At 41.3% G+C, this 72,089-nt stretch overlaps 1 protein-coding gene and 1 pseudogene across 1 annotated transcript; both read left to right on the top strand.

Annotated features, from left to right (window-relative positions):
• The first annotated feature begins 20,756 nt into the window (after positions 1–20,756).
• LOC132797941 (uncharacterized) lies at positions 20,757–21,620 on the top strand. Its single transcript, XM_060809689.1, has one exon. The coding sequence runs from the start codon at positions 20,757–20,759 to the stop codon at positions 21,618–21,620; it is 864 nt and encodes a 287-aa protein (XP_060665672.1).
• A 25,259-nt stretch (positions 21,621–46,879) lies between these two features.
• On the top strand, positions 46,880–49,871 carry LOC132797942 (uncharacterized; annotated as a pseudogene).
• The last annotated feature ends 22,218 nt before the right edge of the window (positions 49,872–72,089 follow it).

The raw sequence follows: 72,089 nt of genomic DNA on the forward strand, positions 1-72,089 counted from the left end.
ATACATTTCCTGTCGGCACAAAGTTATAATACCCTATGGGTAGCGGGTATAAATATAATTATTATTGGTGTTGTTCGGGAGTGCGCGTTATTCAAAGTGCATTTTTCTGATTTTCTTTGGCCTTCTCGTTGGTTTAACAAGGTACGTAGCGAGAAAACCAAATGTAGTATATTGTGTGTGTAATCACGTGGCGACGACCACTGTACAGCACACACCAACTGATCTGCAAATGCAGAGGCCCCGCGCCAAAAAGGCGTGGCAACAACTTTGCAAAGGGAGTTGCCACCAAAACCTAGATATTTGCAATTGAGTCACCAGTTTAGTGACGCCCAAGACAGCAGGAGGCTGTAGAAGCTACGCCATGCGTTGTTAAAGCGGTTACACGAAGGAACGCTAGCTTTGGATAAACTCCATCTTTTTGAGAGAGAACGGATCGGCATAGTAGAGCTGATCGTTGCCACTTCTCGTTATCACTGTGGAAGTTGCGCCATGCGCTGCTGAGGTTGCGCATTCCTGACGCAGACTCGTTGCTACGATTCGTCGCTATGAGTTGCCGAGATCTTTGCCACCACTCGTGGTCACATCTCTTATTGGATGTTGTGTTGACAGTGCGATTGCCACTGGAGGCCACTGCCGTTTTTCGTTGCTGTTGTTAATTTTCTCGTATATAATTTTTCTTTGCCATATAAAATGTTCAACAATATAACGTAAATTCAATTAAAAATCGTACTGAAATGTAATTCCTATTTGAATTTAAATTTTAGCTTTATATTTAGTATTATATTTTAAGTAAGATATAATCAAATAGTAAGTCCTCATATGGGTATGGTATGTATATAATATTATATCAAAGCTGTTATATATTCTAATCCCTTTTGAAATTCCACCCAGCTCATCAATCATCACAGGCCTGTCGATATCGATGCAGTATAAAAACAGCGTATAAAAAGTATGTGTAAGTACGGCATAGCAGCACCGAAATCATTTGAAAATCGTATATGACAGCTATTATTATGGTTATTATTATTCTTATTAGTATTATATTCATACCCATCCTGTTAGGAAATACTAGACAAAAGTAATATAGTAGGCAAATAATGCATAAAATGAAGTTATGTACATGCATTATAGTATTTTTGAAGTCTGTTGGTCTTAACCTTGTTGATTATAAAGTAATGGGCACCTAATATTACTTGTTGTTGCTTAATTTGGGTAAAGGCATAGAGCTAGAAGCTTTTACAGGTTGGGAAGGTAAAGAAGAAGAACATAACCATCTTCGTTCTTCATATTTATATATTGAATGCATATACTTCTTAAGACGTGTTCGTCTCAAGACGTGTTCGTTACATAAATAAAATGGCGCCCAGACGTGGCGCCGGAGATAGTAATACAAAAAAATGCGCTCTAAATGAAGTCGCCATTTATATAAATAAAATGGCTCCCAGACGTGGAGCCGGAGTTGAGTTAGAAAAATCTTTATTAGTTCAGTGTGTCAGCTGTTTGATTATTCGGAAGTGTAGGTATTCTGCTAATTTTCGTGGAGCCTAACCAATAGTCAATCAAGTTGGCCAATATAATACTAACCATAGTTAGTAGTCTCTATAGCTTATTCGAACTTGTCATCTCATCGCTCTGAAATGTTAGAATTAACCTCAGGTTGATCTAAACCAAGTGATAGATTTCAGTTATCAGTAAGTTCGCTCTTGTTGGATTATTTCGGCAAGTTCCTCTTTTCCTTCATCAACTAATCAAAGAAGTTTATAGATTCAGTTCATTTGCTAAAAAGTTTTGCATGATATATATATTTGTTTTTATGCAACAAGTAATAAAAGAATAAGTCCCAATTAAAAGATTTTTGTGAGAAAATATTATAAATATTATAATATAAGGTTGGCCAAAAGTCTTGCGGTATTTTTATTGAATTTTCAATTATTCATAAAATTTTGTTCGATGATGAGTTCCCAACGAGATGCCAACTTCATAATGCCCTCTTATAGAAGCTCTCTTTTCTATTGGCAAAAAATCGGAGAGCCAATTTTCACAGGACTCTCTTGTGGCCAATTTCCGACTACCAAGCTCGTTCGCCATAGACAGAAATAGGTGGTAATCACTTGGTGCGAGATCCGGACTATACGGTGGATGCAAAAGAACCTCCCATCCGAGCTCCCGGAGCTTCTGGCGCGTCACCAAAAATGTGTGTGGCTTGGCGTTGTCCTGATGAAAGATAATTCGGTCTCTGTTGATCAAAGATGGACTCTTCTGCATGATTGCTGCATTCAAGCGGTCCAGTACAGGTCCGAATTGAGCGTTTGGCCATAGGGAAACACGAAACACACAGAAGAACCTTCCTGGCCGTCAATCCAGGCTTGGCCACCGTCTGGGCAGCTTCGCCGCTTTTCGACCACAACCGTTTGCGCTTCACGTTTTCGTAAGTGATCCACTTTTCATCGCCAGTCACCATCCGCTTCAAAAACGGGTCGATTTTGTTGCGATTCAGAAGCGATTCGCATGCATCAAAAATGTTTTTCTGCGTCAAGTCGTGTGGCACCCATACATCGAGCTTTTTAATCCAAGCTTCTTCAAATGTTTTTAAACGGTTTGATGACTCATGCCCAGCTCTTGGCCGATGCTACGGCGCTACTATGCCGATCTCTTTCGATCAATTCAGCGATTTTATCGCAATTTTCGACGACAGGCCTTCCGGACCGTGGCGCATCTTCGACCACCTCTGCACCAGAACGAAAACGTTGAAACCATCGTTGTGCGGTGGAAATGGAAACTGTATCGGGTCCATAAACTGCACAAATTTTATTGGCAGAATGAGTTGCATTTCTGCCTTTATCGTAGTAGAACTGTAAAATATGCCATATTTTCTCTTTATTTTTCTCCATGTTTGTGACGCTATAATTCACGAACGAATCAAAACAAAAAATAAATTAAACACGTGTTAGCGCGTGAAAAGAGCTTTCCAAAAAGGACGAATAGAACTAGAACTACGCGCTTGCAAAGACACCTATCGGAAATACCGCAAGACTTTTTGGCCAACCTTATATTAATATTATTTTATTGTTGAATATTATTTTCTGAATAAAAATTATATAGAGAAAACAAATTTCATTATGGCAGTAATTCGTAGTACAGCGGAGCTATTCCAAGAAATCGTCCAGTAACTAGGTCGATCAATAGAAACACTCGGGTAGATTCGTTCCTATTAGTAATGTGAGTAATGAGGATCACATTCAACAAATGATATCAAGTTCTTTAGAAGCTCATAGAACAAGTATTGCTGCAGTAGTGTCTGAGCTAATTAACACGGCTTTACGTAACTTAAATCTTTTTCCTTTCGAAGAGGATCTCGAGACGAGTCACAGCTCGAATGGGATAACGAGATTCCTGACAATGTGCCAAGAGCAAATGACTCTAATTCGAGAAACAGAGCCTCAGATGGACGTACGAACATGAGTGACTACTCCACTGATAGGCCTGACCGAATTTCAATATTATTTCTAATTGGAAAATTACGTTTTCTGGTTCCGCCAATGATCTTCCTATAGAAGATTTTATATATCGTATTAATTGTCTTACGACCCAATATTTCAATGGCAACTTCGACGTGTTGTATCAATTTGCCAATTTACTTTTTCCGGTTCTGCTCTTTCCTTTTAATGGCGAGTTCATAAGACAGCAGGTCATATGAATTGGTTTGAGCTATGTAATAAGTTACGAGAACGTTATCAAGATCAAAGATCGGATCGAGATATTAAGCAGGCTATGAGACACAGAAAGCAATTAACCAATGAGACTTTTGATGACTTTCTGGATGCGATGGTGGCTATCGCAGATTCTCTCAAAACCCGTTATCGGAGTTTGATATCATTACAGAAGTCAGAAATAATCTGAGATCTGATCTGAAGCACGAGTTACTTGCATATAGATACACCTAGTCTAGCTATATTGCGATGAGAAAGCCATAGACACGAAGATTTCTTTAGAAACACGCGTTCGAGACAGCGTGAGAATATTTCTAGGAGAGTTGTCAATGCCATTTCTCATGATGGAGATTCTGATAATCAATCTGAATCAGAACCTGAATCGAATGAAGAAATCTGTGCCTTGCTTGAAAAACAAAAGTTAAAATGTTGGAATTGTGATGAATCTGGTCATCGTTTTCACGATTGTCTAAAGAATCGTCGCATTTTCTGTTTTGGTTGTGGCTTAAAAGACATTTTTTTTTTTTTTAATATAGAAAAAGGATAGAAAGAAAACTGTCAAGGAAATTCTCGTGGTACTGCCGTGAGGTATTGCTTCACGAGACCTGACGGGAGCTCACTCCCTCCGTTACGCCTGCGGGTACGTTCCCTTTCGAGAGTTCGTAGTGCGGTGGTCACCTTTTCTGCATAGCTGCATACCGCTGACCAGTATTCCTCCTTCTCCAGCATACGGTTCACAATAGAGTCCGTCGTGACTCTTCATCCTATCGCTTCTTCGAGCTCTCGTCTCTCATTAGCAAAGCGCCGACAGCACACTAGGATGTGTTCCGCCGTTTCTTCAGCTTCGGGGTAGCAATATAGGCACATCGGGTCGCTGTCGTGTCCAAATCTACATAGGTAGCTGCGGAAGCAGCCGTGCCCACTCAGGATCTGCGTCAGATGATAGTTGACGAATCCGAAATTTCTGCTGACCCATTTGCCTATGTTTGGGATCAGAGCATGGGTCCAGCGGCCTAGATGTGTCCCACTTATCTTGCCATTTCCTTAGGCACTCTGTCTTAAAATTGGTCGACATGTAGTGAACATCCTCCATCTGGTTAGCCCTCTTGTGCTTGTAGCTGTGAGACCTCTCTATCGCCAGAGTATCCAACGGCATCATGCCAGCTATCACTAAAGCGGCGTCATCCGATATGGTCCTGAAGCCACTGCAGACTCGCAACGCGCAGAGTCGATAGGCCGACTGCATCTTCCGCCTATACACCTTCACCTCCATTGCTTGCACCCATACTGGAGCGCCATAGAGCATTGTTGCTCTAACCACATTTTGTAGCAGTAGTCTCCGACCTTGCTTAGGGCCGCGCGTATTTAGCATTATTCGACTCAATGCCTGCCCTACGACAGCAGCTCTCTTACCAGCATACTCCAGCTTAAAGACATGTATCGACCTACTTGTCCCAAATGTCGACCAGCACACACAAACTTAACGAAGGATGTTCTCCAAATTCAAGCGAGGAACATCCGACACTAGCCTTGGATTCCAACATAATGACTTCTCTACCTGACACGACTTTACAACCCCTGACATTTCTTATCATTCACCAGAGATTATCGTTTGCGTCGAGCAGAAATTTTTAATGCCAACGCATTGTTTGTCAACGACTGAAAGCATTTTGCGAAAATAGACGAAGATTAAAATGCTGTACTATTTCCTCTATAGTGCACAAGAAAAATGATATTCGTCCGTTTACACAGATTTGTATTTTCGACAAATTTTATTTAGCTCTCCTCGATAGTAGCGCTAATAAAAGTTTTATTGGACACGCTCTTGCAAAACACATTATCTCTATGAAACACAAATTTAAGAAAATAAAAGGTTTTGTTCATACTGCGGATGGTTTAAAGCAAACTGTTGCTGGTACAGTTAGCATTTCCATCACTTTTAATTCTAAGATTAAGGATTTCGATTTTTGCTCGTACCGTCCATTAAACAAGATGTGATTTGTGGTATGGATTTCTGGAAGGACTTTGACATTTCCATTTCGCCTTCATTCAATATTAATGAGATCAAAGCGAAGTCGTCAGTTGATTCATCTGGCCTTGATCTTTCTGTGTCGCAGAGAGCTAAATTGAATTCCGTAATCGGATATTTTCCTTCATCAGAACGTGATGGCCTAGGCGAAACCTCCCTCATAGAGCATAATATTGATACAGGCAATATCAAACCCATTAAGCAAAGATTCTACTCTTTGTCGCCAGCTAAAGAGAAGTTGCTGTGCGAAGAAGTAGATCGAATGATTAAGATAGGCGTAATTGAAGAAGCTCCCACTTCGCCGTGGTCTTCTCCTGTCACGCTAGTCGTTAAACCAGGGAAGGTTAGATTCTGTTTAGATGCTCGCAGACTCAACGCGGCGACAGTAAGAGATGCCTATCCAATGCCTATGTTGGATGGTCTCTTAAGTCGACTTCCTTCGGTGCAATGCATATCGAAGATCGACTTAAAAATGCATTTTGGCACATACGTTTGATTCGGATTCTCGTCCGAAAACTGCTTTTACAATACCCAACCGACCTCTATATCAATTTAAACGTATGCCTTTTTGGTCTTACTAATGCTCCTCAGACTATGTGCAGATTGATGGATCAAGTTATACCGTATGTAACAAACCGATTATACACAGCCTATGATAACGTACTCTGCTTACGGGGCCGACTGTTGCTCAGGGCAAATAGGGTGGGTTTTTCTTATCTATAGGAGCTGAGGTTACATTATTAAAAGAGGTAAGCAGAGTTTATCGATATCTTAAACGGCAAAAATCTGAATTGGCATACGAGCAAGCCTAAAAGTCGAAGATCACAGATGTCGTGGATCCTCTTCTATACCCTCCGTCCTGTAAAGCCCATTATGGTCTTTACCCTTTTTATTGTTTAATTTATGACACACACAACTATACTCAGGTGCCCGAAAGGCTTACTTTAATTCATTTTCAATAACTTCATAACGTTAAGACTGTATAATTGGACTCATTTTCAAGGGCGGTCAATACCCTGTAACTGTTCTTAATAATTACGGTACTACAAAACTATATATATATTACTATAATGGTAAATATGGCATGTGTTAAACCCTATACTGTTGACATTATTATATTTCAATTATCGGCCAAGCCGTACTTACATACTTTTACTTTTGTATAGATGTATACAACTCACTGATGATCAGGCCTGATGATGAATGATGTGTGTGTGTGTTTTATGTTGTTGATGAGATGATGTATGTTTGCTGTGTAAACTTCCAAAAAGAGAATTAGAATAATGTTAACAGTATTGAATATCGACTACATACCATACCCTGTATTTATAAAACTATGTATATTACAAAAATGAGAAAGCTACGTTAATTGATTCATTTTAATTTAACATTATTGCAAATATCGATACTTTTAAATTGTACAAACTAATTAGCGGCAAACAGGTTATGGCTATTAGCCGCGGAAGGTCATCATGGACGGCGACAATACTTGGGATGCTCCTATGGGGCATCACTGTTTAGAACATAGAAGCAACTATGCTCTATCCCTCCTCTGAACAGCACATGGGGTCTCTGTTAGCCGATGCTAACAATTTTGGCGCGGCCCTATGGGGCAGCACCGGTAGGAGACGCGTCGATCCTCTGCTCGACTGCTTTTGCCTTTTCGAACTAGTCCAAGTTAGCCGGTGCTAACAATTTTAGTGCGGCCCAATGGGGCAGCACCGGTATGAGTCGAGGCGATCCTCTGCTATGGCACTAATTCGCTTGCTGAGTTGTATTCCAGTTAGCCGATGCTAACAATTTTAGTGCGGCCCAATGATGCAGCACCGGTATGAACAGTGGCAATTTTCTTTTGCTTTTCAGCTTATGTATATGCCCACTGTAACTCCAGCAGCAGCTTTGCGCGCCAATAATGCGCAGGTGAAAATACTATGTGGCGGTGGCCAAACTGTTTAAACGCTTTCTAAACGTTTATAGACCTGCGCCGAGCTAAGTTTCAAATGCCTAAAAATATTTCTTATTAGAAATATGTATGTGCCTATGTAACCTACGTACCTTATTATTATCCAAACAATACTCTGGTGGCTATGTCCACGCAGATGGAGAAAAATTTTCCTTCGATAAAATTCAGCGCTGGATTGCTGAATTTTATACATACATAAATTTGCATAAATAAATTTGCACAACTTTCCACGCGCCTTGGTATGGGAAACGGAAAATGAAAATTTCTTCCTCTTCCAATGTCTTTTTGATATTCGAATATTGAGCTTACACAGAGTTGATCTCAACTATTCGATCAATCTCTGTAATTTATTTGTGTGAATGTTAAATTACTGTCAAGGGCTGCTAACTCGACTAAGTGATATGTAATATGCGATTCATCGATATCAGTCAGCTGGATATGTTTACATATCGTAAAATGGCCAGAATTTGCAAATGCAAATTAAAAATTTAAATTGCACCCTCACAGCTTTAGATTTAATATTATATTTTATGTTAGTTATAATTGAAGAGTAAGTCCTCATATGAGTATGGTATGTATATAATATTATATCAAAGCTGTTATATCTTCTAATCCCTTTTGAAGTTGCACCCAGCTCATCAATCATCACAGGCCTGTCGACAAACAAGTAAGAAAGCTACAGTCGAGTGTACTCGACTGTGAGATACCTACTACCCATTTTGAATAAAAGAAATTTATTTTGCTGTATTTTTCTCAAAAATACTAAGTATACTACAAAAATACTAATAATATACCAAATTTGGTATATCGATATTGTACTGCATTGAAAATATACCATAGACGGCACAATATACCAGATTGTCAGCCATACAAAAGTATTTCTTTAATAACTTCGACAATTTTCGACAATCATAACTACTATAGTTGTTATTGTATATACCATAATTCGCAACACGCCCACTTCCGCCCCACAAAACAAAAATCGAGTAACAAGCATACTTTTAAAGCTAGAAGTACGCTTGTTACTCGATTTTGATTTGTGGGGGCGAACGTGAGTTTGTTTCAAATTGTTGCCACGCTCACTTCCGCCCTCACAAATCAAAAAATCGAGTAACAAGCGTACTTTTAAAGCTAGAAGTGCGTGGCAAAAATTTGAAACAAACTTGATCTGCGTGCAAGCATAACAAATGCTGTCGAAAAAATTATAGCTTTATCTCTTATAGTCTTTGAGATCCAGTGTTTCATACGGACAGACGGACAGACACACAATTCTTCATATTTATATGTTGAATGCATATACTTCTTAACCGGTCTATCGGTTGATAGCCTATCCTGTCTGTTTCCGTCTTAACTCTGTCTACCTTCTTTTATCTGTGTGGCACGGTGGCTTATTAAGTGGCAAAAGACTCAACCCCACTTTCCCTAAGCTTTAGTCGACAATGTAGGCAGAGTATGCTACCAGTTTGCTGCCCACTTAACGAGTCGTCTCATAATAAGATGGCGTCCCAAGACGTGTTCGTTACACAACACACTGTGCTACCGACAACAATGAGGAGACTCAACAACGACAGCATCACGGAGATTCAGAGAAGACTACATTCCCAAAATGTGGAGGCACAAATCGACTGTCGGAATGTGTCGACTTTCGGCCATGTATGTATGTTTCTGTTGTATCTGGCGGAACCTCGTACGAAACTGCAAAGCTAGGGAAACCTGTGGCGTTGATGGATGTAAATTAATTTACCACGTACCGCTGCATACTGCCGCAGTCAGTGATACCAGAAACAAGCTGACTGAGCAAACAGTGCTTCGATCTGCCACCAAAAATGGGTCTTCAATCATGTTTCACGGAAAGACGGCAAGTAGCCCTCTCTTTCGCTATATCCCGATCACGATCCACGGCAACTCGAAATCCGTGAAAACATATTGTTGATGCCAGATGATGGCAGGTGTGACCACTCAAAACAGCTGACAGTGTGGTCGCGATCGATGGTATTCATAGTTAGTAGTTAGTTAGTTAGTATATATAGTCACACTAATCTAGTTTGTCCTCATGTTGGTCACCCTGCCCACTTTTAGTGTTTTTCCTAGATAACATATAGTATGTTCTACTTTTCTCCGAGCGGCACAACTAGTGTAATTTCAATTGCAATACATATAATTGTAAAGTTCAAATTTCTATTGTGGTTTTACTTATCTAAAAACGCCCCTTACACATTTTGGTCCTTCGAGCCGGATTGGATATATCGCTGGACCCCAGCAAGCAATTGGTTGTCAAGATAAGCAATACACTTTTTCTCCATACATTTGTTCAAGTGTGGTGTTCGCGCCATATTTTTTTCCTCGTACCTCATATACTATATATGTGACACAGCGCATATATATAAGTACATAAGCGTTCCACCGGAATTTTTTCCGCTATCTTTTCTACTTTGTGTATACGTTGCACGGTATATATATATATAAAAAGTCAGTCTAGTTGTGAAATTCAATCAACATGCCACGCGCCAAAAACGTTTCGCCGAAAGTCCGGTGACAGACTCATATATATAATTATGTATTCGCGTAACGCGAAAGTTAAAAAATAAAACAACGATTTTATTTTTTAATAACTTGTAGACGAACTTTATTGGTATTGCAAAATTAGCGGGCTACGCGTCTTGTCTGAGGAAAGTGTCTTTAAAACTGACTTTACAATATGATGAGTTTGAACAAGAAACTTCTTATTGCGACTTAGAGCTAACATATGTGTAATGTTTTGTGTATGTGTTAGTGTTTTAATGTTTTAATGCTGAGTCCTAAAATTGCACCAGAAAATTTTAAGTGGCATGAAATGGATCTTTGTAACGAATCACTAGTGTAATATTCGCCTGGTGCTGGTGTTGGGTTTATTAGCGTGGCGTACGCGCTGGCTTCTCCGGGCTTTGCTCAGATAGCATGGGGTTAAATAAAGGGCCAACTAATAGGACGCACCACTTATAATAATAATACATTTAAAATTCGCGTACATATGGGAAGACAGAGAAGAAGGAGGGTAATGGGAAGGTTACATTAAGCAATTGTGAAAGAGACGTGAAAGGGAAGGAGAGGAAGGTAGGTTAACAAAGAAGACAAAGATGCAACACAGATGTTATTGTGTGCAGACGCCCACCCTACCGTGATCCTGCATTCATTGCCAAAAATAAAAAGTTGGCAGGATCCCTAAAACACAGTGGTTCGGCTAACCTACTCCTGCTTGGTGATGCATAAGTTATATATATTTGACATATATATACATGAGTTGTATTTCAATAAATAAGAATGTACACAGTGTTGTAGATTTGAGCTGGTTTATTCAGAGAATTGATACAAACTGAAGTCAAGCTGTGCAAGAAGTGCTATTATATACTTGGATGTTGGCGGCAGCCAAACCGTCTGAGTTGTTTATAATTACGTTAGCATATTCTGACTTTGGAATTGTGGTTGGTGTTTATATTGGGACTTGGGTTGAGATTCGTTATTAGTTTCAGTTGCAAGAGATTGCAAGCTTGGTTGTTTATGTTTACGTTAAAGAAGCTAGCAGTCCCAGTTTGGATTATTAGTTTATAGTGGAAGCTTGAATGTTTATGTTTACATAATTGACGATCGCAGTCCCGATCTAATGGAATGCTTTGTATGTGTTAGTGTTGGGTAAGTGGTAAGTGGTGACAAAATGAGATGGGGAAGTGGTAAGTGGTGACATATGTATAACTCATGGTTCCAAATAAAATTAAACAATTAAGCGGACATACTTAATTTATTAATAGATAACAAAAATAATTTGAATATTAACAAACATTATTAAATGACAAGAAAAAATGACAAGAAAAATAATTAAATAAATAGATTAACGGACTAACATGGTAAGTGTGTATGAGGCGGAAATTATTAAAATAAGGCAAAAAGAAAAAAAATAAATAAAGAAAAACTAAAAATAATTAACCTATAAATATAAAATATTATCTAGGGACTGCAGTAGCAGCTGTAGCAGCGCTATGGTGAGATGCACCAAAAGCTCTAAGTCATATGTATCTAATCAATTAGTAAGAGTGAAACAGACTTACATACATTCGGCGACTCCCACTCAGAAAGATCTTTCCTTGTGTTAGTGACTGTCTGTGGTGAAGCTGTGGATAAATAGTAACAAGAAAGCTTTTGCTTATGCGTAAAAGCTGGCTGCTATGATCTGCTAGTGCAATTCCACACAAACATACATATGTACATACAAATGTATGTAGGTATGAGTGTACCTACTTTGCAGGCAATACAGATACATTAAATTTAACAATTAAATACAATTGTACAAAGATATTTTGCCTATATATGGTGCCTTATATGCATTATTAACTGGTTGCAGTTGTTACTTTATACAGCAATACCGTGGTACTTGCATTATGAGTGCCCAAGAAAAGTTGTTGTTTCAATTTTCTCGCCACATCATAATACACTTACAACCATTATAAACATTCACTTAAAAATTCACATTTTAACTAAACAATTTAAACTAAAAATAATCCAACAAAACAATCAAAAACATAGGCTGACAATCAGCTATTCGCCTTCGGCCGCTATGACACAATAAGGAGCAGCACAATCCGAAGCTAGCGATTGAGGCGAGGCTGCCAACGGTAAGTTGTTCTTCGACAACAGACGAAGCCAACCTGCTTGGAAGCAGTACTCCGTTTAGCAGTGCGAGTCGGCAACTATCTCTGGCTACCGTCGTTTATGTAGACCATCTGTTTTGGTGTACCGACAGCTGATGAGGCCAGCACAGCTGCGTCGAAGCTTTGTTGATGGCCGTTAATCCCTCATTACAGCGTGGTGAAGTTACAATTGAAAGTGGATTTAAAATTCGACCACGGGGTATTATACAATTCGGGGTTTTACTTAGATTAAAACTGTGTTTTAATCTGGGTTGTTACAATTTACACACTAGGTTTTATATAATTTATGACTGGGTTATTATAATTTATGACTGAGTCATTAGATTAAGTTTAATACCGGATGCCGAATCTAAAAATAAATACACAAAACTAAACTTAGAACAACGAAAAACTAAACATACGTATAACAAAAATTTACCCTATTCTGGAAAACGGCACTTGGTTTTGTTATATATACCGAAATTAAAAACTTTAAAATCTCTCCTCACTAACAATAATACTATCGTACATTATTATACTAATAATAATCTGGCAACTCTGTAATCATCAATTACTTATACATGATATTCAATAAAGTCAGTTCTTATGCACACATCACGCAACGCATACACAACATTATTGGCGACGAGGAGAATAATTCAAAGAAAAACAAAAGTGAATCGTGTCGCGTAGTCGTTAATATTCATCAAGATGCCGGCAGATGAAAACTTAATACAAGCAATTCTTGCTCAACAGCAAGAATTTACAACAACGATATTAGAGCAACAACGCAATTGGATGCAGGCAGTAGTCAAAACAAAAAGCTTATTTTCTTTCGTGGTGTGGTGTAACAATATTTGAACTCTTAAAAATCTGTTCGGCAGTAACAATTTGAACACGTATACATACAAACAACTCACAGACAAGCTCACAGATCATTTCACAACGAAACGACACATTGTGGCAGCTCGGTACGAATTCTTTAAAGAGGAATGCAACATTCACAAACACATAGAGGTAGCCGATGTACGCGGATCGCTCGTGAATGTCAATTTGTATGTAAATCGGAAGGTTGTTTGTCAAAATATGTAGATGAAATGATACGAGATCAGATCATAGTACATACCCATACGATGCAGTTCGTGCATCTGCTCTTCAGAAGTCACAGCCAACTCTGGAAGATGTGCTCATAGTTGCAGAAACCTATGAGACAACGACAAAAACCGTAGCAACGCTGAAAGAAAATGTTGAAAAAATATTCCACTTAATGCAGTAAACGCGTATTCAAAGAACTCGAGAGTTACCAGCTCAAACAAAAACGCATTAAAATCGTGCTCGGGTTGTGGACATTCTCACAAAGAGAGAAGTGCAAGTTTCGCGATGCTGAATGCCATAAGTGCGGTAGAAAAGGACATATAGCTGTCGTCTGTATGTCAAAGCAAGGCAAAACACAGTTGCGAAATAGATTCCAAGGCCAAAACAAAACAAAAGCAAAGCAAACGAAATAGAAGCGGTAGAAGCAGTGAACAGTATTACAGGCGTAGTAAAAGTGAAATGAACAAAAAGTCATTGATCTTGAAATACTTAAACAAGTGATTTCATTTCAAATGGACTCAGGAGCAACAGCTTCTGTAATTAATTCAAATACATATGCGCTTTTAAACAAACCAGTATTGCACAAGTGCTCGCGAGTGTTACATGCGTTCGGACATACACCAATTCCGTTACTCGGAGAGCTTCACACTGTTGCGAAGTGTGGCAAAAATGAAAAACAAATAATCATAATTGTGGCAAATGTGGAAAATTCGACCAATCTTTTGGAATGGATTTATTCAAAACATTCGGGTTTGATATAATGCCAGTGTCGAACATTAATGAAGTGCGCAGTAACGAAGTGAGTGACATCTGCAAAAATATAAAGACGTATTTGAGTCAGCAATGGGAGCTATCAAAGACTTCAAAGCCAGCATAGTCCTAAAATCGTCAGCAACACCAAAATTTTACAAAAGCCGCCAAATTCCATTCGCACAAATTGAGCAATTCAAGGCAGAAGCAGACAGGCTCACACAAGCCGGAATATGGAAACCAGTCAAGTTCAGCAATTGGGCATCCCCAATTGTTCTAGCACCAAAACCAGGTGGAGCAATTCGGATTTGTGGCGACTTTAAGCAAGCAGTAAACGCACAAATCGATGTGGAACAGTATCCGTTGCCTACAAAGGAAACTCTATTTCATATCATCCGTCATGGTAAGCAATTTAGCAAAATAGATCTCAAGGATGCTTATCTACAAATGGAACTGGATGAGGAATCCAAGAAAATCATGGTCGTAAACACACCGCTGGGGCTTTTCCAATATCAGCGTCTTCCATACGGAATAGCCAGCGCACCAGCAATCTTTCAAATATATTTAGAGCAACTTCTAAAGGGGATAGAAGGTTGTGGAAATTATCTGGATGACAAGTTCTAGCAATCCTTCAGGAAAATGGAATTAGATGCAAAATGGCGAAATGCTTTTTTCAAAGATGAAATTGAATATTTGGGACGGAGAATTAGCGCACATGGAATTCTTCCAGACAGCTCAGGCCTAGAAGCGGTTAAACTACTGAAAGCTCCTGAGAATCTGCAGCAATTGGAAGCATTTATGGGTAAAGTAAATTACTATTGCAACTTTATTCCAAATTATTCGCAATTGGCTGCTCCCATGAACCAACTTCGCAGAAAAATGTAGACTACACGTTTGGACCTCAGCAGCAACAAGCATTTACGGATTTAAAGTCGCACATTATCAATGCAACGCAACTAGCCCACTTCGACGAAAATTTACCGCTAATACTTGCAACTGATGCATCATCGTTTGGTATTGGAGTAGTGCTTTCCCATCGTCAGCATAACGGCACAGAAAGACCAATAGCCTTCGCTTCAAAAAACTTTAGACAAGCACCAGGTGAAATACAGCCAAATCGAAAAGGAAGGACTTTCTATAATCTTTGGAGAAAAACGATTTCACCAATATTTATATGGAAGGAAATTTACGTTGATTACAGATCACAAGCCGCTTGTAACTATTTTCAATCCTGGCAAGCATCTTCCTTCGATGACATCAAATAGGTTACAACGTTGGGCTATCATTCTTATGGCATACACCTTTGAGATTCAATATCGCGCCACAGCAGCACATGGCAACGCCGATGCTCTTTCACGCCTTCCAGTAGGTATGGACTCAGACTTCGACAAAGAAGAGGAAGCCTGCAACACGGTTCTTGAATCGTCACCGCCCATTAATGCTGACACAATGCACCAACACTTAAGCAACGACAAAGTTCTCAAACAAGTCCTACAATTCGTCACTAAAGGCTGGCCAGAAAAACTTCAACAGAGTCAAAACGATTTGTTGCCATATTTCAATCGTTGTAACGTGCAACGAGAAGAAGCACAAGGCGACAGGGCTATCGGCATTTGCGGGGCACGCTTTAGAGTCCGGCTCTAGCTCGTCGGCTTTGGGGTGGTGGTCTTGCTTATGCCAATAACCCTTCCTTCGCTGCTCATTATTATTAATTTAAGATCAGAAATTGAGCGTGCTGCGACGAAGAAGGGATTGCTAGAAAACTAGCCGGAAAGAGAAGGAAGATCCAAAAATGTCTCAAAAAATAGAAAAACAAAGAGAGAACAAGAGAGAGAGACAGACAGAGAGAGAAAGAGAGAGCGAGAATTGAGGCAGGCCATTACAGCTGTTAAGTGATGAAGTCCCTCCCAACCTATGATCACAGCATCAGAGCATGGCTTTGGTGATCCCTTTTAACCCTACGACAGCGGTGTCGCTGGCTTGTTTCTGGCTAAATGAAAAGTAAATTATTTCATGGTATACAATATTTAATTAATGAGAGATATTAAACAATAAGGCATTAAGAACAAAAATAGTACCGAATTATCAATAATAATAACATAAGAGGCTAGTTGCAATAATATTATAGTTTCTTTTAAATATATAAATGTATTTTAATTTCAGTGCTTTGTATTATTTCATGTACCAAACTTTAAACTTTAATTTAATTTTGTAATTTATCTTCAAACATTTTTTATAATATTTAATAGTTTTTAATTTTTTTTCGTATGCTTTTCTATAAATTTATATTTCGTGTTTGTACAATGTAAATCGAGGTGAAAGGTTAAAGTGTGTGTTTCGCAATAAAAAACTCACCAACAGAACTCCTGCGGCAGCGATCGATCTCCGACGAAGGTGTGCTGGAACAGTGCTAAATTAAATAAAAAAAAAAAAAATACAACTTTCGCCAAAACACTTCACATTGTACCTACGCGAAACTGGTACTAGTTATTCAATATAATTTGCATACGTTTTTGTTTTGTTTTTATTTTTACTATTTCTTAACTTGCACTGATTTGCATAACTTATTCGTTTAATTTAATTTAATATAATCATTTTTATTTAGGCATTTAGCCTTCGAAGCTTTTAGCTGTTTTGTTTTATATTTTGAATTTTTTGTAACTTGTGCACTTCACATTCATATATGCACATTTGCTTTGTTTAATTCTTGTAGCGCTTCACCTTTTTAATTTGTTGTTTTACAATATCTTAGCGCTTTTATTGTGAATTGAATGCGGCACGATACATGTTCTGATTTTAACTTTTTATTCTTTTATATCAACAAAACAGCTGCACTAATTCCTTTTGATTTCAACTCATTTTATCTTTTAACTTTTTAACTTAACTTTTAACTTTTATTTTCTCTGTGCAATTTGAAATTCTGCAATTGCAGTAGCGCTTTAATATTAATTTGAAATTTTAAATATTTTTTGTGAACAAATGCACTTTCGATTTTTAAATAATTTTTCAACTTTTAACTTTTTATCGTATTCATTTCTTTAAACAATTTTAACTAAATTAAATTAAATTTAATTATTTTAATTTTTAATATTTCTGTGCAATTTTGCGATTTTTGCTATACTAAATTTTTCTCAACATGTTTCATTTTAACTTGTGCTGAGCGGCGCTACACTGTTGAGCTTTTACTCTATCATATTGTTTCACTATTTTTTGTTTTATACAATGTAGCGCATCATTTTAAACTTTTCAGATTTGGTTTTAATTTCTCATAAATTCACTTTAACACACACACTTTTTTGTACAAGCGATCTAGTCGCTGATGATCAGGAGTAAAGATGAGATGAGATGATAAAGATGAGATGAGATGATAAAGATGAGATGAGATGATGAAAAAGATACTGGTGATGATTAAAGTTGAGGTTGACGACGCAGATGCAGGCCAAGAAGTCGCAGGGGTGCTGCGCTGGCGGCTCGAGCAGAGATGCGCTCGCTGGTGCTTTGCTGGCCGCTACTGCGGCAGCCAAGATGGCGCTCAGTGGCGCTCCGCTGGCCGCTGACGCGGTAGCTAAGAAGACGCGCACTGGCGCTCCGCTGGCCGCTGACGCGGTAGCTAAGGTGGCGCTAAGGGCGCTCCGCTGGCCGCTATGCGGCGGCAAAGGTGGCGCTAAGGGCGCTCCGCTGGCCGTTATGCGGCGGCAAAGGTTGCGCAACGGGCGCTCCGCTGGCCGCTATGCACGCAACGGCGGCGCTAAGGGTGCTCCGCTGGCCACTATGCGCGCAAAGGTGGCGCTAAGGACGCTTAGCTAGCTGCTATGTGCCGCAATGAGAGCACTTTGGCGCGCTTTTACTGGCCGCTAGGGCGGCGACAAAGATGGCGCTTAGTAGCGCTCCGCCGGCCGCTAGCTTAGGCACTGTCACGCTCAAAAGAGCCAAACCAAAAGCAGAAAATTTCGAAAACGACCTGTGTAAACGACAACAATAAGTAAAGAACACCTACCAGAATCTATTACTATTTATTCTTACCAAGTATCAAATGCACTAAGAGAATTCTAACCTCTAGTGTCTTGTGGTATAAATTTTTACACCAACCAATATGCGTCTATGCACGCTGCCGGTCACCAGAAAAGTGCTTTGACCGGAACCAGCCTAGCAAGCTAGCTGCGCATGCGCGTGGTGACACAAACGTCAAAGCTGAGCTTTCCAGTGCAACTCGCTAAACGTCAAATGAGCTTTTCAGCGCAGCTGATGCACTACTTAAAGCTCGGCTTTACAGCGCAGCTGATGCACTTAAAGCTGCGCCCTTGGTTGAAATTTAACTTGCATACTTTTAGGAGCTACTTGCAACAACATGAACCTTGGCTTAAACTCAGCAGACTTTTAGGCCGAATTCAATACATGTTGCTGTAGGCGCCGTTACATCGTAGGTTTGCAATCACTACTAACCAACAACTACTTTGCTTACACACAGATGCCAGACGTGTAATTATACCAGCCGATCTTCGCGCCCATATTCTGCAGCTCCTGCACGAAGGACATTGGGGCATTGTTCGTATGAAACAGCTATCCAGGCAACATGTTTGGTGGCCTACCATTGACCAAGACATCAAAAATCTTGTCAATTCTTGCACCATTTGCAAATGCAACAATCCAGCACCGCCGAGAGAATATCATAGTTGGCCGGAAGCAACAACAGCTTGGGAACGTATTCACATTGACTTCGCGGGACCAATATTCGACGCCATGTGGCTAATTTGCGTAGACGCTTTCTCACAATTTCCATTTGCTGTTCAAATGCCGTCTACTACAACCGTCCACACAATTGCAACACTATCCTCAATTTTCGCAATTGAGGGATATCCAAAACAATAGTGAGTGACAATGGACCACAATTTACTGCTGACGCCTTCGCAGTATTTTGCAAACAAAATGGAATACAGCACATTACTACAGCACCGTTTCACCCCGCATCCAACGGATTGGCAGAGCGTTTTGTACAGACTTTCAAATTTTCTGTAAAGAAAAATTTATCGGATGGTTTGACAGTTCGAGAAGCAGTGATCAAATACCTCGCATCCTACAGGTTTACACCAAATGCCCAAGGAAAAACTCCTGCGGAATTAATACACGGTCGACCAGTTCGAACATTATTGAGCCAAATATTTGAGAAGCCTGTGCAACACAAACATGAAGACACCAAATACAGAGTTAATCAGCCGGTCTTCACTCGAAACTTTTCAAGGGGAGAAAAGTGGATTGAAGGAATAATTGATCGTACAGTCGGGAAAATGATGCACATAGTTCGCATCAAAAGTGGCTATGTTAAACGCCATTATAATCAGCTCAAATCAAGATCTTCAAATGATAACGACGATGACAAATCAACCGACTTCTGGTTTGTACCTGACATCCCTACTAAAAGTCCAGAGTCTCAATACCAACATGAACCGTTAAGCTCATCATCCGCTCAGAAACGTGCCCCTGATACACCAGCAACTGTAACCCGACAGACCAAGGAAGTTCAACCAACACGACGTCCATCGGGAATACCAGTCCGCCAAAGCACACGAGTTCGCCAAGGAGTTAACCGATTCCAGCCAAATGATTTTAGGAAATCAAAAACTAACAATCGTTCTTAATTTAGGGAGGAGATGTGTTATATATACTGAAATTAAAACTTTAAAATCTCTCCTCACTAACAATAATACTATCGTACATTATTATACTAATAATAATCTGGCAACTCTGTAATCATCAATTACTTATACATGATATTCAATAAAGTCAGTTCTTATGCACACATCACGCAACGCATACAAAAGAGGTTTAGTTACGCCAGTTGGCAAATTCCTGTAGAGGACAAACAGCTACAAGTGGACGGCAAGGTGCACTTTTGTAAAAATAAGAAATGACAAGATTAACGTCTCAGTATAACAATTATACAATGAAGTATCTTTGTATACTCACAAGTACGTTTTATGCATCTGACTACACCAACCACTTCACTGATGTAATTTTTTCCTATTAAAGCACTTGCACTTTTCCACTATTTTTAATCAGGTTCTGCACATAACCTGCTAACAACTTCTTCCAACCAAAACCAACAACAAAACCTTTTTCGGAATTTAGGCAAATAATCCTACTCAAAAAGGTAATCGCTTGTCTATTTTGGTCTGGACTTAACACGATCAGCTGATCTAGCAATTCATGCTTGCATGTATCGTAGTCCACCAATAGATGGCGCTATTATTGGAGCTTTGTGGCAACTCTGTCATCCACCTATTGCCCACATGCTGGCAACACCAATCGATTAGTGGTTTAATCGTTAATCGTTCGCAGCCAACTTCACTTAATTTTGTGCTTTCAATTTCATCAGACTTATACGTATATATTAATCAATAAAGTTAAGTTGAATACAACGGCGTTTTCATCAAATCTCTCACACCTATGAAGACGCCAAAGTGGTGACCCCGAATGCAAAAACACAACTACAATTTACGTTCAGTGCAATTCCAAGCTCAAGACACTGAAGACGAATTTTTGACGCAAACATGCAGGCACACGATCAAGACCTCGCAGAACAACTGCGGGATGTGAAACAGCAACTCGAGCAACTGCAGTCACATGGCCAACCAGCTGGATTGTCATCGCAATGCGTGCAACTTCGCATTCCGAAATTCAACAAAACAAATCCTCAGCTTTGGTTTTCTCAGTTGGATCGCCTATTTCATCTGCATAATGTCACTGACGATAACAAATTCGACATTATATCTGTGAATTTGGAGGAGGATGTCATTGCCAAACTGGAGGATCTGATCGCATCGCCACCGCTGACAAACAAATATGCCATTTTAAAGCAGCGCGTGCTCGACAAGTTCGCAGAATCATCTGACTCAAAGCTGAAAAGACTTTTGCGTGGCGGCGAAACTGTTGGCAAGAAACCGTCAGACATCCTTGACCACATGCGGCGCTTAGCACCAGCCACGGGCTGCGAGGCAGTTATTCGATCGTTGTTTCTGGCGGAGCTTCCAAACTCGATCCGACCGCTCATTTCGGTATGGGACGAGAACAACCTTGACAAATTGGCGGAGATTGCAGATAAAATGCTTGAAGCTAGCGAGCCAGGTTCTGCATTTGTTGAGTCAACGGCACTAACAGAGCAGCAGCACCAAGTTGATGCTCTGAGCGGCAAGCAAACCGGCATGTCAGAAGTAACATCGGCATTACGAGCGCTCACTACAAAAGTCGACAAGCTTCAGGGCGAGCTACGCCAATCAAAACATGCCCAATCGTCACGGCATCCACATGATAGCTCTAATGATGTCGGTTCGAGACTATGTTTCTACCACACTAGATTCGGTGAGAATGCTCGCAAGTGCCAGCCAGCATGTCCACGCTACCAGTCGTCAAACTAAAGATGCTACCGTTGACTCAGCTGGTAAACGGTAGCGCAGTAACCACCAGCAGCCACAAAGCTCCAAACATTCAACAAATTGGCCTGGACCGGCGTCTACACATCAAAGATCGCTTGTCAAACCAATCATTCCTTATTGATTCCGGATCAGTGGTGTCAGTGATTCCACGCAGCATGGCACCGCACACACGCATCAACGGCAGACTTTATCTGTATGCCGCCAACCAATCCACAATCAAAACCTATGGAAATTGTACTCTTCAGCTCGACCTGGCCCTGCATCGCTCGTTCACATAGCCATTCATCATCGCTGATGTACAAACACCTATAATCGGCGCAGACTTCCTTGCCGCACATCATCTCCTCGTCGACGTCAGTGAACAACGATTGCTTGACAACTCAAAGTCAACTCCTCACCATGGCACCACTGACCCGTCACACGACTCTGGATCTCTGGAACTCAAGTCCTCGAATATGTCAGCTGATGTGCAAAAGATCGACAAAATGGTTTGTCTCGAGCGAGTCCATGCACACAACGTTTGTCACTTCATTAAAACAAGCGGCGCACCTGTAGCTGAGCGACCTAGACGATTATCTGGCGAGAAACTTGCTTCAGCCAAATCGCAAGTCAATACGCTCATTGATAAGGGAATTTGCCGTTACTCCAAAAGCCCATGGGCCAGTCCCTTGCACATGGTGGCTAAAAGGATGGATCTTGGCGCGCCTGTGGCGATTACCGCAAGCTGAATGGAATTACGGTTCCAGACCGTTATCCGATTCCACACATTCAGGATTTTGCTGATCGCCTTCACAATAAGACAATTTTCACAACGCTAGATCTCGAAAAGGCTTATTACCAAATTCCCATGGCGCAGGAGGACATAGAGAAGACGGCTATTTGCACTCCATTTGGCTTGATTGAATTTGTTTTTATGCCATTTGGACTAAAAAATGCAACGCAAACGTTCCAGCGGTTCATTGACCAGATCTTCCGTGAAATTGATTACGTGTTTTGTTATGTTGATGACATTCTCATCATGTCGAGCTCGGAAGAGCAGCATAAGCAACACGTGCAAAATGTTCTTAACATTCTTAAGAAACACGGATTGGTCATCAACCGAGACAAATGCAATTTTGCTCAGGCAGAGGTACAGTTCCTTGGCTATGTGGTCAGCAGCAAAGGCATAAAACCACCACAGGACCGAATAAGCGCGATGTTGAACTTCCCACAGCCACAAACAATCTGTGAATTGGGCCGATTCCTGGGAATTTTGAATTATTATCGACGCTGCATCCCTCACGCCTCGCGAATACAGGCTCCCTCAACGACTTAACACGCAACATGAAAAGAATGATAGGCGTCCCATTGATTGGAATCCTGAAACTATAAACACTTTTCTGAATGCAAAAGCTTGGCAAACGCAACCACGCTCGTCTACCCCAATCCACGCGCTGATCTCTGCCTGGTGTGTGACGCATCGGACACATTGAGCTGTTTTGGAGCAGAGCTCTGAACATGGTTTGCAACCTCTTGGATTTTATTCCAAAAGCTCAATAGTACAGAACGCAACTACAGCACCTACGACCGCGAATTGTTGGCAATCTACGAGGCGATAAAACATTTCAAGCATGTGTTGGAAGCAAGAGTATTTGTGATCAAAACTGATCATAAGCCCCTAATTTATGCCTTTTCACAGCGACCGGAGAAGGCGTCACCTCGCCAATTGCGACATCTTAGTTTCATTTCCCAATTTTCAACCTCAATTTGTCATTTGAGTGGCGACGAAAACGTGGTTGCAGATGCATTATCGCGTTTAAACGCAATATCCATGCCGTCATCACTCGACGCCAAAAGCATCCAAGAGGCGCAAGCATCAGACGGCGAGTTATCTGCACTTCTAAATGGAACAACTTCGCTGCACCTGCAACCTGTGGAGCTCACCAAAGAAGTCTTTGTGTACTGCGATGTTTCGACCGGATCCGTTCGTCCATACATTCCTCAGTCATTGCGACACCGCATTTTCTCCCAAGTACATGGATTGTCAAACCCTAGCGGCAGAGCAACGCTTAAACAAATCCGGCACAAGTACGTGTGGCCTTCTATGTGTAAAGATGTCCTGTCATGGTCAAGGAATTGTTTATCATGTCAAAAGGCGAAAATCCACAAACACAATTCATTGTTGCCTGAAAAGATTGTGATTCCAGATCATCGATTCGAGCATGTCCATCTGGACATTGTCATCATGCCACTGGTCGACGGATACAGGTACTGCCTCACAATGATTGACAGATTCTCTCGCTGGCCGGAGGCGGTCCCTCTTCGAGACATGACTGCGGAAACTGTTTGCAGAGCTTTTTGGAACTGCTGGATAGCGCGATTTGGTTGTCCAAGGATCATAACGACAGACCAAGGAACGCAATTTGAATCCGCACTATTCAAATCATTAGCGAATCTCGTTGGAAGCAATCATATCCATACAACTCCGTACCATCCACAGTCAAATGGTATGATCGAGCGCTGGCATAGGTCCTTGAAGGCTGCGTTGATGTGCGACTCCGAGACACCGTGGTTAAAAGTGCTTCCTACCGCCCTCCTTGGCCTCCGTACTTGCATCAAGGAGGACTTACAAGCTTCGGCTGCTGAGATGCTTTATGGATGCACACTTCATCTGCCTAACGATTATTTCGCAGATTTAAATTCGCCGCCAAGACCAGCTGAGTTTGTCAGTGAATTTCGAACCAGCATGCAAGCGCTAAGGCCCATCTCGGCAGCACACCACAGCAAGCCAAAACTATTCATTCACAAGCATATCCACGAATGTTCCCATGTGTTTGTGAGAACCGATGCCGTGAAGCAACCGCTGCAACCACCATACTCTGGGCCATACCAAGTGATCGACAAGCTTTCAGATCGAGTTTTTGTTATTCGAATGAATGGCAAGGACACATCTATTTCAGTGGACAGACTGAAACCAGCATACTTAGAGAGCAACGACCCTAGCAACGAGACGGAGGATTCCTTAACCACAAAAACTCGGTGCACAAAAACTTATGAAAGACGTGTCTAGAGGGGGAGTACTGTGGCAACTCTGTCATCCACCTATTGCCCACATGCTGGCAACACCAATCGATTAGTGGTTTAATCGTTAATCGTTCGCAGCCAACTTCACTTAATTTTGTGCTTTCAATTTCATCAGACTTATACGTATATATTAATCAATAAAGTTAAGTTGAATACAACGGCGTTTTCATCAAATCTCTCACACCTATGAAGACGCCAAAGCTTTCAGACTGCTAAATAAAGCTCCGCTTCTCAGAACAAAACATGACAACACATTCAGTACCATTTCCTCAGACTACAAATAATTTTATACAACTAAACAAATTAAATAATACAAATTAACTAGGACAATAAACATATAAATAAATAATATAATAAATAATAGGTATAAATATGTATGTGTACAGAAAAAAAAAAAAAGAAAAAAATGTTGCATACTTTTAGGCTTAGTCAATTTCAAATACGACAAGCGGCCTATTACATCTTTTTGTTTGACGTTAGTAGCCGCCGCGACGATTTTATGTTTAGAATATGATCTTTATTTGAATGCAAAAGAAACTTTTTGTTTGTTACGATTGGTCGCTGTCGTGACAAGTTTATGTTTTAAATATAATATAATTTTTATGTGAATGAAATAAGAAATTTTGGAGATAGGGAATAATTACGAGATTGTGTCACATACGAGAAATGAGTGTGGTGTTGGATATGTCACTCCCCAACCTATAGAAATTAACTTGTCCTCAAGCGTTTAATTCAGGGTACACAGGTGGTACTGGTTTTTCTGTAATTTAAATTTCAGCATTAACATTTGTGTTCGTTTAATCTTTTCTTACATATTTTTGTATGATTGTATTGTTATACAAAATCATTTATTTTGTTTCTATGTATGATAATGGTTCTATTTTAGTTACATTGTATTCTGTAAATATAAGTGTTGTGAATTGTTGGGCTTTATTTGATAATTTTAAATTTTTAATTCGATTGTACAATTAAATATTTGGATTTTTTATCCTTTTCAATATAAATGTCTAAATTGTTACAATTTTGGTTTAGTTTGGTTCGTTTTATATTCCAATTTATTACAATATTTGGTTCCACTATTTGTATAAGATCTTGTTTGAGATATTTATTGAAAGTACAAAATGGTGTTTCATGTTTTATTATATTTGCAATGCATGGGTCATTTATGATCTTCCTTGAAATTGTATTTGAAACAAAGTTATTATGTAAATAAAATTTCCTTCAATATTTTCACTGGGTATGGAATTATTTGAAAAGTTTTAACTTCGAGATTGCTAAGTGGTATATGAGACATCAGAAAAATTGCATTTGTATTTGGATTGAACCATGCTGAAGTTTTTATATTACTTAATATATATATATGATTATAGGTATATAAAATTGTTTCAAATTTTGTTAATTTGTTTTCTACATCATCGTCACTTCTTATTATTCTTAACTTTTCATTTATTGTTTTATGGAATCTTTCTATGTCGGATATTCCAGTTTTGTTTGTGGTAATGCTAATTTTTATATTTTCTTCTTGTAACCAAATTTGCAAAGCTACACTAATAAATGCTGAATCTTTATCTGCTTTTATCTCTAAGGGTTTTCCCAGTTCATTGAGAACTTTTAATAATGCTCTTTTGTCTCTATTACATATTTATCTCTAACGTTAAGAACTTCAGGTGTTATTTCGAAAGTTAGTTTTGTATCTCTATGTTCGGTTTTAGCTATGTTGCAAATTTCACATTCATTAATTAAGTTTTGTATTAGTTTCTGATAATCAGGTAATAATATTTTTCTTTAAACCAATTTATTGTTTATACCCGCTACCCATAGAGTAGAAGGGTTTTATAACTTTGTGCCGGCAGGAAATGTATGTAACAGGTAGAAGGAGGCATCTCCGACCCTATAAAGTATATATATTCTTGATCAGCGTCAACAGTTGAGACGATCTAGCCATGTCCGTCTGTCTGTCTGTCCGTCTGTCCGTATGAAACACTGATCTCAGAGACTATAAGAGATAGAGCTATAATTTTAATTATAATTTTCGACAGCATTTGTTATGTTTGCACGCAGATCAAGTTTGTTTCAAATTTTTGCCACGCCCACTTCCGCCCCTGCAAATCAAAAATTCGAATAACAAGCGTTTAAAGCTAGAGTTGCGAATTTTGGTAAATACAATAATTACTACAGTAGTTATGATTCCTGAAAATTTGGTTGCGATCAGATAAATGCGGAAGTTATTAAAGAAATACTTTTGTATGGGCAAAAACGCCTACTTACTAGAGTTCTAGTTGCTTTGGCTGACAATCTGGTCCATTGTGCCGTCTATGGTATATTTTGAATGGTGAACTATATCGATATACCAAACATGCCATTTGGTATATTTTTAGTATAATAATAATACCGCAATATTTTGCTTTTATTAAAAATGGGTAGCGGGTCTCACAGCCGAGCACACTCGACTGTAACTTTCTTACTTGTTTTTCTATGCCTGAATGTAACAACTTTTTATGTGTATTTTAAATTAATTCTTTTAAACTCGATTAATTTCAAGCTTGTTTTCATTATTTTAGTTATTATTCGGACTTATTATTTCTAAATAACCTCTTAAAAAATTGGAAAATCTATTTCATTGTGAAAATAGACAATACTCTTTTTCGAGCAAAGATGTTCTTTTATCATATCCTTGGCGTATTGATTGGTCATTTCCTTATAAGAAATTTTAATGTTAAGTTTATGGGAATAGCGAGTTGTCTCGACTTTGTTATCATCACCTTTTAGAAACTCTATTTGTCTATTGTTAAAATAATTTAAAGGTCATTCGGTATGTGATGTTGACTATCTTCTTCTTGAGCGCTATGTATAGTTGCTCCTATGCTAACTACATCTTCTCCTAGGAAATTCTCTTCTATTTTGATACGCGAAAATGCATCTGCTATATTATTCACTTTTCCTGGTAAATATTTGATTTGATAATCATATTCATTTAACCGGATTTTCCATATTTGCAGTTTCATGTTTGGTTCTTTAATATTATTGAGCCAAACTAATGGTTTATGATCACTTAGGATTTGGAATTTTCTACCGAATAGGTAGGAACGGAAATATTTAGTTGCCCACACGATAGCTAATAGTTATTTTTCTATAGCTGAATAGTTTGATTCATGTTCATTTAAAGTTCGACTTGCATAGCAAATGGGTTTGTGTTAATGTGACAGAACGGCGCCTATAGCGAAGTTGCTAGCATCGGTAGTCAATGAGAATGGCTTCTCGAAATTTGGATAAACTACTATAGGATCGGACGTGATTAAAACTTTGAATTTTTCGAATGCACACATATGTGGAATCCTTTTATATTTATAGTGCCGTTTTTCTCTAATTTAGTTGTCATATGTTTTGCAATATTTGCAAAATTGGGGATAATTTAATTTCCTTTGGTGTTTTAGGTATTGGAAATTCAACAATAGCCTTGATTTTGTTCTTCTTCTTCTTTTCTTCTTCATAAACTCACATTTGTCAAGTTGTAATTTCAAATTGGCTTCTCGAGGTTTTGAGAAGATTTTCGATATAGATGATATATGTTCTTCCAATGAAGTGGAGTAAATAATGACATCATCTAAGTAACTAGACAATCTTTGAATATTAGATCTTCAAGTAAGTTATTCATGCAGCGCTGGAAGGTCGCTGGAGCATTTTAAGCCCAAAGGGCATACGAGTGATTTCGTAGTGACCATGCTTGGTTGAAAAGGCAGTTTTTGCAATTGAATCGGGATCCATTTGGATTTGATGGAAACCCTTTGCAAGATCGATCGTAGTGAAGTATTGGCATTTGCCTAACTTGTCTAGGATCTCATCCATATTTGGTATGGGGAATTTGTCGTCAATGGTTATTTCATTGAGGTTTCGGTAGTCAATGACTAACCGGAATTTTTGTTTTCCTGAGGCGTCCATTTTTTGGAACAATCCAGATGGGTGAACAATAAGGGGATTTTGAGTTTTAATTATACTCTGCTCTATCATTTCGTAGATTTGCTTGTTGACCTCTTGTGGATATTTGTAAGGTTTTTATATAATATATTGGATCTTCAGGTTTTGTTTGAATCGAATGCTTGATCGTACTAGTGAAAGTCAAATTTCCCAGTACTGGATGTCGCTAAATTCGTACAATTTTTCCACTTCTTCTGTGTTAAGATGTTCTAATCTGAACTCATTACACTCTTTTAATTCGTCTTCGATTGCGAAGTTGAAGGGTCTATCTTCAGTTAAGGGTGGGTTTAAATGGTTTTCTATATAAGTTTCTTCGGAATTTTCTTCACTATTTTAAATTGTGAATTTATAATCTCCTAATGTGACTGTTTCGTTTTCGTAGTCGATTTGTGATTTACTGTCTTTTAAATACTCCCTTCATAATAACATATCGTAATTTTCAGAAAATTTTTGAATATAAAATTTTTGTTTTATAGGACAAAGTCTACTAGGACCGAAAAATATATTTTCTGATATCTCAGTGATACCATTTATTGTTTGAACATTGATTGGGTTTTATAGGTTGGAAAACCGATCAATGATACATTTTAGGTTTACTTCATTCATTTTAATTTTTATGTATGGAGTGTTTACTCTGCACTCTGACCACTTTGGCTTTCTCTTTGTCTCTTTACTGGTGGGTTAGGCCCACGGCTAGTTGAGTTGAATAATTATAAGGGTTCTGATTTCGAGCTTCTGTTACATTTTGATTGAACTCTTGGTGAAGGTTCTGATTACATTGATTTTGATTTGAATGGTTATTTTGTGATTTAGAATTGGGCGTATTATTTGAATGAAAATTATTTGATGAATAATTTGCATAAGATCTATTATGGTTTCTGCGATTATGGTTTTCACTTTTAGGGTGATTTTGACCCTCATAAGATTCATAAGATTCCTTCTGCTTGAACAATAGCTTTTAATTTGCTTATTGTTGTGATATCATGCCTTGCTAAGGTCATGTATATTCTGTCAGGTAGTTTCCTAGTTATTATATTCTTAGTAGTTGTTTTAATGCATTTGTATATAATATTGTAGTACTGGGTTCATTATCTAATGCTACCTTATTACTGATTATATAAGATTTGCGTTCGAGTTCTTCGACAAACTTACGTTCCCGTTGGTGTTGTAGAGTCTTCGCAGCAATTCTTTATAAGGCGTCTGTGTTTTAAACTCCTCGAATAGCGATGATCTTAGTGATGTCCAGTTATTGGACTGCGTCACTTGGGCTGTTCTCAAGGCTTCTCCGTCTATATGGATATGTTTTGTATACGTTATACGCGTTTAACCAGGACAATGTTAGAGTCCATTAGCAGTCACGACTGTTTGTTGATTAATCACTATTATGATATATCCTACCGGCTGCGCCAATTATGTATTCGCGTAACGCGAAGGTTAAAAATAAAACAACGATTTTATTTATATATATATAGTAACATATGTAACATACCCATATTATGTATGTCACATACCGGTCAAAGCCCCCATAGCAGTCGCGTTCCAGATTTCAAGTCGCATAATAATTAATAAGCATATTTTGCACATGCCATAGCGTAAGCACAAATTTTACACGTGCCGCATAGACAGAAAGACCCATTAACTTTTACTACTAAAAACTTGTACGATTAGTCTTCAACTGATTATTGAACTATAAACACGTCTTGTAATAAACACGTCTTGTAAAATATATTGATTTAAACAATAAAAAACTTAACTGAACTTTAGTTGTGTTCAATCTGTTATTTAAACTCAATTTTCAGTGTTGACCTTAGGCTTATTGCCCGGTCATTTAATCGACTCGTGAACGAAAATATTAAATTCGTAAGTGGCGCAGCCGGTAGGATGATATAATTATTGATGCGATAGCTCGACTTACCAATTCTCTAATTTATCATCCGTTAAAGAACTTTCGCGACGGTAACCGTGAAACCAGTTTTTGTGAAAGTGAGCACAAATAAAACAACTTAGCAAAAGTTAAGAAGACGCCTTAGAACTAGCCAGAACAATAAATCCGTAAAGGTTGTTCTTAAGTTGGCGAGATAGCTAAGCGCGCAACAACACAAACCAAGAAATAAATAAGTAAATAAAAGTAAATAAGTGAAGGAAAACCAAGAAGTTTAAAACCGAAACACACATAAAACATAAACTATTAATAAGTAAATAAAAGTAAATAAATAAGTGAAAGAAGAAGTTGCAATCTAAGAGACAACCGTACAATGGCCGTTGCAGCACCCGAAATAATACAACTTTCCGAATCAGATATGGTTCAAGTTGAAAGGCAGATACATGCCATCGAGAGCTTCCAGGGTTACCCGATCACACTGTACACCTTCATCAGCCGGACCGATTTTATCTTGGCCCTATACCAGACGACTGAGGAACGACAGAAACTCATAATCTTTGGGCACATCGAGGCGAAACATTAGTAGCGATGTCATCCGACGCTTGGGTGACCAACCTCACCAGCTGGGCGGAACTCAGGAGGCAACTCATCCTGAATTACAAGCCTCAAACGCCGAACCACCAACTACTGGAGGAGTTCCGAACACCCAATACCGAGGGAATATCAAACAATTTCTGGAGGAAGCAGAGAATAAACGACAAATATTAAGCAGTAAGTTAGAATTGGAAAATGATGCCGTTGAAACTGCCCTTTATCAGAGATTAATACAATCTAGTATTGAAAATTTAATTAAAAAATTACCCACAAACATTTATCTAAGAATAATCAACCATAATATTCCCAATTTAAGATCACTTATCAATATACTACAAGAGAAAGGTCTTTACGAAGCACCAACCCCTTTCAAAGATAACACAAAATCATTGCCTAAGTCTCAGAACAATAATGATCAAGCCAAACCTGCCACACCTTTCCAACCAACACGTGCCATAAGTCATCCACCTCATTTTAGACCAACTCACCATATGCCACCTACATTACATACCATTTCCACAACCCCCACCTAACTTTAATTATCCACAACCAAACTATTACACACCACGACCACCTCTAAGACAACATGTACCATTTGGTAGACAGAACATTTTCGATCAAAACAGATTTGGATCCAACTACCCGACTACACATAATAACTTCGTATCGACAATGAATGCAGGCCATCCTGCTAAAAGACAAAGACCGGCAGAGAGCGGACAGTCAAAATGGAAATAGATGAAACCCGTTACCAAGAAGAATCACAAACTCAAGAAGAATTCTCTTATAATCCTTACCAACCAACTTATCCTGTAACGAAACGTCACAACGCCGAGGTAGCTAGCGCTGTCCAGGGATCGAATAAGAAATTTATGTTTGCTGAAACCCTACAAATCGAGTATCTCAAGGTGTGAGACGATCTTCGTAGGCGAATGGAGATCAAGTTGTAAAGAAAAGACAGGAGTTTTCAATTTGTAACGTTGTTTATTTTTATTTGCTATTTCTCTGGCAACAGATTTGTCAACAATGATGTGAATATTTCTGCTTCTGGTGTTGTTCCGGGTCCAACGTCGATAGGGTTGTTACACGGGGAAGTTGTCACGGAAGTCAGTGTGAAGCACACCGACTATGCAGCACTGTACACACTTTTCGGCGTCGACTGTAGTGGCTGTAGTCACCCTACTACAGCTAAACGGGAAGAGTTGTGGTTCGTGCGAAGAATGTGGAAAAACGGGGCACGCGGCGTGGGTGAACAGGTTGTGAGTGTGTGGTCACACTGGCCCAATTACACTGTACACGCTGTTCCGGCGTCGACTGTAGTAGTTTGTAGTCACACTACTACAGCTAACGGGAAGAAACGGGGGTTCGGACGAATGGTATGAATTGTAGCACGCGGCGTGGGTGAAATGGTTGTGAGTGTGAATCACACTGGCCCAATTACACTGTACACGCTGTTCCGGCGTTGACTGTAGTAGTTGGTAGTCACTACACCACCTATAAAAATACTGAGAATCAAATTGAAGAAACATGCGAACTAGAACAAGCCGAAAATTTTCAGTTACAAGCCACGAATCAAATCTATACATAATAATTAAACATAATAACCAGGGCTTGAAATGTCTTATCGACACAGGCTCCACTATTAACATGATAACCCGGAATATATTTGATTACCCTATCCAATCATCTAATCACCTAATCCATACAAGCAATGGCTCCTTGATAATAAACGAGACTATTAACATACCACCTAACAACTATTTTCCAATTGAACAAGAATTCTTAATACACAAATTTTCAGACCAATATGATATGCTCATTGGACGCAAACTGCTGTCTAATGCCGAAGCCGTCATAAATTATAAAGACAAAACAGTTAACCTTTTTGGAAAAGCCTATAGATTGATCAATACAACAACCCCCAAACAGTGCCATTTTCAGGACACTCCTATATTCAAAGAGGACTCAATCTCGTTAGAAAATTCCTCACTTCAAGAGAATTCATTCCGCCTAGACCACCTAAACAAGGAAGAAAAATATAAATTAACAAATTTACTAAAAGCATTCGAAGAAATCCAGTATCACGAGGGCGACATGCTTAGTTTTACAAACCAAGAAAAGCATTCAATAAAACCACACACAACTCTCCGATCTACACCAAAGTTTATAGTTACCCACAAGCTTATGAAAAGAAACTCAGATTTCAGAAATGCTCAATCAAGGAATAATACGCGAAAGCAATTCCCTTATTGTAGTCCCATATGGGTAGTCCCTAAGAAGTTAAATGCGTCTGGGAAAAGAAGTAACAGTCAATGATAGATATCCGATACCTAATATGGATGAAATATTAGGAAAACTAGGCAAATGTAACTACTTTACTACCATAGATCTTGCTAAGGATTCCACCAAATAGAAATGGAAGCAGAATCAATTCCGAAAACTGCATTTTCCACTAAGCATGGACATTACGAATATACTCGTATGCCATTCGGGCTAAAAACGCCCCAGCCACATTCCAACGATGTATGAACAATCTCCTTCGTCCGCATCTAAACAAAAATTGCCTTGTTTACCTAGACGATATAATAATATTTTCCACTTCTCTCGAAGAACATTTACAGTCACTAAAGGCAGTCTTTGAAAAACTATCTCAAGCAAACCTCAAACTACAGTTAGACAAGTGTGAATTCTTACGAAAAGAAACCACCTTCCTCGGATCACTAAAGACGGAATAAAACCTAATCCCGATAAAATCAAAGCTATAGTAAAATACCCTTTGCCAACAAAACCAAAAGAAATCAAAGCTTTCTTGGGCCTGACAGGTTATTATAGAAAGTTTATACCTAACTTCACTGATATAGCAAAACCTCTGACAAAATGTCTTAAAAAGGGTCAAAAATTGACACCAAGGAAAAAATTATGTAGAAGCTTTCCAAAAACTTAAACTCCTAATCTCAGAAGATCCAGTCCTAAAATACCCAATTTCGATAGAAAATTCATACTAACTACAGACGCCAGCAATGTAGCTCTAGGAGCTGTTCTCTCACAGGAAGGACACCCGGTTAGCTATATTAGTAGGACACTCAATGAACACGAAGTAAATTATAGTGCTATGGAAAAGGAATTATTGGCAATTGTCTGGGCTACAAAACCTACCGACATTATTTACTGGGAAGACATTTCGAGATAGCTTCCGATCACCAACCATTATGTTGGTTACATAAACTAAAAGAACCAAATTCAAAACTTTTAAGATGGAAAATTAGGCTCTCTGAATATGACTTCGACATAAAATTCATTAAAGGAAAAGAAAATTAAGTCGCCGACACCTTATCCAGAATAAATATAGGACAAACACATTTCGGAGAATCCACACAACACAGTGCAGAAGAAGATAGCACAGATTTAATACAACTATCAGAAAAACCAATCAATTGCTACAATCGACAAGTTATATTTTCCAAAGGTTCCGCTAATATACAAAATGAGACTTATTTCAAAAACAAATCATACGTATCTCTTACGAAGACATGACTACAGAAATAGCTAAACAATACTTACTTGACCATTTTGCTCAAAACCAGCGCTATATACATCGATAGCGATGCAGATTTTGAGGTAATCCAAGGTGCATACAGAGAAATCATGAATGCAAAATACACTAAAATCGTCCGCAGCCTTATTTTATTAAAAACGTACCTACTTATGCAAAATTTAAAGAACTAGTTCTGACCACACATGAAAAACTTCTACATCCTGGAATCCAAAACTACAAAACTTTTCGGTGAGACATACTATTTTCCCAATAGTCAACTCCTCATCCAAAACATAATCAACGAATGTCAAATATGTAATCTAGCAAAATCAGAACATCGTAACACCAGCATGCCAATGAAAATCACACCAAAACCCGAACATTGCCGAGATAAATTTGTAATAGATATTTACTCTTCCGAAAGCAAACACTAATTAAGCTGTATAGACATTTATTCTAAATTCGCTACTCTCGAACAGATAAAACCAAAGACTGGATAGAATGTAAAAATGCTCTCATGCAAATATTTAATCAGTTGGGAAAACCCAGACTCTTAAAAGCGGATAGAGATTGTAATGGACCCATACAGTACATACATACATAAAAAAAACAACAATAAAATTTAAAAACTTAAAATAACCCCAAAAATAAATAATACGTTAGGATTTGAATTTAAATAGTTAGGCGCGCATAGGCGTACGTAGATATGTGGGTGACAGTGGAGAGTTACAGCGTTGTAAGTGACAGATGTAAATTCACCATTTGGTGAATTTCGCTCTCACTTGGGCTGGTTAAGATCTGCACTATCAAGGTTAGATCTTTTTCAATCAAGATCGCAAAGGAAGCAGACGCCCTAGAAATTCTGTATATCCACCCAGAATATCAAAGTATTGAGGCCTCGTGGCCAAAAAAAAAAAATTATTTAATCTTGGATAATTTTGTCCATCCCCGCCGCTTTTGCCCCAAAAGCTGGCATTAGCAGAATACTTCAAAGTGCCGTTTAGGCAAGGTAAATATTATAAAATCGGAAAAAATAATTAGTTGCAAAAATTTCAAAAAAAATTCTTTAAAATCAGGTGTCCACTTATATATACAAAAGAAAATAATAATCTTTGCTACCAGCCAACTGGCTAAGGCGACGACCGACAGCAGCAGCAGGAGCAGACAACAAATAAATAATAAATTAAATAATTAATAAAATAATAAATGTAACAGAAATAGAAGTGCAAGTGTGTGCATAGCGAGTGCAGATCGCTTTCAAAACTCAAACAACATTGCGGCTGAATATAAGTAAAATCATTTAAATACTGAAAGCCCAATATCATATGAGCATAGTGAGAAAAAGAGTAATTAAAAGCTTAAATAAGTTGGTGAACAACGTGAGCAGAAAACAAGAAAAAAAGGCGCTGAAGCTGTGAAATATACATTGTGTGTGTGTAAAAATATTAAAAGAAAAAAATTAAAAAAACTACACTCGACAGAACATTTTTGTTGTTTTTTCTGTGCCTAATAATGTAAAACCAAAGTGTCGTAAAACAATCAAGTGCAAATCGTGAATTGGTAAAATAATTTAAAATAAAAAAAAATTTAAACAAAACCAACATCGTCGAGAAGGCCTTCATCGAGGAAAATTGGGTGAGTGAGAAAGGAAAGTCGCAAGGCGTTAGCTACCACATCGTTAACACCTTTGTGTTGGCCAGTGTAGCCGCGCTGTGATTGCCGACGGCTTGCGCACTTTTCTTTTCATTTATTATTTTATCTCTTGTTATGTATTTGCCTTGATTTGCAATGACAAGTGCATCAGGTCACTCATCTGCCTAGTCCAGAATAATAAAGACGAAAATAAAGAAAAAGCAGAAATGAGTTAACTGATTGCCTTTTCATTAATATTCGTATTTTATTGCCATGTATCGCTATTGCGATTTCTTTTTCAGGCGCGGAGAAAAGAAATAAGAATAAATGTTTTGTCAAGTGTATTTTGCAATAGTATTTAAATGACAACAAAACAAATACAAAATATATAACAGTCAGTGAACATTAAAAAATAAAACCACACAATAATATTAAACTGCTCAGTGAAATAAAATAATACAAAACTGTACGAATGAAGTTGTTCTAAAACCTACTTGCTCTCATACAGACTTACTTGCGCTACCAAATGAAGTTGTTCTAAAACCTACTTGCTCTCATACATATTTACTTGCGCTACCAAATGAAGTTGTTCTAAAACCTACTGCTCTCATACGTATTTGCTCTACCAAATTCAATTGTTCTAAAACCTCGTTGCTGAGAGCAAAAACCTAAAACATGAAACATGAAATATGAAAATGAAATGAACAATTAATTACAACTAAAATAAAATAGTATAAAATGTATAAAATTTTAGATACTATTTCGCATGCAGTAGCCCAAATACATTAAAAATTAAAAATTCTTGAATGATTTTCTTATCCATATTTACGGCCACTCATACTTATACGATATACTTGTACACATTCTCGCATAATATTAAGTTATAACCTAGTTTATTTGGCAAATGGATACATTTTGTTAAAATAACTATTCATTATTATGAATATACTACATTTCCGTTTATTTCTGCTTGAATAATTAAATTTTATAATGATGATGAAATACTAAGTTTTCTTTTCTGATGACATGGGAGCATAAGAAGGGGTAAATAAAAGCTGCGTTTGGGGTCTTCACTTAAAAATACATTAGAAGACTATGGCTGGGTGGGTAGCGAACAAGGAGAGGGACATCAACACCTTCGTCCTCTCCATTTAGGTACACTACTTTTCTTGTGAGTTTTCTTTTCAGTTTCAAATTAGTTTGTTTAATTGGCCATAGTTTCCTTGGTTTTGTTTTAGGCATGTATGCCTTTTATTGTATTCGCATGAGGATCGTTCCATGCATATTTGATGAGGGACTCTATAATAATTCACCGCAAGTATAGCGATCATCAGTGACAGCAACAACCCCACATCCCGGAAGAGCTAAGGGTTCAAAGGGTCCCGCTCGGCTGGTGATGATGATCAAGGAGCCGCACACGGAAGTAGGAAAAAGCAGTGTGGCGGCGCGGCATGCTGCAAGTAATTCTGGCACCCAACAAGGGGCTGATATTACAAGAAATTGAATTTGGCCCAACAACGGTGGGACAGTTGTTACAAGATCCGCATTAATCTTACTGATATAGACAACCTAACCCAATATTTCAATACTAAAATAAGTAACTACACTAATAACCCACGAATTAAACTTTTATACAACAAAATGCTTAGGGAACTTAATGGTATAACCGTACACCAAACAAATAGACAAAAACGAGGACTGATTAACATGGTGGGATCTGCATTTAAATACCTATTTGGAACGTTAGATGATAACGACCGAATGAAAATTCAAAACCAATTAGAATCAGTAGTAACGAACTCAATTAACTTACACGAAATAGATGACATAATTCAACTGGTCAACAGCAATATGCAAGAGATTAAAGAATTTGAAGATAGACATAACGACGTAGAACAGATGCTATACGAACTTATCCAATTTACTGAATATATAGAAGATATTGCAATGGGTATGCAACTTTCCCGATTGGGACTATTCAACCCAAAATTACTCAATTACGACAAGTAAAAAAAGTAGACAGTAGTAACATATTGCTAACCAAAACATCAACCTGGATTAACCCTGATCAAATACTTATCATATCACACATCCCTATTAAACAAAAACTGTTCACACCATTAACATAATACCCTACCCCGATAGTAACGGTTATCAGCTCGATCACTCAGGAAAAGATACTTATTTCGAAGAGCAAACTAAAATTTATATCCAAGACTACAAATAGATAAATGATGAATGTATTAAAAATATTATAAAAGAACTAACCCAATATGTAATTTCGTTCCTGTAACAGTCAACCAAATAATTAAATATGTAGAACCAAACAATATCCTAACTTGAAAGACAAGATTGCCAAGAAATAAATAAAAACATAACGATCAAAGGTATCAAAATAATTACAATAAGACAATGTAAAATTGAAATAGGAAAAATTGTGTTGAGCGAAAACCATTTGAACCCCGAAATAAATTTAACTCCATTGTATACACCCTTACAAATAACAAAAATAAAACCAATAGAACATAAAGACGTTGTAAAATTAATATCGAAGAATAATATCACAACTTGTATAATTGCATTAATCATAAGTTTAATAATCTGTATCATTTACATATATTTGAAATTTAAACCTACAAGAACCATAGACATACAGGATACAAATCCAACAACATTACCCAGGTTGTACCCATCAACCTCGGCAGAAGCATGAGCTTCTCTCTTTAAGGAGGAAGTAACATATGTAACATATGTAGAAATGTACTACTAGGCCAGTACCGGTCAAAGCCCCATAGCAGTCGCGTTCCAGATTTCAAGTCGCATAATAATTAATAAGCATATTTTGCACATGCCATAGCGTAAGCACAAATTGTACACGTGCCGCATAGACAGAAAGACCCATTAACTTTTACTACTAAAACTTGTACGATTAGTCTTTAACTGATTATTGAACTATAAACACGTCTTGTAATAAACACGTCTTGTAAAAATATATTGATTTAAATCAATAAAGAACTTAACTGAACTTTAGTTGTGTTCAATCTGTTATTTAAACTCAATTTTCAGTGTTGACCTTAGGCTTATTGCCCGGTCATTTAATCGACTCGTGAACGAAAATATTAAATTCGTAAGTATATATATATGGAGTGTAGCGGATCTACACGCGTTTGTTTTAATAAGTTTATGTCGGGTTATTACTATTTTCTTCCATATTAAATTATGCGGATTGTATACGGCGAATAAACTTGATCACGCCACTGCCAACTTAGAAGTGTTCGCCAACCTTTTTGCATACCGAAAATGCTCTTCAGAAAAGCTGCAACGAACATACTTCTATCTCTATACACGCACAACAATCGTAGTGTGTATCTCTTTCGAACCTCTATCCTCACGCAACATCTCTCTCTCTCTCAAACGTCTAACCTCACGCAACATCTTTCTCTCATGTTCGCATCGAACTATCCTGACCATCTGGCGAATAGAAGGATCAAAGCGTACTAACAAACAACCGTTATAGTGTAGAGACAAGAAATGTCACTTGGTACGCGTATTTGATTTAAGTCTTTTACACTGACTACCATAATTTAAGATCCGACACGGCCATTCTGACAATTACACGTCCTCGTGTACTGTAACCTTAATATTACTTTTAAATCCGTGATTATAGCTTGTGTTTTCTTTTACTCATCAATTTCAAATACCATTTATTTATTCGATATATTGCCTTACACTTAACATTTTCTCTTATTTCATAGTCTTTCTATATTTTACATTCTACGCAACATTATAAACAAATTTCAATTCTTATTCTCATTACATAATCAAATTTATGTTAACATTAAATTCATTACATTTGCTTCTCAACAATTCAAAATTCGACTCTAGTTATCGTCACTATGATTTCCTTTTGATTAAGAGCATAGTCCGTCAAGAGCGCCACACGCCATGTTCCAACTTTCGTCTTTCACTTGTACTTGCCCAATGACGTAGATAGCTCAAATCTCAAAACCATATCTTTAACTCATCTCAATCAAATGTTGTCATATCAACCATGCATAAACTTTGCATCCGCCAGGTTATTTCCATTCGAATTCTCAAACACATCCGCCATTCACAAACATTTTCTTATCGAAGTCTATTGCAACTTAATTTCAACCATTCCATACTATATATGGACATTTTGTTAATCACATAACATATCCTCTCACACGGATGTATTAAAACCATTTCAAAATTTCTCAGGCGGGCACTCCAATTCACTCGGAACATAACCATCTGGCATCTTTCTCAAATCTTCATGACAATATTTATAAGTTCTCTTATTATGTAATGACTTCAAGATATATCTATCTCCTTCTAAAACTTCACTAACCAAAAACGGTCCTTTAAACTTTGCATCCAATTTAGTTTGATGCCGTTCTTCGTTTTTCAGTAAAACAAAATCTCCAACTTTATGTCGTTCAACTGCTGCTTTATTTTTATCGAACCTTATTTTGTCTTAACTAGCTTGATTATTCATATTTTCAATTGCCCTATCTCTAGCATTAACTTTATCTACCTCCATCTCTGTATCATACGGTGGAATCAAGCCCAAAGGACGAGCCTCCTTGCCGACAAGCAACTCTAGGGGACTTGCCTTGGTTGCACTACTAACTGTGCAATTCAAGGCAAGTTGTACCTCACCTAAAGCATCTTGCCAAGATCGGTGACTTGATTCAACCGCTGACAGTAGATTCTTCAGTGAACTCATCACACGTTCAACTTGACCGTTTGCACGGCTTCCTCCTGTAGCTATAAGATGAAGCTTAATCTTCTGTGATGTACAAAATTCTGAAAATTTCCCACTAGTAAAACATCTACCCTGATCAGCTATTATACGCTGCGGTATTCCGAACAAAGAAATAGATGATTTCATTGCCTGAATACAACTGTCAGAATCTAATCTTAGAGTATGGAACAAATAAACAAATTTTGTTAAAGCATCAATTTGTACTATCACATATTCCATAAGATCATTCTTCCCACTTAATTTTCCAGTAATGTCGATATGCACCGTAGCTCAATCTTCGTCCGCGATGATTTAAGAGAATTACAATCAGTATACACTACAAACGTACGACCGACTAAATAATGACGGAACTGTTTAACGGATTCTACCACTGCCAAGGTTTCTAATTCGTATGAATGGTATCTAGACTCGGCAGGGAAGTAGTTTTACTAAAATACTCTATTACATGAGGACTACCATTGATTCGATGCATCAACATTGCACCATAACCGTAAGAGCTAGCATCTGTGTGTAACTCTATTGGATGTTGTGGATCAAAAATAACAAGTACAGGCTCATTTATAAGGATAGCAATAATATTTTTCTAATATCTTCCAACTCGCTATTCCAATTAAACACACTTTTACTCGAAGTTAAGGAATATATCGGTTTCATAATCTGTGAGAACCGAGGCACGAATTTTCGAAAATAAGACGCCAATCCTATAAACTGTCTTACGCTACGAACGGTTTGCGGTGGTGGCAAGGAATTTAACGCAAGAATTTTTCGCGGATTAGGCCTAAACTCTCCAGCTCGTACCTCATACCCCAAGTATTGTACAGTAGTTTTTAAGAATCCAGCTGCAGTCAATACATCCAAAACAATCCTCAATCTTTGCATACCTAATTCTATGGTAGATGACACCACCATTATATCGTCCATATAGACTATTACATAAGAATATGCAAGATTTCCCAATGCGTTTATAATAGCTCGCTGGAAAACAGACGGGGCGTTCTTGAGGCCAAATGGCATTGTCAGATACTCATAGTGCCCATCAGGTGTAACAAACGCGGTATATTCAACAGAATCGGGATGAATGGGTATCTGATGGTATCCACTAGCCATATCCAGACAAGTAAAATATTTTGCACCCGCTAGTCTAGCAATCTGATCGTTAATAAGTGGTAAGGGATATCTGTCCGAAACAGTATTGTTGTTCAGTTCACGATAGTCAACGCAAAGTCGATCGGATCCGTTCTTCTTTTTAACCAAGAGTATAGGACTAGCATAGGGAGAACAACTAGGTCGAATAATGTTACAGTTTAACAATTCCGTTATCCTTTCACGTACAATTTCTTTTTCATTTGGACTCAAACGATATGGACGCCGCTGCACAGTTTTGTTTGGATCAATTAATCTAATAGTCATTTCACCCGTATTAACCTTTGTGCAAGGGATTCCATCAATAAATGCAGCTGAATAGTCTTCAAGTAATTTAATTAAGTTTTCCTTGTCATTACCAATCATTTCAGTATCAACATTAAGTAACATGGCAGATGGCTCAGATACTTTGCAAACGTTTACAGATTTAGACTTAACAAATTCAAATTTATCAGGTTTCAAGATGATTTCGTATCCCTGACTAAGGATTTCCCTACCAATTACAATATCATTTGTGAGATACTTATCTGCTATGACGTGAAACAGTATTTCTACAATATTTCCATTAATAATACATTTACATAGTTTTTGTAGCTTACTGGAAATGCCAGCGTCGCCAATACCTCGTATTATGACAATATTATTAATAAGTTTGCCATCAAATTTACCGGCAACACTACTTCGAATAAGCGAGCATTCTGCTCCAGAGTCGAAGCAAATAGGAAAGATTTCACCCTGATGTGTCAAAACTCCTTTTGGCTCAGCCACAAAACATTGATTACATTTCTTCTCAGTAACTGCTCCAGATTTAGCTGCATTGTTCGTGCACCGATTCGCAAGATGCCCAAGTTGTCCACACCGGACATGCTGTTTATTCTCCGATCCAGACCGCTTTAATTTACACTCCGCCATTTTATGTCCTGGTTTCTTGCATAAGTGGCACACAATTTTGACTCGCTTGCTGTCGCCGCTATTACCATCAGTACTTCCAGCACTACGCTTTTTGTCAAATGTAAATGCTTTCAGTTCCATCTGGAGTTGACTTATAGTTTGTACATTTGACAAGAACACCATACGCTGCAAACGGTTGTCAAAATTGGCCATGTGCGCAAGTACGGTGGATACAGCTATTTCCTCGACGTTCATATTTCGCCATTTTGTGGTCAATGACGTCACCATACGGCTTGCGTACACTGCAGGGCACTCATTGTAGCCTGGACGGCTGTTCAGCATATTCAGGAACATAGCTGCCGACGTTTCCTTAATCTCGAAACGCTGTATAAACAGTTCTATAAACTGCTCCCAATTAATGCCGGGATAGCAGATCTGTGCAAGCCACGCTGAAGCACTGCCCTGCATGCAACTACTCAACATCATGATAAGTGCGCTGCCATTAATCTGCTGTTCGACCATAATAATGCTTGCCGTTGCACACCATTGAGTCGCATCAGCTCCAGTTACATCTGGGTTAAATTTTGGCAAAACCACTTGATTTTGTGGACGCACAGACGCTTGCATTGCTTTACACATTTCGACGAAATTACGATTGTGGAGTTCCATAATGGTACGCCACTGATCTTCAGAAAATGCAGGAGTTGGCACTGATCCCACTTCTGATGTCGGGTTATTACTATTTTCTTCCATATTAAATTACGCGGATTGTATACGGCGAATAAACTTGATCACGCCACTGCCAACTTAGAAGTGTTCGCCAACCTTTTGCATACCGAAAATGCTCTTCAGAAAAGCTGCAACGAACATACTTCTATCTCTATACACGCACAACAATCGTAGTGTGTATCTCTTTCGAACCTCTATCCTCACGCAACATCTCTCTCTCTCAAACGTCTAACCTCACGCAACATCTTTCTCTCATGTTCGCATCGAACTATCCTGACCATCTGGCGAATAGAAGGATCAAAGCGTACTAACAAACAACCGTTATAGTGTAGAGACAAGAAATGTCACTTGGTACGCGTATTTGATTTAAGTCTTTTACACTGACTACCATAATTTAAGATCCGACATATATATATAGTATAAGACGAGTATTCATCATCCCAGTCTTTCACCGGACTTTCGACGAAACGTTTTTTGGCGCGTGGCATTTGATTGAATTTCACAATTTTACAAAAATCATGCCAACAACTAGCACACAGTCATTAACAAAATAAACTGGCCAGTCAATAAACAAGTTAATTTAGCCCATAGCTTATATCCAGACAAACCGGCCATCACAAATAGCTTGCAGTTTACTTTATAAGCCGGCCAAATAACAAACCTCTGATCATTACCAAAATTTCAGAATTAATGCAGTAAATGGCGAACCACATAACTCGGGCGCTCACCTCTACAGAAAGTCATGAAACATGGAGCTGATCCGGGCGTTTACCATGCCTTTATTCTATTTCAAGATCACAGCCCTCGCCGGCTTGATCTGTGGCATCTTCATCACTGTCTTCATCATTCAGTTCTGTGATTTCTTCATCATCACACTCATCATCCAACTCTGTGGTAATCCCTTCTCAGGCATACCTCTCAAAAATTCGTGAGAATATTTATATGTTCTATTATTAGTTAGTGCCTTAAGTTTATACCGATCTCCTTCAATATTTCGGTTACTAAAACGGTCCTTTAAACTTAGGGTATAATTTTGTCGCTCTTCGTTCTTAAGCAAAACGTGATCACCAACTTAATGTCTTACAATAGTATCCTTATCTTTATCAAATCTAGCCTTATCGTAATTGGCATTCTTTTCCATGTTTTGCTTAGCCTTTGCTCTAACTTTATCAATATCAACATCGTTCTTATTTTCAACAACAGGTACGATACCAAACGGCCTTGCTTCTTTGCCAATGAGTAGTTCTAAAGGGCTAACCTTAGTCATTCTATTGGGCGTACAATTAAGAGCCAGTTGAATTTCACATAAAGCATCTTGCCATGATCCCTGACCTGTCTCAACCGCTGTTAGCATGAACTTTAGAGTACTCTTAACTCGCTCTACTTGGCCATTGGCCCGACTAGCACCCGCGGCGATCAGATGCAAATCTATCTTTTGAACAGAACAGAAATCACGGAATGCTGTGCTAGAAAAACTACGTCCCGATGGCATATGTATGTTATGAGTCAGATCACCTAGGGCACGATTAATGGCCCTTTGGAATACAGAAGGCGCATTTTTAAGCTCAAAAGGCATTGCCAAGTATTCATACTGCCCTTCTGGGGTTACAAACGCGTCCGTTCAAAAGAGCTTGTATGTATTGGGATCTGATGGAAGCCACTCGCCATATCAATGCATGTGAAAACCTAGCACCACTCAACTTCAGATAGCTAGGTTGATATAAGTGGCAACGGGTACTTGTCGGAAACAGTATTGGCATTAAGCTCACGATAATCAACACACAGACGGTCTGTACCATTTTTCTTACAGACAAGTAACATCGGACTCGCGAAAGGAGAGGAGCTATGTCTTATTATGTTTGCTTCAACAGCTCTTGAATGGAATGTCTAACCTTTTCTTTTTCTTCCACACTCAATCGGTAAGGGCGCCTCTGAACCGTCTTATTTTGATCAATCAAACGAATCTCTAACTGTCCGTAGTCACGCGGCTCTGTGGTATACCGTTTATGAACGAATTTGAATACCCTGTAATATTGATAGCAGTTTATCTTTATCCTGTCCATGTAAATCGGTATCGACACCAGCCAGGTCAGGAGTGCATTCGGCGACTACGACAGGTAATACAGACTTTTCGTTAAACATAGTAAGCGCGCTTGATGTAATTGTCACGCCGATGCCGAAATTTCTCGACCAATCAGAGCGTCATATTTGATATGATTGTCTAAAACTACGTGAAATAAGATTTCGTAAACTACTTTGTTACATATATATATATATATATATACATACACATACGACACACATACATACACTTATCCTTTCATTCACGACACATACACGCATATACTACATATATTCATATACACATATTCCATATGGGGACGGGGTGATGCCAGTATGGTAAAGCTGCTGATTGGCTTTAACATGGCAAAGTCCAGCGCGATCCATACATGGCTGAACTCAAGCAGCTCATCGCCTCCACGTGGCGTCTCTGGTAACAGCCCCTTTATCGCCAACATGGGGGCTGGCTAAGATGAGCCGGTGAGAAATCACCGAATGGCTAGAAATCAGTACGGGTTTGTACCCATGTTGGGCGCCGTTCTGGTTAGCGTCTGTCCCATATTGGGCGGCTAGTTTTTCTTCGGGTAGCTACACCTGAGGCACTTATCATCCAGAAAACTGCAGACACCTCCTATGGGGATATATTGCGGAAACTGAAAAGTGACCCGCGGCTGGACGAATTTGGCAAGCACGTACGTAGAATCAGGAGGACTCAGAAGGGAGACCTGATCCTGGAACTGGATGGCAAAGCAGATGGTGGCATTGCAGACTCTCTCAACATTATTGCCACTGTACGTTCCGGTATGCAAAGAACTGTACTGAAATGCAGCGGCATTGATGAGGCAACGACCACGGGGATCTACTCCAATGTCTAGCGGCTCAATTCCCGAGCATGAAAGGTGAAATGTTTTAGGAGGATGCGGGACGGGACCCAAACAGCGACTGTAATGTTAGATGTTAAGGATGCGATCACAGTTCTGAAAAAGGGTACTAATACCGTGGGCTGGTCAAGGTGCCGCCTAACCCAAGATAATAGGCCTATGAGGTGCTTCAAATATCTAAACTACGGGCATCAAGCAAGTAACTGTAGGGAGGTAGATCGATCTGACTGCTGCTTACGGTGTGGGGCTAAAGGACACAAAGCCAAGGGATGCACATCAAAGCAGAGATGCTTGATTTGCTGTGATGGGAAGGACAGGAACCACCCGACTGGCGGGTTTGCCCCACCTATAAGAAGGCTGCCCAAAAGCAATCGGAGGATAAGAGCAAGCAACATGCAAGAATCACTGTTCGGCAGCCCAGAGCCTTCTGCAACAGACCGAACAGGAACGGAAGATTGATATTATGTTTCTCAGTGAACCCTATATCTCGAGTGTAGGGAATGCAGGGGTGATCCTAGACAGTTTGGGAAAGGCAGCAATCCAATGGTGCACAGGAACTCAGATTGAAGAAGTACAGACCCCTCCCGTGCTGGGGTTCGCCCACGGTAAATTAAAGGGAGTCCACTTTTACAGCTGCTACGTTCCCCAAGCGACTCCTATGAGCATTTCGATGCGATGCTGGACACGTTAGTGCACCATGCGAGAGGGCGTACCCCGGATGTGATTGCGGGGACTTTAATGCCTGGGCCACTGAATGGGGTAGCCGAGCATCAAATCGGAGAGGACGAGCCCTGATCAACGCAATGAGCCTGCTTGATTTAGCATTGCTTAACGACGGATTTAAACCGACTTTTGACAATGACAGAGGATCATCGTACATTGACGTCACTTTCGCGAGCAGGTCTCTATCAGCCAATGCTACTTGGGAAGTTCTAAAGGACGTGACGTTGAGTGACCACGCGATTATCCTCGTCAACATTAAACTGACGAGAGCGACCCATAGGCTTCGTAGAGAGGAAATAGGGGACACGAGGAAACTTGACAAGGAGATTCTAGGCTATGTAATTGACGATTTGGCGAATCCAGCTGATCAAGCAGAAACAATGGCCATAAATTTGACGCGCATACTAACATCGACCTGTGATGCCATAATGCCGCGAAAAGGGCTACCAAACGTAAGTCTCCAGTGTACTGGTGGAGTGAATCCATAAAACTTATGAGGGCGGAGTGTGCTACAGCGAGAAGAAGAGCGCAACGTGCGAGAGGAAGAGATGACCACTCGCAACTGGTGAATCGCTACAAAGCTGCTCGTGCGGCACTACAAAAAGCTATTGCTAAAGCTAAAGCTGGTGCGTTCAAGGATCTTCTTGAAAGTATTGACGATAACCCTTGGGGACCCGCCTATAAGATTGTTTTAGAAAACTAAAATCATCGGCGGTTAGACCTCAAATAAAGCCTGACGCAATGGCCAGAATTGTGGAGGAACTCTTTCCACCACAAGCTACGCTTTGGCAGACGGCACAGACAACCCCGGGGCGGCGTTTCCCAGGATCACTCCTGAGGAAATAGTGCAAGCCGCCAGGAGGATAAGGCCTAGTAAGGCTCCTGGGCTGGATGGAATACCGGGTGTATCGCTGTATTGAAGAAATAACTGAAGTACCCAATGGACTATCGCACCAACAGTACGGGTTCCGAAAGGGTCGAAGTACCCTGGACGCGCTGAATAAGGTTCGAGACATTGCCCAAAATGCGTTAGCCGGACAAAGATGGCTAGGAGGAGCCAAGGAATACTGTGCCATTATCACTCTAGACGTGAAGAATGCCTTCAACACGGCTAAGTGGACCAGCATCCTTAGCGCTATGCACAATATGGGAATCCTACATATCTCAAGAATATTGTTGGTAACTAGTTTAGAGAGCGGATACTTTGGTACGACACAACTGAAGCCCCAGAAAGTACCAAGTCTCGTCGGGAGTTCCACAAGGTTCGGAGCTCGGCCCAATCCTGTGGAACATAATGTACAACGGCAACGCGGAGCTACACTGCTTCGCGGACGACGTAGCAATAACAGCTGTAGCAAAAGCTCTGACGGAACTCCAAACCGTCTGTAACGTTACAATCAGTGCAGCCACTGGTTGGCTAGAAAGTGTAGGGTTAAAGATAGCAGCGCACAAGACAGAAGTAGTACTGCTCAGCAGTAGGAAGGCTGTAGAGACACTGCAGATCACGGTAGGCGGGGTACAGCTTGCTTCATCTAAGTCGCTAAAATACCTGGGGTCCTTATCGACCACAGATTCAACTTTAGGGACCACGCTAGATATGCCAGCAGAAAGGTAGCCATGACGACTACAACGCTAGCAAGATTAATGCCTAACGTAGGTGGACCAAGGATGCCAGCAAAGAGGCTGCTCGTATCGGTTGCGAAGGCGTCTTTACTGTATGCAGCACCAGTATGGTACAAAGCTACGGTAAAGGCGTCGTACCTTAAAGAGGCTCGGGCCGTCTACAGAACTATGGCCCTAAGACTCATCAGAGGGTTTAGGACCATATCAGAGGATGCGGCACTCGTCCTCGCAGGTATGTTACCCGTAGATTTAGAAATCAGGGCGCTGACATTAATGCGAGACGGAGTCAACCAGACGTCAGCATACGAGCGACAACTGGAGGAGTGGCAGAGCAGATGGGAGTCATCGCAAAATGGGCGATGGGCGTGGTCGGAATGCAAACATAAGGAGCTGGACTACCATCTCACCCAGTTCCTTACTGACCACGGCTGCTTCAGAGGATACCTGGAAAGATTCCACCATGTAGATACCCCCATTGCATGTTCTGTATGGACAATGTGGAATCAGCGGAGCATGTCCTGCTACACTGCTCTAGATTTGTGAATGAGAGAGAGCAAATAGGCGGACTTATTGGGTAGCCTTCAGACCGAGGGACCTTATAGCTGCAATGATGGCAGACGAGGAGTCCTGGAATGTGGGAAAGACCCTCATCATTAACATGATGAAGAAAGTGCGAGCTGACGAGGTATCTAGCAGACCAGACAGCCAATAGCTGATCTGCGACCAGGCTCGCCTTGCATAGGAGGAAATTATAAAAATGACGACAGTGTGCTTAGGAGCACACCATCCTCCTCGCCGAAGTAGTATCTTAATTGACAGTCCCGGCGAGCTTACACGGGACAGAAAGAGCATACGAAGGTTTTAGTGCGTAAAATCGCACATACCCTTCTACAAGAGTAGGGGATCTTATTGAATATTTTCCTGCCGGGGTGCAACACCAAAAAACAAAAAACATATTCCATATATACATTCCAAACATTTTCATATATGTATATGAACAGCAGCAACTTGTGATCCAACGAGTTTAATAAAGATTCTCGCTGCTGTTTGTGTTTTATTTAACATTTTGTTTTTCCAACAGCGATATTTCCATCTGTTTTTGTGTCGGCCTTGTTCACTATCCTGTGACAGCTGAAGTTCCTCTCCATTTTGTGCTTGCTTTCGGCAGTCCGCTTTATCGTGAGTGTTTGTTGAGAAAAAGACTCTAAAGTGACTGCCGAAGCATAGTATGTCCAAAAGTCAAAAGAGTGAAAAAGACTCTAAACTTTCATTAAAGCTCGTCGCCTGTCGTCTGCTTCGCCCGCTTCTTCGGGGTCCAAATCCGCCACTCCTGCCGCTCAACTCCGAGTCAAAGTCGATCGTCCGTCGCCGTCTGCTTCTGCAAAGACTCCGTCGTTGCCTAAATCTTTAACTGCTCCACGTAGTCAGGCAGCTACCCGTTCTTACACTCTCACTATGGGAGCAATCATTGGTGGACAAGTCCAAGATTCTCGCATGGCAGGACATGAACACGTTCCTCAACGAGCGTTATCGTACACTCGAGGCTGTTGAGGACGTGAAGCAACTTCAACTCGCAGAACTCTACCGCTGGACCATCCCGTCCCCAGCAGAGTTCAAAGCGAGTTAACTTTTCAAGGCCCGATTCACTCAGAGAGGCAAGTCGTGTGACTTGTGCTCAAAAGAGAATCACCCTGTCCGGGTCTGTCCAAGCTTCCTTGAAATATCGGTCAATGATCGGATGAGCTACATCAAACAGAAGAGCCTCTGTTTGAATTGTTTTCAAGAGGTCACCAACTCCGAGAGTGTACGAGTGCGCACAATTGCTTCACATGCAGGGGCGGCACAACACTCTTCTCCATCGGGGCGACAGTGCCCACAATGGTGCCTCTTCATCTTCCAACATACAGTCCACTCCGAATCCAACGGCAACAAATGTGCAAAATTTCTTTGCCAATAACGCACAGAATGTCCTTCTCGGCTCCATATTGAGACATCGGCATTCGTTATTCCACAGTTGGCAGGCAAACTGCCCTCCTTCAATATGCCGAAAGTTTCTAAGGAATCTACCAGCGATCGAACTGGCAGATCCACATTTCTACAAAGGTGCTCAGATTGACAGTCTAATTGGCGCGGATATCCATCCATTTGTGGCTCACTCGTTGGGCAAGAAACCGTGTTTGGCTGGATTCTCACCGGCCCCGTCTCTCAGAATGTGTCGACAACATGTTTTCGACGAGTAGATGATCAACTCGACAGATTAAGCTCCAAATTTTGGGAGGCGGAGGATATTCCGTCAAAGCTGGTTAGCTGCGAAAACCAAACTTCACGTAGCAGATTTGGCAGATGTCGGGTGGCTCTTCCATTCCAGAAGCCCGTCACCACTCCTAATTTTTTCTGCCTCATCATTCATTCAAACCAGATAGGCACCGACACAAAGACGAATAACCTCCTACTTCGTTTCTCTATTCGTCGTCCTGTGCTGTTTCATATGTCATTGACAATGTAATGAAGCTACTGTAATAATCATTTGTTCTTGTTTCATTCCATGTTGCATGTCCGTGTGGATGGGTCTCAACTCACTCGTACACATTGTAATGTACTTCTATTACATTGCTACCAAGTACCAGTAGTTCATTTGGTGGAAGAAGTACCTGACCATCTTTCAAATGTCGCAATCCGTGGCCATCTTTCTACGATTTCTACAAAACCAAATACGTGAATGCCCAATCGTCATTGACGACGCGACGACCAGCCGGAACCGACTCGATCTTGAACTCCAGCACGGCCACGATCCCGCTCGCCGTCCCCATCGGCCGACCTCATCTCCGCCCGAGAGCGTTTCCAACTTCGCTCACATCCTTGCTACAGGATAAGGGTGTGAGCATCCTCCCGACGGCCAACATCCTAATCGACACCGGGTGTTATACCTTCGAGATGCCAGCTCTGATCGACCCGTGCACTGCAACCAGCCGTATCAGCGCATCCTGGCAACAGCCTATCGGCTTTCCGTCACCCGCGTGAGTACGGCGGGCGTATGCACGGCGATCATCCGCTCACGGACATCCGACTTCCGTCGAAGGTGCTGCTGCAGGTGGATTCCCAACTCTGCCGCCACACCCCCCTCCGACCAGTCGATGGCGAGAACTTAGAGCAGTTTCGCAGCATTACTCGCCGACGAACACTGGTTCCAACCATCGATGGTGTCCCTGGTGCTCGACACTGATGGCAGGTGTGACCACTCAAAGCAGCTGACAGTGCGGTGGTGACAAAGTAGTATAATGTGCGTGTGACCTTGTCACACTCGCAGTCACACTGATCTAGTTTGTCCTCATGTTGGTCACTCTGCCCACTTTTAGTGCTTTTTCCTACATAACATATAGTATGTTCTACTTTTCTCTGAGCGGCACAACAAGTGTATTTTCAAGTGCAACAAAACTAATTGTAAAGTTGAAATTTCTATTGTGTTTTACTTATCTAAAGACAACATTGGCTTTTTTCCGATGAAGGAGCTGCTTGTTCTTTAATTGAAAGAAATTAAAAGTGAAGAAGACGACGTCATTGCAGCACGGTGCAGGCTTGGCTGGGCTGTTTACGGGCGCTGCTTAGCGGCCTATGCTTGGAATTCTCATCGATTTCACGCCTGATACATATTTGCAAATGCAGTGAGACTGGCAGTTTGGATGTTGCAGTGAAAGAGTATTTTTGGAATCACTAGGAATTATCGCTACGATCAATCCATTACGATCCAAAGACGATGAGCGATCGATGCAAATCGTGGAAGCAATGACAACGTTCTTGGCAGATGAGAAAAGGTGTCAAACCGGACTACTGTGGAGATTCGATAGAGTCGTCTTGTCTGACTCCCATGAAATGTGTCTTAAGGGACTAAAATGTTTGGAATCAAAATGTCGAAAGATCCGCAGTTACGCAACTTCATGCTAACGACGATGAAAAATTATAAGGGAAATCGTTACATCAGACGCCTGGATAATAGGGAGTTGAGGGACATAAAGATATAATATGATTTCTTCCTGTCTTTACAGTCATCAACTCTAACAAGAAGAAGTCACGTTTAGTGTGGAACGCTGCTAAAAGGTCCTGACACACTTGCATCATTGATGGGCATTCTCAAACGCTTCAGAGAACATCATCCTGATGGTGGATTTGACATGCGACACTGAACATCCAATTCTCAAACAGTGGTCTGTGCTATCGAAAATGGATATGACATGTTGGACAAGAAAATTTGTTACCCAGACGTTGGTCTGGAAAAGATTCTGGGTATGTGGTGGCAACCTGGAGAAGATTGTCTTACGTTTATGGGGTAGCCAGATACGATCGCAAGGGCTATGGATGGTCTAAACGCCGTGTCCTGGTGTGACTGATTATGACTATATTCGACCCGCTTGGAATTGTTGGATTTTTAACATACGCGCCAAAATCATCCTGCAAAATATTTCTATATTTTCTATTTTCGAATGACTCTCAGTGACCGCAAATAAACATTGATGTGTGCTATAGCCATACTATTCTGCAACACGTCGAGGAGCAACTGGAAGCCGTGTCACCTCTGAACTGAATTTCACCATACCCAGAAAGATTCAGCAATCTGAAAAGATTAAGAGCCGCACAGTTGCTAGTATTGGATTTCTTACGATCTATTGTCAAGATTATTATTACTTGAGCGGCCAATCGAGATGAATACTATTCTAATACGAGGATGCCAGGAAACCGAATATTTCAGCGAGGTGAAAATGTTTGAAAGCAGGAAGCAGTATAATGAATCGAAATTGTAAGCTATTCCAAGGCTCTTCGACTTTGGACGAGGCGAGCATAGTCCGCATCAAGGGAATAGAATGAGTCGAAGTAAACCTGAAGCGACCCATAATCCTACCATGATGACATAGATTTACGTATCTTCTGGTTGAGTCGTATCACCGCCGGTACCATCGTCTGTACGACGAGATCGTGGTCAATGAACTACGGCAAAAGTTCCTGAAGCTTGTCCAACATGTCGGGTTAGACGCGCGCGACCTAAACCTCCAGAAATGGGAAGCCACCGCGTGAGTGTTTGGCGCACCAAATGGCGCCGTTCACCTATACAGGAGTTGATTACTTTGGGCCCATCGACATCATCGTTGGACATCGGCACGAAGCGCTGGGGTGTATTGTTCACATGTCATTGTCGACCGACTCTTTACTATTCTAAAGGCATTTATAGTGAGACGTGGTTGCCCGCGTCGAATGGAGTCCCAGAATGGGACTATCTTCCGAGGTGCGAGTAGAGTCTTTAAAGATGAAGTGGAGCCAGGAATGGGGAGACCAAATACCCAAAATGGAGTTCATGTTCATTCCCCAGGTTCATATTCGCGGTGCATGGGAAAGATTGGTACGCTCGACAAAGTCCATTCTTACGGAAATCTTGCCGCCTGATGGTTTTGCGAGAAGAAGTGCTTCGTGCTGCGTTGGCTGATGTGGAGGGTATTCTCAACTAGCGCACACTCACATATCTACAGATTCAGAGGCCCTTACACTGAACAATTTCCTGTTAGGCCATTCTAGTGGAATGCGAGAAAGAAACAGCGAAATTGAAAACGGCGTATCCAAAGGATACCGAATTTCGAGCCAGTTAGCTTACGGGCCGTGCCAAATGGTTTCATCCGCCGCCAGATTCGATTGCCGTGAATGACATTGACGTTATCGCAGATGAGAAACGGCAAACGAAACAGTTGGCACAAAGGAGTTGTGGTAGATGTTCACCGATCGTGAGATGGTCAGGTTCGGAGTGCCGTAGTACGCACTCGAGAAGGTATTGTGACTCGCCCCGCCGTAAAGCTAGCCAAATTAGATTTGGAAATTGGTAATACACAACTCGAATGCTAGTGAATTACTAGGTGGGAAATGTTGGCGGGCCCTTGCAAGCGCATTTCCTACTGGGCTTTTGTAATCGGTGATTCTCTTTTATGCATGGGAATTTCACCGTTAAGCCTGCTAAACGTAATAGGTTTAGTTTTAGGTAGGACCGTCTGCCCCTGTACGGGGCAAAGCATAGACCAGTGGAGGTCCGTAGCTGTACCGGTAGTTTTTCTACGTCTCAGAAATCGCGCAGTATGGATGCATTTTGGCAAAAGCCAGCAGCTTCCTAGCATTAGCCTGCAGTCTTTCCTTGAAAGCTGCATGACGAATTTTGTTAAGTTTTTGTTAGTAGAGGCACACATCAGCCATGCAGTTTTGCACGAGTTGGCATTATGCCAGCTGGGAGACTAGGAAGGAGCTGCCAGTCACTGTTCTCCATACCAATACATCCCGGGAAATGAGTTGAGAGCAGTGCTTCAAGAGTTTCAGCACTGCCCTCCGTCCACACTCCATCGCCCGACTTGAGCAGACTAGGACTGGAAGCCTCCTTGGACAGCAGCTTCCTAAGTCTGGAGGTGTCTTGATGTTCTCCAGGTCAGAGCAAAATGTTCTCCATGAAGACCTTTTGGATGATCGAATCATCCTCTTGTAAGACTTCAGGAGAGACCTATACTCGTCCCAGACATATTATCGTCGGTCTTGAGAGCCTACAGGATTGGCGAAACGCAGAAAGTAGTCCTGCTGAGAGGACATTGACATTTGTTTCTAGGTCCTGTACCGAGTTGATTTTACCCGGCGGACCAAGAGACTTGGAAACAAGGCTAGAGAATTTCGCCCAGTTGGTATTTCGGGGATTTCTGAACGGCTGAGCCCTATTAAAAGGAATGGTAAACTGAATGTACTTATGATTCGACACGGACGGTCTATCCAGGACTCTCCAGTTCTCGATCTACTTACCAACGTCGGGACGTACAGATCATAGTTAAGCGAATTTAGCCCAGCAACCGTGTTGCCCGACGCTATCCACGGTTCTTGGACCAAAGCCGCGTAGGCGGACACTTCCTCCATGGCAAGGAGTAGCTCCGCCGAAGCCGTTTTTAGACTTATGTAGGTTGAGTTGCAGCACACTCATTAGAGGTTAGCAAACTCGCGGGGGCCCGTCTTCATGGACAGTACCTCCCCACCTCCTCCGTCTCATCAGTCAGGCTGAGGTGCTGGGTGGCGTCGGTCACGCTCTCAAGACCGAGATCTGCCTCTACCTCCTCTGACCTCAGCGTGTGTGTGTCCTTGTCGTTCGGATGACGTTTCTTGAGGCGAAGGTACACGCTCCTAAGCCCCACGCCATCTTCCCATTGCGTTTATATAGCAGATCCTCGGCCTCCTTATTGATCTGAATGATCACGTGCTGCCCACCACTGGGTAAAGGTTGATCAACCTTCAGCACGGACCAATCACTCGTCGGTATGGCCGGGTTCTGCTTTTTGAGCAGATGAAGCGCCCGCTCGCCCTGCACCACTATCGGGAAAGGACTTTCGCCTTCGGCATGGACGGAATGTTATTCCTGTCCACCACGTCCAACTTTGGCCCCTCCCACAGTCCGTCCAGTTTGGGTACGGTCGCTTGCAGCCACTACAATGTTGGGTCGTCCTTGCATGTCAGGATCTTGACACCATTCATCCAGCCAGTGCCTTCGAATGTAGGCATTGGACTGTCTGGGACATTCTCCATCCTGACAAACAGTGCGTCGACCAGCTTACTATGGGTCAACCGCCACCGCTCTGCAGACATTTTTCCCGATAGGGTCCCTCTGTCTATGAGAGCAACGGCGAGATGCCGCCTAGCAGTTTCAGCAACCGTTGCTCTCTGTGGAGCCAGGTGCTCGCAGCCTCTTGCTCACTGGGGCCTTGCTTGGGACTCTCAGCGGACCGTTGGCGCTTGCTTGCCATGGACTCCACCTTGTTGTTGGCAGGGCCGGTAAAACCGGTCTGCACTTTAGTGACTTTTGGAAGGGGCTAAGTTGGTTTCCCGCATCCACGTGTTGGCCCAGGCAAGCCTCTCCTGGTCCTTGACGGACAGGTTTGCTACGCCACTAAGCCTTGCGTGAATACGGGTCGCCGCCTTATTTTTGGCCTTCTCCTTCAGCCCCCGTGCCCCGCTGCGCAACCTTGGAGGTGCTGGCGATAGGCAGGGTGACTGAAGGGGAAGACGTTCCCCTCCACCGTAGAAATTGGCGCAGCGCTTTTTGGTCCGTGTCGGTTAATAATTCAGTGGCTCAAGGTGGAAATGATCGAGTTCACTCTGCTCCTAGGCAATCGTTTCCAGCCAGGCAACAGCAGCATCAATCAATTGAGCAGCTGTTTGGAATCTCTAACAGAGATGGGGTGGATAGAGAAATCCAGTGCCCGAGATGGTGGCGCCTCATGCAGAGTTTCAAGAGATGCACAACTTACGGCCTAATAGAATTAGTCAGACCATTTATAATTGGAAGGTACGTTTTCCTGGTCATTCGTCCATGACTGTAGAAGATTTTCTTTACCGCGTCGAAGCGCTAACAAATCAGACACTAGGTGGTGATTTTGAAATGCTAGCTCGGTATGCAAGCAATCTTTTGAAGGTAGTGCAAGCGAGTGGTTTTAGAGGTATCACCGTAGTGTATCGCGTGTGCGGTGGATTCATTTGAGTATAGCGCTCAAAACGCAGTTTTCAGACGGACGAACGGACCTGGAAATTAGAACTGCTATCTCACATCGCAAACAAAAGCCAAATGAAACATTTGACAATTTTATGAGGCGATTGTTAATCTGGCTGATAGGCTCGAACAGCCCATGTCTGAACAGTCATTGTTAGAGGTGTTGCGAGCCAATCTTTTAACTGAAGTACAGCACGAATTATTATATGTCCCCATCAATAATGTAGTGCAAATGCGGCAATTCGTACGGAAGCGAGAGATTCTTGCTGGGTACGTCAAGATCAATACCAGCTACACGACGTTTTGGTCCACGCCCGCAGATTAATGAAATCGCAGTGCAGGCGGAATTGGCTACTGGTTCTGACAAGGAAGAGGATGAATCGTTTGCTGTTGAGGCAGTGATTATATCCTGCTGGAATTGTCGAAAGCCAGGTCACCACTACCAAGACTGCAAAGCCGAGCGCACTGTGTTTTGCTATGGTTGTGGTGATGCTGATACGTACAGGCCATCTTGCAGAAAATTTACAAGTTCTGCGTCAAAAACGGGTGGTCTCGTGCACTATTGACAGGTGCACGCAATCTAAAATCGAAAGCGACCAATACGGAATAGTTGATCATATAACGACTTCTGAAAATATCTCAGACTTTCCCCACATCCCGACGATTCCCTTACACAAACGTGAGCAGCAGAAATTGCCGAAAGTTTACGAACGTGTAAAAGCACAGCCACGCGACAAAAAACGTAGAAAGTCCTTTAGTAAGCTAGATAAAGATACTCGCAGAGCACTATTGGCATCTGTGGTAAATAGTTGTAATGATTTGCGGCCATATGCTGATGTCATCATATTTGACAGAACCATGAGTGGTTTGATGAAAACTGGTGCCTTTATAAGTTGCATTGGTGGGAGATTTGCGCAAGAATTGGCAGAAACGCACAGTGGTTTTAAGCCAATACGTGCAGCTGTACGAACTGCAAATGGCCAAAGCCAAAATATAGTAGGTCGAATTAACACGTCAATCTGTTTTCGTGGTGAGTCAAAGAGAATATGTGTGTATATCGTACCGTCATTAACTCAAGAGTTATATTTAGGCATCGATTTTTGGCGAAGTTTTAATCTCTTGCCATTGTTTTAATGAATAAAGCAAGTGCACACAGGTTAGCAGCGTTAAATTTCGATGACCGCTTACAAATACCTTTGACTGAGTTGCAGCAAAAGGAGTTAGTATCCAATATTAAGGTATTTCCGTCATTTGCTGAAAAAGGTTTAGGCAAGACGAACTGGCTTATGCACGACATAGAGGTGACCGAGTCGAAACCAATTAAACAACGCCATTATGTAGTGTCACCGGCCATCGAAAACTAATGTATGATGAGCTTGACAGAATGTAAGCACTTGGTGTGATTGAGAAATCCGAAAGTCCTTGGTCCTCTCCAGTTGTTATTGTACGCAAGCCAGGCAAGGTTCGCCTTTGTTTAGATAGTCGCAAGGTGAATGACATAACAGTCAAAATGCGTATCCCATGCCTCTCATTGACGGCATCTTGAGTAGGTCGACAAAGGCGGAATTTAACTCAAGTATCGACTTGAAGGATGCGTATTAGCAGATTCCGCTAACTCCAAGAGCACGCGAGAAAACCGCATTTACAGTGCCGGGAAGACCACTGTTTCATTTTACTGTTATGCCGTTTGGGTTATCCAATGCTCCACAGACGATGTCGAAAGTGATGGACAAGGTTATTCCATCAGATCTGAGAAATGAGATATTCATTTATCTAGACGATTTGCTGGTAATTTCTGAGTCATTTGACAAACACGTCTCAGTGTTGAGAGCTTTAGCCGATAGGTTAACTCAAGCCGGACTCACAATTAATGTGGAGAAAAGCAAATTCTGCCTAAAAGAGGTTAAATATTTAGGACATGTTATTGGTCATGGTACAATCCAAACGGATCCCGATAAAGTGGCAGCCATTCGTGAGTTTCCTGTTCCGCGATCGTGAAAATGCAGAAATTGCTGCTCCAATTTCAGATACCCTTAAGCAGCGAAAATCATTTACTTCGTCCGACGAAGCGCAAAAGGCTTTTGAGAATTTGAAAGAGCAACTATGTATGGCACCTGTACTCCATAGTCCTGATTTTTCTACACCATTTGAGATACATTGTGATGCCAGTCACTCAGGTGTTGGTGGAGTATGGATGCAGAAATATAAGGATGGTAATGACGTTCCAATCGCATTTATGTCTCGTAAATTGATTCGATGTCAGAGAAATTATTCAGTCACTGAGAAGGAGTGTTTGGCAGCGATCATGTGCGTAAAAATTTCGAGCATATGTTGAAGGGCATGAATTTGCTATTCACACCGATCATGCTTTCTTGAAGTGGCTCATGTCTCAAACAGACTTAAGCTCCATATTGGCTCGATGGGCACTCAAGCTGCAAGGTATTGCTTTTAAGATCTTCCATCGCAAAGGCAGCCAGAATATTGTTCCCGACGCTTTATCACGTGTGCACACTGAAGATTTGTCATCATTAGGTGTGGATACGCTGATAGATTTACAGTCGGAGTAGTTCGAATCAAAAGATTACCAAGAGCTTAAGGACAAAATAACAGCAAACCCGACTCAGTTACCTGACGTTAAAGTTATCGATAAATATATTTATCGTCGTGCAGAGCACGCGTCCGGCGATCAAGTTGCTGACGATTTGCACTGGAAGTTGTGGGTCCCAAAAGATCTTGTGCTGGAGGTGTTGAAACAAAGTCACGAGCCTCCTTTAGCGTCTGATTGTGGAATCAATAAAATGTTGGAAAAAATTCGACGATATTATTATTGGCCAAATTTAGTGTGTGATGTCAAGTCATTTGTAAACGGTTGTGTGGTGTTCAAATGTACCAAACATCCCAATCGTTCGTTACGTCCACCATTAGCTCCAGTAAAGGAAACGCAGCGAATATTTCAAAAGATTTTTATTGATTTCTTGGGACCCTATCCTCGAAGTAAGTCCGGAAATGTTGGTATATTCGTAGTGTTAGACCATTTGTCCAAATACCCATTTTAAAACCTGTAAAAAATTCACCACGGATGCTATTCTTCGTTTCATGGAAGAGGATATATTTCATTGTTTTGGTGTACCTGAAACCATTGTGTCAGTTAACGGTGTGCAATTTAAGTCACATATATTCAAGGCTTTGCTCACTAAATATAATGTGCAACATTTTTATACAGCTGTACACGCTGCCCAAGCTAATGCGTCTGAGCGTGTAAATCGATCAGTAATTGCTGCAATCAAGGCTTACGTTAAACCCGATCAAACAAATTGGGATGAGCAACTTAGCCATATCAGTTGCGCGTTACGGTCCAGCAGACATTCAGCAATCAATGACAGTCCCTTTCGTGTTGTATTTGGACAACACATGATAGTTAATGGTAATACCTATCCTCTTCTACGAAATCTAGAAGTTCTAGAAGACCGTACAGTTAGTTTTGATCGAGAAGATTCCTTTGATATAATAAGGAAAACTGCACAACAGAGTATACAACGGCAGCACGAACAAAACGAAAAACAGTACAATCTTAGAAGTCGGGAAGTAGATTTTAGAGTTGGTCAAGAAGTTTATAGGCGTAATTTTCAGCAGAGTAATTTTGCAAAGGCTTTAATGCAAAACTGGCACCAACTTTTGTAAAATCTCGTATTAAACGTAAGCTTGGCAATAGTTATTACGAGTTAGAAGATACCCAAGGGCGATTCATTGGAAAATATCATGCTAAAGATATAAAACAATAAATGGGATAGCCAGGAAATTCGTCCAAGCGAGTATCACTCTTTGGGTGATGACCCCAAAGTGTGATTTTGGCAGGGGATTGTAGTGGTCGCTTGGACCGCCAACATTTATTTGATGGGCCTAAAAGTAGGCAAAAGTTTTTTTGCTAGTAGAAAAACGTCAGCGCCACGGCTCTTTTGTAGAAAAAGTAGTTAATGTAATATATTTATTAAAGTTATGTTTATATATGTTGTCGGGAGCAGCAGACAGCGCATGTTAATGCAATGCTGTGACAGCGTCTGCCAGCAGCGCTGCATCTGCTGGCAGCGCTGTATGCTCTCTGTTAGCGATCGCTTGCTTTCGATCGGCTAATTGCCTTTACTCTTGTTTTGACTCTTCAATTGTAAACTCTTGTATATCGTGTCGGTGGCGAAGCTTGAAAGTGTTCAAGTCACAGCCAAATAATCCAAAGTGGTGGTTACATATACGAACATATGTGCCATTTAATAAACATTTAACTTGAATTCGCGTGTTTTATTTATAAACAATAGACGTGCGAATAAAAGCTACTAAAAAGCTTAGTAGCTCAACATTTGGAGGCCCCGGCGAGATACATATTCTCGCTTAGTGTTGTGAATGCAATTGATTTTGCATAAATAATTGTTGAAAATAACTAAAAATAAATAAAAATAATAACAACAATTAGTAAAACATTTAAAGTGCAAAGTGCTCGAGAGTGCGAAGAAATATATATGTACATATGTGCATATGCATATATATTTAACAAGCGGAGCATTTCTATTCTTGCATTCTCCGTTGTTTGCGCATGTTCGCCGTTGCTCCGTGGCTTGCGCACTCTCTCCGCTCTCCGTCGCTTGTCTATGCTCTCCGCTACTCCGCTGTCGCAGCTGCGTGAATTGCCCTTCAATCTTGCTGCTCTCTCTTATGCTCTCGGGTTGTGTGATTTAAATCAGCTAATCAACTGATGCGTCACTTTCTGAAGTTAAACTAGCTGCGTTTAATTCATCTGAATTAGCAGTACGGTTGGAGCTATTAGAACGTGCTCAAGCTTCATTTGACTTAGCTCAGAATGCGCTAGAGGAGATCGACTATAATGAGATCGGTAGTGAAACGCGGGACAATTTCGATGAGCGTTTTCTTGAAGTGAAATCGCGTGTTCGAGCGCAATTTGACAGTCGTGAACGCCAATTGATTCGGTCGTCCACATTGCGGCGTGATGAGACAATCGATCCTTCGGCTAATGGCCTCAGTGCCCGCGCTAACAGACGTCGTCTTCCCGAGCTCAAACTTCCCACGTTCGGTGGAGGCTACACGGAATACGCGAGTTTTTGGTCAATGTTCGAGTCTGTCATTGACAAGGATAATGAACTGGATGATGTTGAGAAGTTCCAGCATCTATTATCGTGTTTAACTGGTCCAGCGTTGGATGCAGTTAGATCGTTGGAGATATCGAGGCTCAATTATCGGCCACGGATGCTCCTGTCTCCACCTTCTTGGTACCCAAAAGATCCTTAATGTGGCTCTGGACATCTTGTGTTCCAGTCGCACATTAAGGATCTTTTGGTACAAAATGAAGACAAGCATCCGTGGTCCTAAACTTCGTGAGTTTAGCGATAAGGTAAATGTTCACATGGGGGCATTAAGGACTCTGGGCCGTCAGAGGATATTGCAAATAGCATTCTTATTTACGTGCTGCTGCAAAAGCTGGATGTGGAAACCCAGGCGGCGTGGGAGGATAGCAGGGCATTGGACAATCCTGCCGCCGATAAAGTGCCGACTGCTACTGAGTTTTTCACGTTTCTGGACGAAAGATGTCGGAAGCTGGAAAGTCTACAGTACGCTATGGTCATTCACTCAGCAGGCTCACAGTTGGGAAGGAACTTTAGCCATAACGGCAGCAGGAAGGCGTTTGTGGCCCAAGCTAGCTCCAGCAGAGCAAATGTTTGTGTGTTTTGTGACGCGCCTGGTCACGGCATATATTCCTGCCCCATCTTTGCAAATTTGTCTCCCTTCTTGAGGCAGAAAGAAGTGAAGAAGGTCGCTCTCTGCTTTAACTGTCTAAAGAAAGGACACCAAACTCGATCCTGCACATCTGGCGCTTGCCGTAACTGTAGTGAACGGCATCATTCGTTGTTGCATTTCGAGACGTCGCAACGAGTCTCGTCAGCTGATTCGTCTGCCGCTTTGCAGCCTCAAGCTTCTACGTCTCTTGCTGCCCAATCTCGTTGTTCTGATGCTGCACTCTTGGGTACTGTTGGTGTTTTGCTTAAGAGTCGTGCTGGGTCGTTCATTCATTGTCGTGCTCTGTTGGATTCAGGTTCGCAAATCCACATGATGACGTCCCATTTAGCCCAACAGTTGCAATTAAAACGGACGCGATCAGATGCTATGGTTTCTGGCCTTGGGGACACCGACGTTTCTGTTAAAGGATGCACAGTCAATGTTTGTATGCGTTCTTGCAACTCCGACTATTCGGTCAGTCTTCAAGCTGTTGTGACGTCAACAATCACCAACAGCCATCCGAATTTTGACATTGACATCGACGGTTGGGCGATTCCATCTAACATTCCGTTAGCTGATCCAGCCTTCAATCGTCCGCAGCGCGTGGACCTGCTGATTGGTGCAAGTCTATTCTACGGCTTGTTATGTGACGGACAGATTGACCTTGGAGATGGATTGCCTATCCTTCAAAAGACCCGCCTTGGTTGGATCGTTGCTGGTGGTGGAGACAGCAGACAGCAGACAGCAGACAGCATTGATGGCAGCGGAAAAGGTTTCTGATGATAGTGACGAGCAGCAGCAATGCCAACGGATGGGACTCGCCAGTGTTGTGCAGTGCATGTCCAAGCAGATGGACAATTTGAGCTGTCAGGAGCAGTCACAGACAACGCTCGCCGAGACAAATGCTGTGCTGCAGCAGATGCAGCGCAGTTACGAAGAGCTGCAACAGCAGTTGCACGACAGGGATGTGGAATGGACGCAGCGTCAGCAGGAGTTGGAGCATCATTTGCGTCACAAGCAGGATCAGCTGAATGCCGCCGAGCAGCAAGTGCTGCAGCTGCAGACACGCATTCGCGATCAGGAAGCGCTGGAGCGGATAAAGGAGCTAGGCAAGGAGCTGCAATCGCTGCGCACCAGCACCGAGATGAAGGAGCGTGATCTGCGCGATCGTCTGGCGTTGTTCCAGGATGAGGTCAGCGCGATGCGCACTTCGTCACAGCGTCGCAGTCCCAGCAACCACGGCAATAGCAATGCCGTCTGACCAACGATATGGAGTTTGCGCTGTGTGCTGAAGCTGAAACAGGCCGAGATCCCGACGCTGTTCAAGCAGAACGCAGAGCTGCAGCATGAGAACGACGAGCAACGCAGGTTGAGCAATCGTGTCACTCTGTTGCACCATCTGTATCGCTCTGTTAATCGCTTCGTTCTCAATTACGATGAGCTTCGCCCGTTGATTTGCCAAATAGCGGCAATACTTAATAATCGTTCATTGCTATCAGTTTCAGAGAATCCTGACGATTTTGATGCGCTAACTTCCGCTCATCTACTGTTTGGTGGTCCTTCAACCGTGATTCTTGAGCCCGACCTAACTATGCTGGACTACAATCGGTTGGATGGTTGGCAGCGTGTCACTCAGCTGCAGCAGGTCTTTTGGACTAGATGGCGGGAGGAGTATCTGACTCTTCTCCAGAAAAGATCAAGTGGCGCACTCCTGATCGTCGGCTCCAAGTCAACGACTTGGTCTTGGTGAAGGACGAAAATTTGCCTCCTCTTCGGTGGCCGCTAGCCCGTGTCATGGCGCTCATCCCTGGCAAGGACGACGAGTGTCGAGTTGCCGAGTTAAAGACGACGTGTGGCAGCACCCGGAGAACCATAAACAAACTCTGTCCACTGCCCCTGAAGATGATGTTGAAAGATAGGCTTTCAACGGCGGGAGTATGTCGGGAGCAGCAGACAGCGCATGTTAATGCAATGCTGTGACAGCGTCTGCCAGCAGCGCTGCATCTGCTGGCAGCGCTGTATGCTCTCTGTTAGCGATCGCTTGCTTTCGATCGGCTAATTGCCTTTACTCTTGTTTTGACTATTCAATTGTAAACTCTTGTATATCGTGTCGGTGGCGAAGCTTGAAAGTGTTCAAGTCACAGCCAAATAATCCAAAGTGGTGGTTACATATACGAACATATGTGCCATTTAATAAACATTTAACTTGAATTCGCGTGTTTTATTTATAAACAATAGACGTGCGAATAAAAGCTACTAAAAAGCTTAGTAGCTCAACATATGTTAATAATCCAATTTTTGTTAGTTAAATGTTAGATGTATAATAATTGTTTAGCGTTAGTATAAACTTGTAGCATATATGTATTTTGTTAGGAAATATTAATTAGCGCCCTCTGTGTGTGGGGCTTAGCAACATTGCAGATAGATTTTCGCGATAGATGCATCTTAATGCAGCGAATGGCAAAGAATGGGAAGATAAGAATGCATCAAAGTTTAATGTACGTTTGACAAGGCTTAGGTTATTGATTCGTGCTAGTCATTTCTCTCGCAAGTCACTTGTTCATTTTGTCAGGGCAGTTCTCACAAAATAGAGAAAAAATATATTATATACATATATCGCCAAGTAAAAGACCAAAAGACCATTTCGGCCAGCAGCCAACAGGCGACAGGCGGATAGAATTTTGGAGTTTTCTATGGTGCCGTCCAATAAGGCAGGGTAAATATTACTGACGGCAGATGTAAAATTTACAAATATCATATTAACGCTCTGATTTTTCTCTTAAAATCAGACGGCACGCAGTGTTAAAATTTTCTTTTGGATGTTGTTGGTGTAGGCGTTAAGTTAAGCCACCCAAACAAATTACATCCACGCCGCATCATCACCCGGCAACCAAAAGCTTGCGTGAAAGCTTTCGCACGATCGCTTCGAAAGCTGCAGCGGATCAGCTGATAGCTACAAGCGAAAGGCAAGCTCTGCGATCTGGCAGAAATTAGGAGGAGCGTTTTGCAGCGATACTGCGCAGCCGCCACCTGAAATTTCGTTGAGATTATTCCCTGAGAGGACTAGCAAGGAGGAAGCCAACATTACCACGGATGTTGGATATGTGCTAGTGGACGTGCGACCACCTGCAAAAGTGTATTAGTACCACCCAGAGAGTTGGCGCAGCTGATGCCCGCGCCTATAGATGTTTTGCTTTGTTAGTTAATGTATATCTGCGTTGTTTCTATTGGGCCTTCTGCCATTTAATTAGATCGTTTTGTATTATATTTTGTTCATTTAATGTATTGTTTGCGTACATGTATATATGTTGAATGACAAACTGTGTTGTAAATTTACATATGATTGCGTGGTATAATATACTTGGTATCAGAGGTAAATAAACTTCATGAGTTACAATAAGTTGTCCTACATATATCTTGTCCGTCAACATTTATGTTTTCTGTCAAGATTTGCAATTTTAAAATTTAAGTCAATTGCATTTGAACGTCAACGAGTGCAGACGTGTTTTTTATTTCACTTTGTGCTCCGGAAGACAGCCAATTATAAAAAAACCGATATCAATCAAGACAAACGGCGAAAAGACGCTTAGTGCGATGAAAAGTCGCAACTTACTTTTATTTTGTGTTTAAAACTAGTGCACTTTTGTAACTAATAATAATAAACATATAAAACCAACATAAAGTAAATAAGGTGATGAACCAAAGCGAGCTTCGGTCGCAGCGCCAACGTCAGCTAGACGAGCGTCGGCGCTCTCTTAGCAATGCATACTTCTCTTTCGTGTCGACAGATGCAGACGAATCAGCAAAAACAAAAGCTTGTGCCGATCAACCGCGAGCGTTAACCCCAACACCGAAAAACGAACTCAAGCCTACTCTCAACGAAAGGGCGCACTCTCTCGCTCCGTCTGCGTTACCGACAGCGCAAAGCGAGGTAAGCGATAAATGTGTTTCCCCCCTTCCTTGCTTTGCCTCGCCCCAACTGCACACATGTCTGGCCACGGTAACTAGAACAGTGACGTCAGTTGCAACTGTAAATGCAATGACGACAACAACAACATCAGTTTCGTCTGTATACCCGATACCGTCGATCGTTCCACCTGCTGTGTCAGCTGAGTTTGCACTGACAAACGCACCAAGTAAAAGCAAGGTTCGACCATACAGACTGGCATGGATCGCTACGTAAACATTAAAAGAAAACAAAGTCCACAGGGTTCGAAAATGGGTAACGTTGCAAAATCAATCGGGCTTCCTCCGATCAAGGAACTATGCAGAACCCTAATACAGCAAATAGATTTGAAATTTTGGCTGACATCTCCAACGAAATGCCTTCTACAGTCACGGATGCGGACAAAAGCAAAGCGAAGCCGCCTCCGCTATACATCCGAGAGAAAAATTCTAACAACCTTGTGAACACAATTACAATTACGTCTACAGTACGCTATGGTCATTCACTCAGCAGGCTCACAGTTGGGAAGGAACTTTAGCCATAACGGCAGCAGGAAGGCGTTTGTGGCCCAAGCTAGCTCCAGCAGAGCAAATGTTTGTGTGTTTTGTGACGCGCCTGGTCACGGCATATATTCCTGCCCCATCTTTGCAAATTTGTCTCCCTTCTTGAGGCAGAAAGAAGTGAAGAAGGTCGCTCTCTGCTTTAACTGTCTAAAGAAAGGACACCAAACTCGATCCTGCACATCTGGCGCTTGCCGTAACTGTAGTGAACGGCATCATTCGTTGTTGCATTTCGAGACGTCGCAACGAGTCTCGTCAGCTGATTCGTCTGCCGCTTTGCAGCCTCAAGCTTCTACGTCTCTTGCTGCCCAATCTCGTTGTTCTGATGCTGCACTCTTGGGTACTGTTGGTGTTTTGCTTAAGAGTCGTGCTGGGTCGTTCATTCATTGTCGTGCTCTGTTGGATTCAGGTTCGCAAATCCACATGATGACGTCCCATTTAGCCCAACAGTTGCAATTAAAACGGACGCGATCAGATGCTATGGTTTCTGGCCTTGGGGACACCGACGTTTCTGTTAAAGGATGCACAGTCAATGTTTGTATGCGTTCTTGCAACTCCGACTATTCGGTCAGTCTTCAAGCTGTTGTGACGTCAACAATCACCAACAGCCATCCGAATTTTGACATTGACATCGACGGTTGGGCGATTCCATCTAACATTCCGTTAGCTGATCCAGCCTTCAATCGTCCGCAGCGCGTGGACCTGCTGATTGGTGCAAGTCTATTCTACGGCTTGTTATGTGACGGACAGATTGACCTTGGAGATGGATTGCCTATCCTTCAAAAGACCCGCCTTGGTTGGATCGTTGCTGGTGGTGGAGACAGCAGACAGCAGACAGCATTGATGGCAGCGGAAAAGGTTTCTGATGATAGTGACGAACAGCAGCAATGCCAACGGATGGGACTCGCCAGTGTTGTGCAGTGCATGTCCAAGCAGATGGACAATTTGAGCTGTCAGGAGCAGTCACAGACAACGCTCGCCGAGACAAATGCTGTGCTGCAGCAGATGCAGCGCAGTTACGAAGAGCTGCAACAGCAGTTGCACGACAGGGATGTGGAATGGACGCAGCGTCAGCAGGAGTTGGAGCATCATTTGCGTCACAAGCAGGATCAGCTGAATGCCGCCGAGCAGCAAGTGCTGCAGCTGCAGACACGCATTCGCGATCAGGAAGCGCTGGAGCGGATAAAGGGAGCTAGGCAAGGAGCTGCAATCGCTGCGCACCAGCACCGAGATGAAGGGCGTGATCTGCGCGATCGTCTGGCGTTGTTCCAGGATGAGGTCAGCGCGATGCGCACTTCGTCACAGCGTCGCAGTCCCAGCAACCACGGCAATAGCAATGCCGTCTGACCAACGATATGGAGAGTTTGCGCTGTGTGCTGAAGCTGAAACAGGCCGAGATCCCGACGCTGTCAAGCAGAACGCAGAGCTGCAGCGTGAGAACGACGAGCAACGCAGGTTGAGCAATCGTGTCACTCTGTTGCACCATCTGTATCGCTCTGTTAATCGCTTCGTTCTCAATTACGATGAGCTTCGCCCGTTGATTTGCCAAATAGCGGCAATACTTAATAATCGTTCATTGCTATCAGTTTCAGAGAATCCTGACGATTTTGATGCGCTAACTTCCGCTCATCTACTGTTTGGTGGTCCTTCAACCGTGATTCTTGAGCCCGACCTAACTATGCTGGACTACAATCGGTTGGATGGTTGGCAGCGTGTCACTCAGCTGCAGCAGGTCTTTTGGACTAGATGGCGGGAGGAGTATCTGACTCTTCTCCAGAAAGATCCAAGTGGCGCACTCCTGATCGTCGGCTCCAAGTCAACGACTTGGTCTTGGTGAAGGACGAAAATTTGCCTCCTCTTCGGTGGCCGCTAGCCCGTGTCATGGCGCTCATCCCTGGCAAGGACGACGAGTGTCGAGTTGCCGAGTTAAAGACGACGTGTGGCAGCACCCGGAGAACCATAAACAAACTCTGTCCACTGCCCCTGAAGATGATGTTGAAGATAGGCTTTCAACGGCGGGAGTATGTCGGGAGCAGCAGACAGCGCATGTTAATGCAATGCTGTGACAGCGTCTGCCAGCAGCGCTGCATCTGCTGGCAGCGCTGTATGCTCTCTGTTAGCGATCGCTTGCTTTCGATCGGCTAATTGCCTTTACTCTTGTTTTGACTATTCAATTGTAAACTCTTGTATATCGTGTCGGTGGCGAAGCTTGAAAGTGTTCAAGTCACAGCCAAATAATCCAAAGTGGTGGTTACATATACGAACATATGTGCCATTTAATAAACATTTAACTTGAATTCGCGTGTTTTATTTATAAACAATAGACGTGCGAATAAAAGCTACTAAAAAGCTTAGTAGCTCAACATATGTTAATAATCCAATTTTTGTTAGTTAAATGTTAGATGTATAATAATTGTTTAGCGTTAGTATAAACTTGTAGCATATATGTATTTTGTTAGGAAATATTAATTAGCGCCCTCTGTGTGTGGGGCTTAGCAACATTGCAGATAGATTTTCGCGATAGATGCATCTTAATGCAGCGAATGGCAAAGAATGGGAAGATAAGAATGCATCAAAAGTTTAATGTACGTTTGACAAGGCTTAGGTTATTGATTCGTGCTAGTCATTTCTCTCGCAAGTCACTTGTTCATTTTGTCAGGGCAGTTCTCACAAAATAGAGAAAAAATATATTATATACATATATCGCCAAGTAAAAGACCAAAAGACCATTTCGGCCAGCAGCCAACAGGCGACAGGCGGATAGAATTTTGGAGTTTTCTATGGTGCCGTCCAATAAGGCAGGGTAAATATTACTGACGGCAGATGTAAAATTTACAAATATCATATTAACGCTCTGATTTTTCTCTTAAAATCAGACGGCACGCAGTGTTAAAATTTTCTTTTGGATGTTGTTGGTGTAGGCGTTAAGTTAAGCCACCCAAACAAATTACATCCACGCCGCAACATCACCCGGCAACCAAAAGCTTGCGTGAAAGCTTTCGCACGATCGCTTCGAAAGCTGCAGCGGATCAGCTGATAGCTACAAGCGAAAGGCAAGCTCTGCGATCTGGCAGAAATTAGGAGGAGCGTTTTGCAGCGATACTGCGCAGCCGCCACCTGAAATTTCGTTGAGATTATTCCCTGAGAGGACTAGCAAGGAGGAAGCCAACATTACCACGGATGTTGGATATGTGCTAGTGGACGTGCGACCACCTGCAAAAGTGTATTAGTACCACCCAGAGAGTTGGCGCAGCTGATGCCCGCGCCTATAGATGTTTTGCTTTGTTAGTTAATGTATATCTGCGTTGTTTCTATTGGGCCTTCTGCCATTTAATTAGATCGTTTTTGTATTATATTTTGTTCATTTAATGTATTGTTTGCGTACATGTATATATGTTGAATGACAAACTGTGTTGTAAATTTACATATGATTGCGTGGTATAATATACTTGGTATCAGAGGTAAATAAACTTCATGAGTTACAATAAGTTGTCCTACATATATCTTGTCCGTCAACATTTATGTTTTCTGTCAAGATTTGCAATTTTAAAATTTAAGTCAATTGCATTTGAACGTCAACGAGTGCAGACGTGTTTTTATTTCACTTTGTGCTCCGGAAGACAGCCAATTATAAAAAAAAACCCGATATCAATCAAGACAAACGGCAAAAGACGCTTAGTGCGATGAAAAGTCGCAACTTACTTTTATTTTGTGTTTAAAACTAGTGCACTTTTGTAACTAATAATAATAAACATATAAAACCAACATAAAGTAAATAAGGTGATGAACCAAAGCGAGCTTCGGTCGCAGCGCCAACGTCAGCTAGTCGAGCGTCGGCGCTCTCTTAGCAATGCATACTTCTCTTTCGTGTCGACAGATGCAGACGAATCAGCAAAACAAAAGCTTCTGCCGATCAACCGCGAGCGTTAACCCCAACACCGAAAACGAACTCAAGCCTACTCTCAACGAAAGGGCGCACTCTCTCGCTCCGTCTGCGTTACCGACAGCGCAAAGCGAGGTAAGCGATAAATGTGTTTCCCCTTCCTTGCTTTTGCCTCGCCCCAACTGCACACATGTCTGGCCACGGTAACTAGAACA

The sequence above is a fragment of the Drosophila nasuta genome, unplaced genomic scaffold (assembly GCF_023558535.2).
Source record: "Drosophila nasuta strain 15112-1781.00 unplaced genomic scaffold, ASM2355853v1 ctg37_pilon, whole genome shotgun sequence".
NCBI classification, from domain to species: Eukaryota; Metazoa; Arthropoda; class Insecta; order Diptera; family Drosophilidae; genus Drosophila; species Drosophila nasuta.

Excerpts from the sequence above, each read along its gene's own strand:
- LOC132797941 (XM_060809689.1), top strand. The coding sequence starts at position 20,757 with ATGCAGGCACACGATCAAGACCTCGCAGAACAACTGCGGGATGTGAAA.